Below are 71,727 nucleotides of genomic sequence, written 5' to 3'. Positions count from 1 at the left end.
TGGTGGTAACCTGAATGCAAGTCCAATTTAAAGAAAACCTTAGCCCCTTATAATTCATCTAACAGCTCATCAATCACAGGAATAGGGAATTTGTCCTTTACTGTGATTTGATTTAAAGCACGGTAATCAATACACATCCTCCATGATCCGTCATGCTTCTTTACGAGTAGTACTGGCGATGAATATGGGCTTGTGCTTGTCCTTATAACCCTTGATTTTAACAAGGTTGAGACTTGTTGTTCAATTTCGTTTTTCTGATAAAAGGGGTATCGATAAGGTCATACTGAGACTGGGCCTTTGCTAGGCAAAATTGGAATCTTATGGTCATGGGCCCGGGTTGGTGGTATGACCTTGGGTTCTTGAAATAGGAGTTCATACCGATCCAATAAAACTTGGATATGAGGTTCCACTTCTTCTTCCTTAGGCCCTCGTTCCCCTAGCTGGACAACCTTGATTTGTAGTATTGCCCCTCTTGGGCAGCCACGTAATAGCTTTAATACTTTGGCCCCATCCACCATCTTATCCTTAGGTGCTAGTATCCTTTGCAGCATTACCCTCTCTCCCTGCCAGATGAAACTCATCCACAAACTAGAGAAATCCCATAGAATTGGCCCTAGCTTCTGCAACCAACAAGCTCCTAGTACTGCCTCACATCCCTCAATCTCCAACACATAGAAATCTACTGTGAAGGAGTATCCCCCCAATCAGATGATAACCCCCTTGCAGACCCCTCCACTAAAAAGAGTTTCTCTGTTGGCCACAACCACCTTCATCTTTCTGCCTGGTACTAGTGTGATGCCCATCCTACCAGCTGCTACAGGGCTAATGAAATTATGCGTGCTCCCACTGTCCATGAGCAGCACAATCTTACAGCAACCCAAATCCCCTCTTACTCGCATGGTGCGTGGTCCCTGGGTTCCAGAGATAGCATGTAGGGAGATTGCGACTTTCTCCTCCTCATGAATTTCTGGGTCGTCATCTCTGTTTTCCCTGATGAACGCTCCTCCATCATCGTCTTTCAATTCTAACCAAAATAATTTGGCACACCTATGGCCAGGTATGAATTTCTCATCACAATTGAAACATAATCCCCTTTATCTCCATCTGCAGAGAGCTTCCGGATGTGAGGATTCTTTTGCCTAGTCAGTGTTGGTGATGGCATAGGCAGCAGATTAGGTGTTTCTTTGGTCTCCTGCGCTGGGCTGCATCATTGGGCTTGGTGTTTGGCTTGATACAGACGTGCCAAACCTATTGCTGTAGTCAAACTCATGGGGCGGCTTGCTTGAACCTCTGGCCGAATGGTGTCCTTCAACCCACTGATAAAACACCCCAATTGGTGTTCTATGGAAAGTCGCCCAACCCGGCTTAGCAATCTTTCAAATTGTGCTTGGTAATCTCACACCGATCCTTCTTGTTTGAGTTTAGACAGATCACCAAAGAAATCCTCAAGCATGGTTGGGCTGTACCTAGCGTCGAGGCCTTCTTAATTTCAAGCCTCCCTAAGTAACTCCGTGTGTCTCACCCTCTTTGAACAATTGGTACCACAGCTAGGTATCGCCGTCAAGGTGATAGGCGGTTAAGGGTAACTTCTCCTCCTCATACATGCCGTAGAATTCAAAGAATTGCTCAACTCTATGAATCCAACTTGTCGGATCCCTGCTCCCCCCATAACATGGAAAATCAATCTTAGCCACCTTGGGTGCCGTGAATCCACCCGTTCCAAAACCAGTTCGAGCCATTCGTGGTCCTCCTCCGCGGTTAACAGATCCGCTCCCGGTGTTCGTCCGTCGTTCCTCGCTCATCTGATCAAACCTTGAGTTCATAGCTGCAAATAGTTCCTGCATCTCCTGCCTGTCAGCCTCGCGTCTGGCTAGCATCTCCTGCCTATCAGCTTCAAGTCTGCTCTCCAAACATTTCAGTTGTTGCTCGGCTGTTGATGACGATGATGCAGTCATGGTTGGCTTTGATACCAAGTTGTTACGAGCCTGAGTAAGGGACCTCGTAACTGGACCTTGGGCACGTAGGAGATCAGGAGGAGTCCTGTGTTTCCTACCTATGGTTGCTGGAAATAGGAAAGTAGGGATCGTTAAAGAGACCCCAAGACCTCACAACACAAAGGGTCAATTTTGCTAAAATATTCTCTGCCTTTCTTATTGCAAACTACTCCTTAAATAGGAGTTACAACCAACTCAAACTAGGGTTAGGAATAATAATCCTACCCATACTAGGACTAGGAAACGTGAGGCTCCTTACATGGAAATACCTCATAAATCCTTACAAGACCTGGACTCTCCTAGAAAGGATATACCTTAAGGGTTGATTTCCAGCTTATTACTCAAATTAAAATAAGACTTAAAAAGTAAAGGGAAAAATATAAAAAAGCTCTCCAAACTACCAGCCATTTTCGATTTAGCCCCCTAATATTCCAAAAGTGATAAAGTAGCCCCCAAACTACCAAACTATTGCATTTTGGCCACTCCGTTAGTCAAAACCGTCAGTTTGGACGGAAACTGCAAAACGTCGTTTTGCTATGGGTAAGTTACTACAATGCCCTTTTATGAAAAAAAAAAATTGAGAAAAATATAAAAAAGCCCCTCAAACTACCAGCTGTTTTCATTTTAGCCCCCTAATGTTCAGAAAGTGATAAAGTAGCCCCCCAACGAAACAACGTCGTCTTTCAGTTTTCGTCCAAACTAACGGTTTTGACTAACGGAGTAGCCAAAATGCAATAGTCTGGTAGTTTGGGGGTTACTTTATCACTTTTGAAACATTAAGGGGCTAAATCGAAAACGGCTGGTAGTTTGGGAGGCTTTTTTATATTTTTCCCAAAAGTAAATATATAGCACTACATAGAGACTACTCATGTGAGAACCGTAACAAATTAGTTATAGCTTTGGGACTGACATGCGCCAGCTATCACCTTTGAGACCCACGCCTATCAGCATCTTCTCCTTATTTTCTATTTCGCACATTTAAACAAAAGCCTTTCACATTTTTTCTTCAAACTCACATCTAGAAAATGTATTGAGAGAGTACTGAATCAAATGCAAGTCTGAGAATAATCAATTGAAGAAGAGAGAAGCCAACCAAAAGAAGAAGAAGAAGAAGAAAAGAAAATCAGAATCAGAATTTCCATTCAAGATCTGCTATATATTTCTTTTCTTTTTATTTTCTCTGAGCAAATGAAGAAAGATGAATAAGAAGAAAGAAAAATAGTAGGGGTTGAAAGAGGAAGAGGGCTTAAAAAAACCTCAAAAATTTGGGGTGTAATTTTTTTTTTTTTCCAGGATTTTTGCAGGGGCGGGCGACCTTGCCCCACCCCTACTTGTATCCGCTATATCATATATGCATAATTATAATTTATAACATGAAAAATGCTAGGCTCTAGGTACTTATAAGTTTGTTATTATATAATTATATGATTATGGACTTATAAGTTTATAACATACATTGGAACTAAGTCTCTAGGTACTTAATTATTGTATCAGTATGAACTTATATACTTATGACTTATGTAATATTATATATGTATAATTTATTATTATATAATCATAAGATTTAATGATCATATGATATAATCATATAAATTATAGTGATAATACATTAATACTTAAATTGTGATTTAATGGTCAATTAATCAACTTATAAGTATTATTATTATTATTAAGGCAATAGCGGATAGCGGTTAACGGTTTTTTACTAACTGCTTTTAAGGCTTAGCGGTTAGGAAGGTTGGCGATTAGGGCAGTTAAATACCGCCCGCCTTTTCACCCTATTTATCTCTCAATTTGTCACTTTATTTGCAATGTTTTCTGATATTTTAATTTGGTTAATGTACATTACTACAAGAAGACTTGCAACATCCCCTCTTCTCCCCCAAAAGAAAATACTAAAAATTTTCAAAAATACAGTACGGAGAGAAAACGAAAAAAACAAAAAACAAAAGTAAGAGAGAGAACCGCGATTTTTCAGTAAGTCTGCCCCTTTGAAAGAGAAAAAATTTCCCCAGACCACTCGGTCCTCTTAAGTCTTAAGTCTGCCCCTTTGAAAGAGAAAAAAATTCGCCTTGTTTTGGCCATGCACGCTCAAGATGACAAGAACCCAACAAAACTTGCACCGGAAAGAATATTGGGGAAGGACTAAAATATCCTTTATTTATTATTATTATAATTTGTTTTGTTGCCGAAGGAAAATACAAATCTTCCTTTCTTCTTTTTCGTTCCTTCTTCTCTTCAGCTCAGTGAGTGAGTGGCGCTCTCGCTTCCATTGCTGCACGATGTCGGACTGTCTCCCACACGAGGTTGTCGTCGACATCCTCTCACGACTGCCGGTGAAGTTACTCATGAAATTCAGGTGCGTTTCAAAGGCATGGTGCTCTCTAATCTCCAGCCCCCACTTCATCTCCACCCACCTCAATCGCTCTCTTTCCAACTCCCAACACCAGCCCTGCCTTTACGTCACCCATAACTACACCTTTCACACCCTCCTGTTGTACCCATCAAATCAAGAAATAGAACAGAAGGGTGATTTCTTTGCAAACCCATCAGATCGCATACAATTGCATGATACATCTAACGATGAATTTGAGTTGCTCTTAGTTGGTTCATCTAACGGCCTACTTTGTCTTGCCAATATGACTTTCAATAACGAAAGTGGCTTGTGCGTTCTCTGGAACCCATCCATTCAAAAAGCCATATCTCTTCCCAAGCCTAATATTGGATTTCACGGTTCGTTAGACCACTCTGTTGGGTTTGGGTATGATCCCACCACTGATGATTACAAATTCGTGAGGCTCGTGTATCTCCCAGACACTGAGTATTCTAGTTTCATAACTGTTCCACCTCTGGTTGAGATTTATACGCTTCGAACCGGCATATGGCGCTCTGTTACGGCCCCCGGTCCTCCCTACGTCATAAGGAATTGGTCCCCATCGGTTTTCGTGAATGGGGCACTTCACTGGTACGCCCACACTCCACACCATCCACGGAAACAGGGCGCCTATTGCAATGTGATCGTGTCGTTTAATTTGAAGGATGAGGCCTTCGGTGAAGTGGGTATGCCTAAGAGCTTACAACGGCTGCAACGCTTGGACGTTACTGTGGCGCTAGTTGATGGGTTGCTTGCGCTTGTCCCTTGTGACTACTATCGTAGCGTGTCATATAATTCCGTGTGGGTGATGAAAGAGTATGGAGTAACGGAATCTTGGACTAAGCTGTTTGATGTTTGCTTTTGGCCATTTAGCAGGGTGATTGGCTTTACAAAGACTGGTGAAGTTCTAGTGCAAAAGGCTGACAGGTTGTTTTCTAGCGGACCTACTAGCCGAGGATATTTGGAGAATCCTCCCATTCGAGGCCTGGAGGAGATTTATTTGGATACATATGTGGAGAGCCTTGTTCTATTGAATTTAACTGACCAAGTGCTGGGGAGACAGGGGAATTCGTCTTGTGGTAGTAAGCTCAGAAAAAAAAGCAGGTAAAGGTGTCCATTCAGATGGCTTAATGTTTGACAGTTAAAATTTCTAGTCTTTCACATAGGTCAGGAAATTATGCACTATGCTTAGAAAGCATGCCTCTTCATCTTTGGTGCGTTGAATTGATTGAAGTCCGTATGGAAAATTTGTTGAACAACTGTGAGATTCATTCCTTTTAGATTGAAAAGCTTGCTATTAGAGCTTAGGAAGAGGACTCTCATACCCTTTCTATAGCCATATGGACGCTGTCTATGATGTCTATCCCTAGGGCACTACCATTGCACTATTTTATTATTGCTGAAATTTCAAAGTGAGAAGCCTTCTGGGATGAATAAACATTATGTTATAGGTAACAACCTACTGCTTATCAAAAAAGTTATAGGTAAGGACCTGCCATGTTTCCAAGAGAAACAGCCAAGATGTAAATAATTTGTGGATTTACAAATGAAATCCTTATGCCATAATCTGTCAGCAAAGAAGGATGACTAATCCATGAGTGAATTTTTAGAATTCATGCACTCACCCAGCAAATATCCTGGAGTTATATCAAATCCCAAAGTTCAATCAGATTGATAAGAGTAAGCGGATGCCAGTAGAGACAGCTGTTTCTTTTAAATAATTTGCAGGGAAAAACAATAGGGGATGGATATTTGTTAGAATGCAAAACCTTAATGGTATTTTTGTATTAATCTTATCACTATCCTACTATCTTACTGCCTTTGTTTTTGGCCTTGGTTTTCTCGCTGCCTTTCTCTGCATCTCCCTCTGTTAAACACTATCTCCATTGAACCAAAGAGAGGTTTGGAGAGCATGCTATGTGTAACTGGTCTAATGGTGATCTAAGGCTTGTTCAGTTTTAATGGGCTTTTTTTTTTTTTTTTTTTTCTAACTGATAAAGTTTCTCTTTGTAACTGCTGTAACGAGATAAGTGGTAGTGGTTAGAATATCGGTGAGTCAAGTAGTATATAAGACCCAGTTTTCTTTGTATTAGGGTCATTCTGGACTTTGTAGACAAAAGCTTCGTTGTAAGGATGTTATGTGAGCATATCGGTGTGCAAATTTTACTTGGTGGTCACATGAAATCTGTTATGTGCTTCTTGTGTGCATATGTTATATCACATGAAATCTGTTAGGCTAATCTTTCAACAAGTTTCTTTTGGGTTAAATTCCCCAACGTGGTGGATGCATTTCTTTTTCCCACTCATTGGTATCTGTTGTGGTTGAAACCTTGTATTGTTATTTATTGTTTGTGGCTGCATTGTGTAAAGCAAGTATGCTTGATCACTTAGCTCCAAGAGCAATTGATTTATCTGGAACAGACCCCAATTTTCGGTTTTATCAAGGACTTTTGAATCACTCAGTTTACATTTATGATCATTCTTTTTGTTTCTCAATTCTCCCAATGTACTTTGGGGCGCTTTTACGCTTTTAATAAGATTGATTATTACTTATCAAAAAAAATTCTTTATGATAAATGAGGATTTGTAAATGGTTTTATGATTAACTTATTTCCGATTTTGTATGTTTTGGGTGATCAAACCGCTTTTGAATTAACGATCAGGTGAAAAGAAAAAGGATTGCAAGAGTAGTTGACTATCTGTAAGTCGGGGGAATTGCAGAGGATACATCTGATCTGGTTTTGCCAGTGTCTGTGATGGATTAAGTGAATCTGTTGACTATCCAAATGAGTATTGGGACTCTGATGATGATGTTGGATATATGAGACAACCTATTGAGGATGAGGCATGGCTTCTAGCTCATGAAATTGATTACCCAAGTGACAATAAAAGTGTGTAGGGCATGGCAGTGTTCCAGATCCACAGGGAAGAGCTCCAGCCAAAGATGAGGATGATGATCAATCTTTTGCTGAGGAGGATTCTTACTTCCTGGTGAGCAGTATTTTCAAGCAAAACGTCCAACCAGTTACGGCTTTGGATGATCCTATAGGGGCTGTCAGCGTTGTTTTTAAGCTCATATTTTATTTTATTTGCTTCTGGCTGTGTTATATGATGACCAGTCAGTTGTTTTGTGAAATTTTGGAGGCTATTAGATTTGAACTTGTTGCTCTGTTATTAGATTTTCTTGCTATTAGATTGTTGCTCTGTCCTCTGAAATGAATGTCTCATAAGGCTATTCTCCATAAGAATAAACCATCCAACTACCATGGGAATAAAGAGAATATTTAAATGGAGTAGAGAGAGATTTAAAGAGTCTATTGTGGGGTATTTTTGAAAAGTTGCTAGCTAAACTAGAAAAAATGAGTTTTCTAGTCAGATTTTAGTTAAAAACTAGTTAGTTAACTAGGAATGGTCTTAAGGAGTAAGAACACTCCCAATGGCTTAGCCATTTTTTTTATATTGATTTCATTATAAAAATCTATCCTTTTGGGGTTTGGGATTTGGTTCAGTTTTGGCACTGTTTGAGCAAATCTGAGTGTTTATATATGTTGTGTTTATTGAGTTGTGTCTGTTTCTATCGCGATATGGATGGCGCCTATCCCTATTGCACTACCATTGTGTGAGAAACCTCTTTTTTTCTTTTTTTTCTTTTTTCTAATTTCGTGGGATGACTATTCTAACTTGATTTTTTAGGTAACAACTTGCTACTTAATCAAAAAAGTTATAGGTAATGGCCTGCTATGTTTCCAAGAGAAATAGCGGATGTGTTTGAAACATAAACTTTTTTTTTCCCCTTTCTTTTCCCTTATTTACCTTGGAAGCCAAACATTGATTTTACTTTTGGAGCTTAGATTATAATCAAGATTATTCAGTATGGGGCTCAACAACACCAACGGCTTGCCGATTTTAGTTGTTTTTACTTTTCAACGAAGGCATTTTAGTTTGAACTTTGTGAAAAAGTTTGGCTTTATGTGGCAATTGAACCTTGAGTTTGCTCAGATTTCTTTCTTAAGAATTTTAAGTTCTGTAACTTATTTAAAAGGCTATGCTTTGGTAGATAAGGAGAAAGTTATATATAAATTGGAAAATGCCTTCATTGTCTGTGCTATTCCGAGGTGAGCTGCTTAGATTGTGGTGATACTTGAGTACTCTGATTTTCTGCTAATAAGCCCGCCCTTCTTTAGAAATCTTTTCAACTCAAGACAAGACTAGATTACACATGTAATTCATTTCAACTTTACCATTTGACACTGAACTGCTTAGTCCTTTGTTCTCTGCATGTGTTGGTTGACAATTCTAGCTAGGCCGCTTTCTTTCTATAACCTTCTTGTTAATGAACTTTGATTATTTACCACTTGTAATGGCTCTCGCAAAAAATATGTTGCCACTAAGAAAAGGGAGAATTTTCAGGATAGCTTATAAAAAAGGCACATTTACCCTTATTTGTTTCATCAAGTTTAGAGGCCTTGTTGTCCAGGAAATGCCCACTCTTCTCTTTGGCAAGCTCTGAAAACCTACGTGTAGGGTGTGATATGGAGATAATGAGTTTATAATTTTTCATACTGAAATCTACCTGTTCTACCATCTATGTTGAAGACCACATTATGAGCCAACAAGCTGTCTTGAATCTTTTCTTACATAATTGATGTTTTGTATGCAAAATACTTCTTTGGTTGTCTATGTGAATTGGCCTGTCAGGTTTGAGATTTAGTGTTGATTACTGTCATGTGCTTTGTGATGCCATTCCATCGACCTTGAATTTCATTATTGTATTCCAACATAAAAACCAATCTCAATATACTAGCTGTGGAATTTCATCTTGCCATACTGCTTGCAGCAACTTATTTTCACCAGTGCTGTGGGATCTACTTAGCTATATACTCAAGTCAAAAATATGTTTGGATTGCAGGCTTGTGATGTTGCCTTGCATAATATTCCTAGAAACTCCTTTTCCACTTAGATCTTAGCTCTATTCTCTCACATGGAGACAGGAGATAGTTTATACAATATTCAATTTTCCTGCTGTTATATGGCCTCTGGAATCTGAATTATTGAATCATAAATAGCTGGTGTCCTCTCCTGTTTCTTCAAGATTTACTCTTTCAAGATTTCATTCTAAATTTACTTTCTTAGTTTGCTATTGAGGTAACTCTTTAGGTCCATTTACAAATGTTCCTCTTGCTGTATCGAAGACATGGAAAGGAAATCTATGATAATTTCCAAGGATTAGGCTTAGGAGTTTGGATCTTAGGGTCTGTTTGGGATTACGTTTGATATGCCTAAAACTGCTTTTAATACTCAAAAAGTTCGTTTAAAGAAAAAAGTATCCGTTTGATAACAAAATTAAAAGCGCTTTTAAAGATCTAAAAAGCCTAAAAATGACCAAAAAAATATTTTTGACAAAAGCTTCAAAATGAAGTTTTTGCTTAAAAGCTCTTTTTGAATTAAAAGCTCAATTTTTCAAACGCAATCTCAAATAGACTCTTAATATAAATGTGAGAGTGTTTGTTTCTCTTTTGTTTGTTCAATAATGGATTAAAACGTCAATTTCTAAAACTTACTCAACTGATTTCTTGTCAAATGCTATGGTTAATGCAACCTATCGTATTGTGATTTTAACTGTTCCTTCATTCTTTTGAATTACTTGTATTTTGTTCCTTTATGCCAGCAAAATGTGTGAGCAAGTTATAATGTGCATCAAGTTTGACTTATATTGAAACAATCAAATAAAACTTCTTACAATGAAGACTAAACATAACGTAACACGTTCTTTAGGAAAGAATTAATATTTAAATGGTACAGAAAAATAATAGATAATCGGATGTAAAGTGTATTTAAAAAAAAAAAAAAGACTCTTGGTTAGTTATTTTAGATAGAAATATCTACATGTCATTGTGGTAATTATTGAGTGTTTGGAGTGATAGTAATTGAAAGGGTTTTTGTGGGTAACAAGAAGAGCATGATCAACGAAACTCAGAGAGGAATTTGTTTTCTAAGCTTTTCGATGCCTTGCTTGACAATGTGGCCCGGTTTGCCTAAAGGCTGGAACGGTACTGTTCCAGCTATAGTACCGTTCTCAGATGCACAAAAGTCTACGCAGTTTTCAATAAAAACTCAAATCATTCACACTGTCACACACCCCAACAAGTAACTAATGGACAAATAACCTAACCATGTACAGCCTCACTAACTTCACTTCGTCTTTCAACAAAAAAGAAAAAAAATTAACAACTTTTCTGCTGCAAAGAACTCGTATCTTCTCCTACTTTTTTTTTCAAGAAAATTTCTTCTTCCTCTATACGCAGCCCACCTTCAAATCATATTTTCTTCCCCAAACCCCTTCTATTTTCCATTTTGTCACACACCCACAAAGCATTTCTCTATTGACCCCTCTCTCCTCCGTAAGCGGGTATCAGTGCAGTGCAAATTCTCTCATCCACCGTTTTCAAGGTCAGCCAATGCCCATTTCTCTCATCAAACTTTGTTATTGTTCATTCATTATACTGTATTTGGCTATTTTTTGTTCCTGAATTTGCCAATTTGAACAATTCTGAAACAATCATATTTAAGCCTTATTCATAATAGTGTAATTAGTATTGTTTGGCGTGCTATCATTTCTACAAAAAAAAGCTCTTTTTACAAGTTAACACGGAAGTATAATTACTAAACAATTAAGTAAATTTTTTCATTAATTAGTAGATGACTTATTAATTATATATTGTTAATTATTTTATTAATAATGAACAATATATATATATATATATATATATATATATATATATACTAATTAATTAAAAAATTTACTTAATTGTTTTATTAATTATACTTCTGTGTTAACTTGGAAAAAGAGCTTTCTTTTTTTGTAGAAATGATAGCACGCCAAACAATACTAATTATACTATTATAAATAAGGCTTAAATAGGATTGTTTTAGAATTGTTCAAATTGGCAAATTCATGAACAAAATATAGCCAAATACAGTATAATGAATGAACAATAACAGAGTTTGATGAGAAAAATGTGCATTAGCTGACCTTGAAAACGGTGGATGAGAGAATTTGCACTGCACTGATATCTGCTCGCGGAGGAGAGAGAGGTCAATAGAGAAATGTTTTGTGGGTGTGTGACAAAATGAAAAATAAAAGGGGTTTAGGGAAGAAAATATGATTTGAAGGTGGGCTGTGGAGGAAGAAGAAATTTTCTTGAAAAAAAAGTGGGAGAAGATTAGAGTTCTTTAGGGTAGAAAAGTTGTTAATTTTTTTTCTTTATTCTTTTTCTGCTTACTTTGCCACGCACGCTCAAGAACCCAACAAAACTTGTACCGGAAGGAATATTGAAGGACTAAAATATCCTTTATTGTTTTATTTTTTGGTGAAGGAAAATACTGCCCTTCTTCTCTTCAGCTCAGTGATCAGTGCCGCTCTTGCTTCCATTGCTGCACGATGTCGGACTGGCTCCCAAAAGAGATTGTCGTCGACATCCTCTCACGACTGCCGGTGAAGTCGCTCATGAGATTCAGGTGCGTTTCAAAGGCATGGTGTTCTCTAATCTCCAGCCCTCGCTTCATCTCCACCCACCTCAATCGCTCTCTTTCCAACTCCCAACACCAGCCCTGCCTTTACGTCACTCATAACTATACCTTTCACACACCCTCCTGCTGTACCCATCAAATCAAGAAATACAATAGAAGGGGGATTTCTTTGCAAACCCATGAGACCGCATAGAATTGCTTTATCCATCTAACGATAAATTTATGTTGCTATTAGTTGGTTCATCTAACGGCCTACTTTGTCTTGCCAATATGGGTTTCCATAACGAAAGAGGCTTGTGTGTTCTCTGGAACCCATCCATTCAAAAAGCCATATCCCTTCCCAAGCCTAATATTGGATTTGACCGTTCGTTACACCAATCTGTTGGGTTTGGGTATGAACCCACGACCGATGATTACAAATTCGTGAGGCTTGTGTATCTCCGAGACACTGAGTTTAGTAGTCTCATAACTGTTCCACCTCTCGTTGAGATTTATACGCTTCGAACCGGCATATGGCGCTCTGTTACGGCACCCGGTCCTCCCGACGTCATAAGGTATTGGTCCCCATCGGTTATCGTGAATGAGACACTCCACTGGTCCGCCCACACTCCAGACCATCCACGGAAACAGAGCGCCTATCGCAATGTGATCGTGTCGTTTAATATGAAGGATGAGGCCTTCGGTGAAGTGGGTATGCCTAATAGCTTACAAGGGCTGGAAGACTTGAACGTTACTGTGGCGCTAGTTGATGGGTTGCTTGCGCTTGTCCCTCGTGACGGCTATGGTAACTAGACATCTAACGCCGTGTGGGTGATGAAAGAGTATGGGGTAGAGGAATCTTGAACTAAGCTGTTTGATGTTCGCTTTGGGCTATATAGCAGGGTGATGGGCTTTACAAAGAGTGGTGAAGTTCTAGTGCACAAGTGTGACAGGTTGTTTTCTGGCGGACCTAGTAGCCGAGGATATTTGGAGGATCCTCCCATTTGTGACCTAGAGAATATGTATTTAGATACTTATGTGGAGAGCCTTGTTCTACTGAATGTAGCTGACCGAGTGCTGGGGAGACAGGGGAATTCGTCTGGTGGTAGTAAGCTCAGAAAGGAACGCAGGCAAAGGTTGCCCATTGTTAAAATTTCCTGTCTTTCACATAGGTCAGTAAATTATGCACTATGCTTAGAAAACATGCCTTTCAATAGATTGAAGTCTGTATGGAAAAGTTGTTGAACGACTGTGAGATTCGTTCCTTTTAGATCGAAAAGCTTGCCATTAGAGCTTAGGAGGGAGGACTCTCATACCCTTTTTATAGCCATATGGACGCCGTCTATCCCTGGGGCACGACCATTGCACTATGTTATTATTGTTGAAATGCCAAATTGAGAAACCTTTTGGGATGACCATTCTAACATGATGTTATAGGTAACAACCTGCTACTTATCAAAAAAGTTATAGGTAACCACCTGCCATGTTTCCAAGAGAAACAGCCAAGAAGTAAATAATTTGTGGATTTACAAATGAATTCTTTATGCCATAATCTGTCAGCAAAGTAGGATGACTAATCCATGAGTGAAGTTTCAGAATTCATGCACTCACCTAGCAAATATCCTATAGTTATATCAATCCTAAAGTTCAATCAGATTGATAAGAGTAAGTGAATGCCAGTAGAGACAGCTCTTTATTTTAAATAATTTGCAGGGAAAAACAATAGGGAATGGATATTTGTTAGAATGCAAAACCTTAATTGTATTGTTGTATTAATCTTATCACTATCCTACTATCTTACTGTTTTTTTTTTTTTTTTTGATGAATACTATCTTACCGTATTTGTAATTTTGTAGTGTCATATGTTTCCTGTATCTCTCTTGCAATATGCGATATTCGATAAATTTATTAATTTTTTTTTTTTTGATTGGTAAGTGACACATTCACCTAGTGAGACATAAACCCACAACCACACCCTCCACCTTATTATAAAGGGAGGATGTACCATTTGAGCTAAAGCTGATTTGCTCAATCAAGCTATCAACTAATATGTACTTGTTAGACTTTATAGGTGATGGACATAGATTTCTCATCGAACAATATTAATTTCACATATTCTTCTTCCTCTTATTATTTTACTTATACATTTTATTTCTTTATTTATATTTTATCATGGTATCAAAACCACCTTCTTATGGTCTCCACTTTTATCTTTTCTAGTACATTATTCATGTTGTCTATCAACTCCGCACACCTGCACCTACACGAGTCATATATTTTATCTGAGCTGTCATACTACCACAAAAGCATATATGCTTAAGAAAAAATAATCTTTCCATTTTCTCTGTTTGCAATTGAATTTCTTCTGTCAGCCAATTATACAAATATCATGCCCTTGTCCCTTTGTATTATTTATATAATTGAGTCTTTTTTTTTCCTGATGATATGACATGTTGCCTCCTAGGTATCCAGGGCCTTAGGTGCTTTTTTGATCACTCAGCTTTATATCCTCTTAAATCTATTTTTCCATTCAGGATCTTGTTATATTTTGACATTGATCGTCAGCATTTTATCATTGAATATCTGCAATGCGTAGAATTTGCAAGTCAATTTAGAAAATTTCACATGAACAACAATGATTATAATATTGATATTGATTTGACTATGGTTACTGTCGTTGTTATTATTGTGCTTGTGGTAGTTTTCATGTTCAAAATTAAATCTAAATTGTCTCGTCTATACAAAAAACAACTTAAGTTCAATCAATTTATAGAAGATATCTGAGGTGCGCGCAAAACTAACTGAAAGGAACTACATAAAAATGATCCTGTAACATCTGAGGAGCATCTCAACGTATTCAAACTTGAAAGAGACACTCGTGATCAAGAAAAAGAAAAAGATTATAGCCTTGCAAGTAGAAACAGCATATCCAAATAGTTTATGGTTAGATTTCATTTATGTGGCTTTTTTTCTTATAATAATAATAATAATTTTTTTGGTGCTAATGCTTCACCATTTAAATAGTTTGCAACAATATTTATGAGACCTACTTATCAGAAAACAATATTTATGAGACATGAATGTACTTATAAAGACTATATCAGAAAACAATCATTTAAAACAGTTTTCACCAGAAGCCGTTTTGCACCCTTGAACTAACCTGACCCAACTAGATTTTTTGAATTTCATCATTTATTACGGTCTAGGTATGTTTTGTAGTGTGAATAATTGTTAGGATGTTGGATTTTGTAGTTTATGGTTGGATTATTAAAAATTGGTAAACTCTAATGTAGGGTTTGGAGAGGTCCAAATACTTAGAAATTTTTACTCTGGTTTCTTTGTTGGAGGTTGAATATTTATTTATGATAAGAATAATGTTTATTGTTATTTGATGATGGTTGACGCATCAATTTTAAGTTGGTTTTTATGGGATTCACTAAATGTGAGATTTTTGAGTTAAAATTGGCAATTTTGCTAAACTTGGTGAAAGCAGCTGTTTTTATGGTGGCTATGGAAGCAATGGAAACTTTCTTTGAACCTCAAAGTATGTTTTTGTAATTGCTAATGGGTGGGCTGGAACTATTAGTAGCTATATTAGAAACTTGCTTAGAAGTTTGAAGTCTAGTTTAACTTGATTTTATAAATTTGAGCTTTGTGTTGGGTAGCCATGTATGAACACTATTGAGTTTCTTGGAAGAAAGTTGAAAGAAATTATGAGGTGGGTTGTTGTGGTTGAGCTACTTCTAAGTAGAGGAGTGGTTGTCGGAAGTGGATTTTGGGTTTCATGTTTAGGCCATAAATACAGTAACCATAGCATTATTGAGCTAATTTGATAAAACTTTTTAGATGATGCTTTTTGCTTTTTAGTTGAAAAAGTATTTTGATGTGACATAAAGATGAAAGTAGTTTTGAATGTTTTGTGTTTGAAGTTGCGTGTTAATACATTTACTTTTTTGCTAAAAAGTAAAAACCTTCCTTAATAAGCGTTATCAAACGAGGCCAATACTTTCTTATAACTTTGCCTTGCTTGCTTTACTTCCAATTAAGTTATAGTAGTTTTTAGTTGAATGGTTATTTGATAGATGGACTTTGTTTTGGTTAGGCCCGAATTGAATTATTTGAGGCGGTTTGGAAGATATTTGTGAACTTTGTATGTGAAATTTTGGCTATTGGGTGTGCTTGCAAGGTAAGTGGAATCAGTTCATTCTAGATTTTTCTTAAATGATTTTGTTGCTCATAGTTGAATATTATCTATATATGAATGTGCATAACAATGTTTTTGATATTTCTGAATCTGAATTGAAAAATATTGCAAATGTTGCAGGTGAAATTCTCATTTTTTTAAGTTTTATTGTAAACTCTTTATGTTTTGGTATAGGAAAGATAAAACTCATTAAAATCCTATTAGCATTTTCAGAAAGCTTGATGGCTCCTTCTCATTTTTTTAAGTTTTATTGTAAACTCTTTATGTTTTGGTATAGGAAAGATAAAACTCATTAAAATCCTATTAGCATTTTCAGATAGCTCGATGGCTCCTTCTAGTTAGATATTTTTGGTGAAGATTTGCAGAGGCCTTCATTTAGAATATATATATATATATATATATATATATATATATATATATATATATATATATGTTATTTTTTATATACCTATCAAAAAAATATATATGTTATTTTTGCTCTCACAAATTAGACATGTTTTAACGTTGGAGGAACTGGATTTGGTATATTTATTAGGTTTCTTGGAAGATTTGATTTATGATAGTGTTTATTTGATCAGGTTAACATTGTAATGGATGATTTATGGAAATTCAATGAGAGTATTCTCATTGAGGAGATATTATTTGTTTGTTACATTTTATGGATAGAAATTGAGACTATTGTGAATGTTAAAGCTTTGGCTAATTGTTTTGTAAAGAAAATTTTACAATTCTTTTTTTCTTTTCGAATGTTACGATTACGGTAAGTAAGTAAGCATGTAAGCTCATACCCAGTCTCCAAGAGGTAGCTCAATTAGTTGGAAACCACGCCTTATGAAGCGGAGGTCACTAGTTTGAATCCTTACTCCCCCTTTTATGCGGACATGTCAAAAAAAAAAACTCATGCCTAGGTTGAATTTAGGACATGAAGGAATCATCTTCTAGAGATGGAAAATGGAACATCATCCCTATTCTAATTGCTTGATCGCCAAGGAAGCAAGGAAAATTTGTATGATTTGCCTTCTTCATATACTGAAAAAAAAAAAAAAAAAAAAAAAAAAAAAAAAAACCAACAAAAAAACAAAGTTATGTGCTACCTTCCAATATTTGATTTCTTTCTTCTTGCCATTGGTGGGGCAAATTTATTGACCTACAATATAAAAGAAACAAAAGAAAGTCATTAGTGGCTTCTAAACAAATGAGGAGTCTATTGTTTAGAAGAATAATATATATATATATATATATATATATATATATATATAGTTGGATCCATGCAATGATGTGCAATAGCCAGTTTCATGCCAAGAGAGGTTGTTTGGATGTATATTTTGAGCGGACAAATATCCCAAAAAAAAAAAAAAAAAAAAAAACACATCGCCAAACAACCTCAAATGGAAAGAAGAATTTATAGTCAAAGATTAATGTTGTGTTTAACGATGTAAATGATGTGCCATCGTTTAAATTTTTTTGAATGATGTACACCATTAGATAAAACAACATTAAGTTTTGATTGATAAATAACTCATTTCTCTTCTATTTGGGGTAATCTAAATGTATAGAGTTTGAATTGCTTGGACACCTGTATGAACAGGTGGGTTCAAGTGAGACTGTATAATGGACAGTCTCATTAAATGAAATTTCGGTCATTAAAAGTTAACCCTTATGTTCGCCTAACAGGTGAATGACATTATGATGCTAACATCAAATAATTTTTTTTTTTTTTTAAAAGAATACTTTAACCATGTTCTCATAAATAAAAATATTCGAGGGTTTTTATGTCTAAACTAATTTAAAATTAATTAAGAAAAAACTACACTTACCTCCAAATTGCAGTGTCTCTTTCAAACTTTTAAAAGTTGTAATTGATCTTCCAAACTATCTAACCATTTTGCTAAACCCTCTCGGTTAGAATTTTCTATTAAATATGACAGAAAGTAGTTAAAATGTCCATTATACCCTTGTCATTTTTATGGAAATACAATTATGCCCTTAGATTTAAAAGAAAGAAAAATCTTCCCTAGCCATAGTTCTCTCACATTGGTTTCTTTTTATATATAAAATAAAATAAATTATGTGATGCAGGGGTATTATTGTCATTTTCAAAAACTTCTGTCGGATTTAATTGAAAATCCTAATGGAAGAGGCTATGTGAAAGAAATAGGTAGTTTGGAGCATCAATTGCAACTTGTTAATGTTTTGGAATATTACAATTTGCATGTAAGTTTGAAGAGTTGTGTTGTTTTCCCTAAAATAATAATAAAAAAATAAAACATAATTTAAGATAAGTCACCACCCTACTTTTCCAAGAAACCCATCTAAAGAGTTCTACCAATATGGTGCATGTCTGCCATGGACTCTCCAGACTAGTAGGTCAGATATTAGCACTCCTCACTCATAAGAAAAAATTGAGTCAATCCTACCCAAGTGCTACCTTCTAATTTCCACATTTTGTGTTAATGTAAGCATCCCATTGACTGGAAATTAACTCACATGTCAACCACCACCAATGAATAGAGAGAATTAAGGGTCTCTTCTCCCACTTTCTTACACCCATAGATGACTTTTAAAATTACTATTAGATATGAGATGAATATTTATCAAATTTTAATCCAATGGTAGTTTTTAAAATCACTATTAGATATGGGATGAATATTTATCAGATTTTAATCCAACAATGATTTTAAAAACTACTTATGAACGTGGAGAAGTGAGTGTAAAGAAGTAAAAGTATGTGTAGCATTACTCCTCGTTAATTATATCTTGTATTTGAATAAGCTAATAAGATTTTATTTTATTTTTACATTCTCTGACAGTTATATGAGTACTAAAATGTATTCAAATTACATAGAGAATCAAGAGATTGGAAATTACCTGGAAGATAGTATTGATGGTCAACTCCAGAAGTGATGGAGTTCTGCTGCAATGGAACACCACCAGAACCAACTTCTTTTTCATGCTTTAGTACTCTATCTTCACAATTCAAAGGATAATTACCATACGGATTAGAATCAACTGTCCCATTATTCCCATTATCAAGACAGTAACTTGATGTGTTCAAAATGTTTCCAATCACTCCTCCACCAATACTGAATGCCTTGCTGTTTATCCCATTACTCCCATTCCATCCCATCAAACCGGCTGCCGCTGCCGGGGCCATTTTGTAGCCTATGCTACCCCATTGCCCTGGCAATTGCATCAACTGATTTTGGTTTTGGCCTCTGTACATGTTGAGCTCCTCAGACACCTTTCTGTACTCTCCATAAGGACCCAAAACCGGATCTTTTTGTCTGCAGGAAGCTTCCCACACCAGCGAATCCACCGCCATTTTCCGGTCGTCCTCCTTGAGGCTTTTCACTATCTTTGTCACATTGCTGACACCAAAAAGTTTATGAACAGCTTGAAATTCCCTGCTTCTGTGTGCAGGAAAATAGGGTGCCAAAATGCAGCCTTCGGTGCACCTCTTCCTTTGGTGCTTGCATGCAGCGCATGCTGGATGAGTCGTCCCTGCTGTGGCAACAACATTATTCCCCTGCATCTGGCAAAAAAAGTACCCAACTTTATATGGATCAAACAAATCAAAACAATACCAACTTGTTTGTATTATTAACAAAGAAAAAAAGTATATCTAGGGAAACCCATTGGAGTAATAGCAATCAAGAGAAATCAAGAAATATAGTAACCTTATATATAACAAGTTGTTTTGATGTGCATGCAAACAGAGTGTTTGTATAAATAATATGAAAACATTGCCAAGTAGAACAAGAAAGTGTTGTCTATTGGGGTGCACGAAAAGATGGTTAATGGGGTCTTACAGATGGTTGAATAGGATTTAGGTAGCTCACATGAAGAATAAGAGTTATAAATATTAAATAATAAGGGAAAGAAAATCAATAGCTTTGAGAAAAAATAGATGAAGAAGATTCACTGTTGCTGGCAAAAACAGTTAATTGCCGTTTGTTATGACAGAACCTACCTGTTTTTTGAAACAGCTGGCAACAAAACGGTTAAATTAATGTTAGAAGGAAGACCATGTCTTTCTATTTTCTTAAAATTGATATGCCTTTTAAAATTACATTTGAATTTGTGATAAATAATTATTGGATTTTGATTCGATAGTAGTTTTAAAAGTTGCGTCAATTTTGGAAGGACACAAGGAGGACATAAATCTTACTTCTAGCATTACTCATCGATTAACGGGCCCTTCCAACAATGACAGTTGTTGTCAAAAGATTAGTATTTAACAACAATATACTGAAAATGAACTACAAATGCGTCAAAACAAGGCCAACTATAGGCTAACTATTACGGCCAACTTGGATCGATAAATGGGTCAATAATGGGCTGAAATTGGGGCCAACTATAGGCCTTAAATGAGTATAGATCATCAAACAAAACCAACAAATGCCAAATGATTGGGCTAATAAAATGCCAAAAATGGGCCTAATGGGCCAAATATAGGCCACTTGGCCGTTTATTTTCTCAAACAATTTTTTTGAGGCCTTGCTTAATTTAATGAGTTTTCGATTTTTGTTTAAAGAATAAATAACCGAGGTGGAATTGATGAATTATATTTGAGGTAGCTTTATGAAAAATTATTTTGAAAAACAGTTGTCTAAGACATGGATTTATTTTTAAGTAATTTTTAGGAAAATTTCACTTTAAACCCTTGAACTATCACGCATTTTGAGAAGACCTCCAAATTTACAAAATTCTCAATTTTACCATTTAAACTTTCAATTTGATTTAATGTATCCTCTCCGTCAGTTTTTAAACGTCAAAAGTGATAAAATGATCATTATATACCTTTGATTTTTTTTTTTATAAAATTTTAAATTTACCCTTAATTTTAAATTAAAAATAAAAATAAAATCACAAGTTGACTTGGGTGACCCCTTTTTTCTTCATTAAAAAAAAAAAGGAAAAAATTAAAGAGAAATTTGATATTTTTAAGGGTTTTCGTTAGGGTTTAACTGTAAAAATTGACAGATGAATAAATTACATTAAATTAAAAGTTTGAGGGCTTAAATTGAAAGTTTTCAAAATTTAAGAGCTCTTATCGAAATGTGTGATAATTGAGAGGTCTTTTGTGAAGTTTTTTCTAAATTTTAAAAATGATTTTTTTTAAAAATAATTATCATCGGATGGATGAGATCGAAAAGAATCTTTCATGCATAGCCAGCCGTGAAGACACCTCATGACTGTGATTTGGCAGCTCCTTATTGGACACTTTTAGAGGTCCGTATCGAAAGGTGCCCCCACTGTCGGCAGGGATCAGCGATAAGAAGGGCATCAATTCCCCTTCTCCACTCATTCATTCCACCACACAGCACAGCAAAGCGCACTACGCCCCATGGATGAAACCAAGAAAGCAAGAGCAGTTTTCTGAGGTACCCATAAATGTTAATTTGCTTATCTCTTAGAAAGATTTATCTCTAGATCTGCTTTAAGAATTGATGGATAAATGTTTCGGTTGTCTTAATTTCGTGTTTGGTTAATACCCATAAGATTAAATCTCGATTTGGCATACCCGTTAGCGATCGGGGCTAATGATCGCTTGATTTGTGGATTGTTGGGTGAGAACCGAAAATCACCTAATTTTTAGAATTTCTCATCAACAATCGGTTATGATTGATTTGAGTATTATTTTGCGTGTGGTTTTGATTGATCTATGATCCGGGTTTGTGTTAGCTTTAGATTTCAGGCGATTTAGTTTTTCTTTGATTTGTGGACTGGGTTCTCGATTTTCATTGATTCTGCTAAATAGAAATGTGATTTTGAGCTCCTTGTTCGTTTATGTTGGCTGTGATTGTGTAATAGGAGAAGAAACTTCTAGAATCGAGAACAAAATATAGGAGAATTTATCATCATAATGGATTTATACATCTTTCAATCTTGCATAATATATTCGCATATACTTCTTTATATGATTAACTGATTACTAACCATTCAATTAAACACTAAAGAGTGTTGTGTTTCTTTGTATGCTTTTGATTGTTTCATAATTTTTTATGATGGATATGTATGTTGATATGTGATTAAATCATTGGGATAGAATTTGTCAAACTATTGTTTTTAATGTGTTATTGGTTGTTTTTGTGAATGATTTTAGAACTTTTTCAAAGTGTTTGTTTTTATTTTTAATTGATTGTTCTTTTTCCCCCAATTTGATAATTATAGGTTGCCCAAGTTTGACCTTGGCCATGGCTGCAACAGTAGATGCATCCTCAAGTGGGATTTACCCTGCATGGCCGCCTCCATCCGAGGTCATTGGAACACAACCATGTATTCACAATGTGAAGATCATGGAAACACAAAAGCATGTCCGAAATTTATGCATAAGAAGTTCCAGTTTGAAGAGAAGTACCAGATTGAAGAGGTGTTTCAGAAGAATTTGTCACCAAGTGACATACAACGAAATGGAAGTTTACAACGAAATGGAAGTTATAGGCTTTTTATACCGAAGCCACATGCAGCCAGATTCTACTCTCCTAGTTTATGGTCATCATTCAAATGGAAGTGAAGTGAATGTCCATGACCTTCAAATGAATAGCTGGCCAATGCATTTTCGTAGAATTGGTGGAAATGTTTCTCTCACTCGAGGGTGGAGCCGGTTTGGTCAAGCAAAACAACTAAGGAGAGAAGAGATACTATCACCTTTTATGAGTTCAATTGCCTTCACAAGATCATGAAAACACAGAAGCATGTCTGAAATGTATGCACAAGAAGTGCCAGCTTGAACAATCAGAAGATTTTGTCACCAAGTGACATACAACGAAAAGGAAGCTATAGGCTTTATTTACCGAAGCCACATGCAACCAGATTTTAGTCTTCCAATTTATGGTCATTGTTAAGATGGAAGTGGAGGGATTGTCTATGATCTTCAAATGAAGAGCTGGCCAATGGGTTTTCGTACAAGTGGTGGAAACGCATATCTCACCAGAGGGTGGAGCCGATTTGCTCAAGCGAAGCAGCAAAGTGGAGGAGATACTATCACTTTTTATGAGCTCAATTACCCTTACAAGGTCATGAAAACACAAAAGAATGTTCAAAGCATATGCCCAAGTAGCAGCATGAACAAGTGTTTTAGAAGATTTAAAGTGTTTCAGAAGATTTTGCACCAAGTGACGTACAACGAAAAGGAAGCTGTAGGTTTATTTATTGAAGCCACATGCAGCCATATTTTGTTTGCTTAGTTTTTGGTCATCGTTCAAGTTGAAGTAGTAAAGTGACTTACTATGATGTTCAAATAAAGAGCTGGCCAATGTGTTTTCATAGAAGTCGTGGAAAAGCTTATCTCAGCCGAGGGTGAAGCCGGTTTGCTCAAGCGAAGCAGCTGAGCGAAAGAGACACCATCACCTGTTATGAGCTCAATTGTCCGAGAGTAAATTAAGCTAAATAGTTAGTACAACAATTTGACAAAGTCAAAAAACTTGGGTCAACAAGTTGTATTATTTAGCTCAATTTTTTCTCTGACAATTGAGCTCATAAAAGGTGATGGTGTCTCCTTCGCGTAGCTGCTTCACTTGAGCAAACCAGCTCCACCCTCGGGTGAGATAAGCTTTTCCACCACTTCTATGAAAATGCATATGCTGATATTTATCATATGTACTACAGATGTATTCTGCTCTATTGAACTTATTATATATCTACTTTTTTATTGTGATACTCACTAATCTAAATGATTGTGGAGGTAACAATGATAATTACCAAGATTGAGGGAATCTACATTTGCAAATCGATTTTATGTAGTAAATAATTTTTTTTTTTTTTTTAGTTTGGTAGAAAGAGGGATTTACACATTACACAGATCCAAGCTCAACCGAGCATTGGCTTCCCATCATAAACCAGAAACTGTTCATGTTGTCCACAACAAAGATCTGAATAGTTGTGTAGAAGAATTAAGTATTAACAGTGTGTAGTTAAAATAATTTTAATTGGATTAAGATTCTCTAGAATTCTGGGGTATTTTACTTGTTAGATTTTTTCAAATTTCAACCATTGATTTGAAATTCAATGGTAGAGATTTTACCATATCAGCGGTTATAAATAATTGTCATTTTAAGAAAAGTTAATCACTTCAGCACTCGCCATATTTCTTCTTACTTTGAAAGTGATATTTGCCGATATCATGTAATTTCTACCATTGAATTCTAAACCAACAATGAAGATTTGAAGAAAATATGTTTGGTAAAATATTCTAATAATCCTAGGGAAGACAAATCCAAGTTGATTATCACATTCCAACATCCTGTTCTATTGCAATTATGTCTTATTTTATTTCTATGTATCAAACGTGAGCCATTTCAAAGAATCCGGCTTAGTCAAAATTTAATGGCTTGGATAATTAAACTTGTATCTTTTTGGATCGCTAAGTGCAAGTTTTGCAAATGAAGAAAATTTCACTTGTGAAGATTTTATGGCGAAATCTTGGAATTGAGGAAGCTTCATGGGAGTTAGATAAGCTTCATGGAAGATTATTTTGCGTTAAGATTGTGATTAGTTTCGAGGATACCACATAAAAATACGAAATAGATCAAAAAAAGAATTTTAGGGTTTCTGTAAAAGAGAGCTCGGTCAACCGAAATGCAGGCTTAGTCGACCGAGCTTTAAAGGTTCAACGTGGTAGATAAGATTTCAAAAATTTAGGCCTAAAGTTAGATGACATATGTCTTCAGAAAACCAAGATAGTTGGCATCAACCGAGACACGTGTCTATCGGCTGATTGAGACATTTGATGAGGGAGTTGAAGATTTGTTAAAGTATATAGAGACATTAAGATATTGAGATTGAGATTGAGACATTTGAAATATAGCCCAATGACTACAACTAACACTTAGAATGTAGGTTAAATAGGTGTTCACAAGATAATAGGAAATTTAAAAATTAACAGCTACTCAACCGATCACCAAATATCTATGAAATTAGTTAATCAATTAACACAAGTAAGTTCGTGACAAAGTGAAACCTTTTTTAAGAACCCTTCAAAAGTAAAACTACTTTGGACAGCCAAACCCAAGAAACTCATCAACTAAATAGAAGAATTAGTTTAAAATAAGTATACACTTACAAAACTTTTGGAATGTATACTCCTTTGTACCGAGCAAACAACACGCTTGCTCCTACCGTAATAGCTCCAGAACTTCTAGACAATTTTTCTATCGAGCTTCCTCTTGCAATCCCAAAACTCTAGTCACCGAAGGTCTTATGAGAAAACTATGGTTATGTAGTTTAACAAAAGAAACCCTAAGAGAGGCAAAACATGTAGGTTTGAAGAACAATAAGACATCTCTTAGTACAAATTTACTTTCAATAAGTGAGACTCAACATTTTAAATATTTAGTAAAAATGAAAGATAAATTACAAAGATAGATTAAAAACTTATAACTTCTACTCATATACCTTCTTAAAGCGACATTTTTACCAAAAACTCAATGTGAAAGGAAATAATTTATTTATTTAAATTAATAATTTAAAACTATTTTTTTGGTCATAGTATTATTTAATGCCCTTTTAGAAACCTTTTTACTTTTCTTTTCTTTTTTTTAAAGAAAAAAAAAATTGTTTTTCTTAACTGCAAAATTACATTGGGAATGGTTGGGAATGTGACTTTTTAGGTCGTAGTTCTTCAGTTGCGGCTGTGATTGCGGGTTTTAGTGTGTTTGGTGTTGTGCTTTGCTGACTAATTTGCTCGACTAGAAAGAAAGAAAAAAAAAAACATGTTTAATTTGTCATGTGTTACGTCATCACAGAGTCATCACAAAAGGTACATCTCAGCATTTTCTGACGTATATTACAAAAAAAAAAAAAAAAAAAAATTGTAAAAGACGTGGATTAATTTGATAGGTAGTATTTTTAAGGGAAGGAATCATGTTGAAGTTGACATGGAAAAATGTAAAAAAAAAATTATTTGTCAATTTGTTTTAACCCAACCACACGTGTATTTCATGTGACTTGCGGTTGAAGTTTAGGTCGGTAGATCCTCCAATACAACCAAAAATATAGGCAAGGAAGTCACAAAATGCATAATCACTTTCTCTTGAAGGAACTTTTTTGGGTGATTTAGGGTTATACCCAATTGATCATTGCGGTATCAAAAGTATCATCAAAGTTCTTAGGGTCTTAAAAGTATATAAAATGGTCTCCGCCGTTAGTTATTTGATGAAAAGTATCATCAAGGTTCTTAGGGTTTTTAAAGTATCTAAAATGGTCTCCGCCGTTAGTTATTTGATGAAAACCGTTAGCTGGCGGTAGGGACCATTCTAGACAGTTTGAAAACTCCAAAGGCAAACCACATGTACTAAAATGTAATTTAGATCATATGGATGAAATATTATTAATGGCTCTGTTTGTTTATGTAAAATGTTTTTTAGAAAACGTTTTCTCTATTATTCGGTATTTGGTCCGACAAAATATCGTGATCAAATCAAAAACATCTTTAGTTGACCAGAAAACCTTTCTTTAATTTCCGTAAAATAGTTTTTCATTTGTAAGACTATAAATAATTTTTCGAGTTTGAGCTTCTCAATTTCGTACGCTCTTTTTCAACTCATCCTTTAGCGCCGCCATAGGTCGCCAAAATCTGTCACCGGACTTTGCCGAAAGTCGTCAACTACCACTATTTAAAGTTTCTAGACACTGCTACCAAAGGTCATTGAAATTCGCCTGGAAGTTAGTCGGGGATTGTTGGAAGTTGCCAGCCACTTTTAACCACCGTTGGAGGTCACCAACGGTTGCCCACCATCGCTAATTTTTTGTACCAATCAAAAGCCGAAAAATATTTTACTTCCAATCCAAACAAACGAAAGCCCTAGTTCAAATGGACCCATTTCAAAGATCTCCTACATGGGATCAAAGTGGTAAAAGATCTTTGCTTGCCTAACGCTGTAACCTGTAACCTCGTAACCAGGGCATCTGAACACCGATGGATCATACGTGCTGCAATCCTACCCCTAAAATGGACTCGTAAAATGCAAATGCAATCACAACCGTTCAACAATCAAACATGTCTCTTTCTCCCATGATCATTGCTGATCTTATAATTTTGTTAAAATCCAATTCGTACACTAGATTGATGATTAGCGTAATTATACTCTAGCGTGTCGAATATTTAATAATAAATTAAGATATATATATATATATATATATATATATATATATCAAAAGTTAGCTTTAATAAAAATGCAAATGGGTCCCCTACGAAGTAATCTCACCTCAACCAAGGCCATAGTATATCCCACTCACTAATATATTCTCCCCTAATCATGCTGACACCCACATAAAGCTAATATCATCTTTTGTTTTTTTAATATTTTGTTTTTGAGTAAAAAGTTAATTTCATCTTTGGGCAGTGATATGTTCACTCAGAAATGAATGGTTTTATACCTTTAAAATAAAAAAAGAAATGAATATATAAAAATAATTTTACATATTTTTCTCAAATTAACATTCAATTTGTAATCTTCCTCAAATGACAAAAATACTCTTAATAAAAAAAAAAAAAAAACCAAAAGTGGTGAAAGACCAACCATACAAAACCCACCAATTTTTGTTTTTCTTGAATTTTTAGGAGTATTTTTGTTTTATTAAAAAAATTTGGGGGATAAAATGGGTATATTGCTATAGTTTGGTATATAGTTTGACTCGATCGAGCGAGCCGGGTATATATCACTTGCTAATCGAGCGAGTTTTTATAGTAACGAGCGAGCTTGTATAGTGTTGAACACTCGAATTCGGGTCGAGTTTAACTGAGCGAGTATCAAGTGGGCAGTCGAGCCGATATGGCATTAATTTTGAGGGTTATTTATACTTTTTTCCGTAATTTTATTAACTTGTATTTAATTTAGCATTTTCCATAGGACGAAGCAAATGATTAGTGTTTGTCACAAGATGAGGGAATAGCATGAAAACTTCATGCCTCATACTCAAAGCCTCCTTTATCTTTCTTTGATGATTTGAATACTCTCCTTTTCTTATACCCATCACAAGTGGGTTTTGGACAGTTAAGCAATGTTTTGTTTTCTCAATGTCCATCATTCAATCCCTGCCTTGTACAATACTTAACCAACTAACACCAGCACCAAACACCTCCTTTGTTGGTCTTTAGCCTTTGCCGCTCTGGCCTTCCCCTTAAAGGAACAGAAACCCATTGGCAATCATGGTAAAGATAAAAGATAACAAAAAACAAAAACAAAAGATAAAGAAGCACAGCAAAAGTTGGTGCTGGCCTGCTCACCTTATTAAATGCCACTCCTCCCCTCTCTTTCTATTCAAAATTCAAAACTCACCCCACCTTCCCAAATACCCCTCAACACTCTCCAATATGTTGCCTTCTGTCTTGTAGTTACTGCATTTTCTTGAGAGATTGTGAAATCATCTGCAGCCTTGTTCTAATGGAGCTTTGCTAGGAGGGTGAAGGAAAAAGGAAGCAGAGTTCAAAAATGAGCACTGCAAGATTCATCAAGTGTGTCACAGTTGGTGATGGAGCTGTCGGAAAGACCTGCATGCTCATCTCTTATACCAGCAATACTTTCCCCACTGTATGACACATGATGTTTCATAGTACTCTTACACACAATATCCTGCTTTAGTATTTACTGTCTTTTTTTCTTTTTCTTTTTCTTTTTACAGTCCAACTTTAGTGATAATCATAGTAATTATGATATCTGTTTTCTTGTTCAAATTCCCATAGGATTATGTGCCCACTGTGTTCGACAACTTTAGTGCTAATGTTGTGGTTGATGGTAGCACAGTCAACCTTGGACTATGGGACACTGCTGGTAAGTAATTGCTTCATGGGTGTAATCATTTTGCTGCTATAATTCTGTCTCAGAGAGTTTATCAAGCTCTGTTGGAATATATTGATTGTAATTTTTAACCTTTTATATTTGGTCGTTTGCAAATATGATATTATATCATCTTCACCTAATATATTTGGATTATCTTCGCATCTCCCGAGCCTTTTGTATCGAAAATATTATTAAGAAATAAGAGTATAATCTAACTCTTTTGCGCCCTTCATGGAAGTGGACGTATGTATCTAACACTGAACCACTTTTAAATCTCTATCCGCAATTTCTATCTTTATTTCACTTTTATATTTAATTTTCCATTACATTATGAGTTTCTTCAAGCTTATATATATATATATATATATATATATATATATATATACTGAAATTTTGTTTCCAATCAACCACACAGCTTTACTTGTTTAGTTTTCATAGAGAATAAAATTATGTAATTCCCTATATACTTAATGAAGTTGGAAAATACAGGACAGGAGGATTATAACAGGCTGAGGCCTTTGAGCTACAGAGGTGCAGATGTTTTCTTGCTGGCCTTCTCTCTCATCAGCAAAGCCAGCTATGAAAATATCTCCAAGAAGGTTTTTCATCAAAACCCAAGAAATTTATTTTCTTAATTTCTTTGTTTAATTATGGGTAATTTTAATTCTCCAATATCAGTCTGACACGTCTATTTCTTGGCTCTTCCAGTGGATTCCTGAGCTGAGGCATTATGCCCCAACTGTGCCAATAGTGCTTGTAGGAACCAAACTTGGTATGGATTAATTTTACTACTTGAAATATATCTTTTTGATTCATCATTCAGACAAATAAGGCAAATATCAGAATATATTCTGAACATATTCTAAGAATATCAATCTTGATTAACCAATACAAACCAATTTGAATTTAACAATGTAGTTTGGATATGATCTGTTGTTGCAGATCTACGGGACGACAAGCAGTATTTGATTAATCATCCTGGAGCTACACCAATCACAACTGCCCAGGCAAGTCTTTACCAATGAAATACTAAATGTTTTTTTTTTTTTTTTTGTCAATTTCATGGACTTCATGTTGAGAATGTTCAACTCTTGACAGGGTGAAGAACTCAAGAGGGCAATTGGTGCTGCAGTATACATAGAGTGCAGCTCCAAGACTCAACAGGTTTGGTTTATTAGCTTTTTGATCTTTAATTCCATGAATATGTTTAAGCCAGTGGCACAAAGGCTAAAGGGTGTGTTTAAATTTAGGAAACATAATTAGACAAGTATATTAACTTTTGCTTCAGCACAAATTTCCCCCCTTCATATGTTCATTTTTGGTTAAGTAAATTTCCCCCACTTTCTGCACTTTTTCAAGACCCACATATTTTTTGAGGAACACCTCTCTGATTTGCCTAATGGTATGAAAACAAACATGCTTCCCTATTGATGGTGGAGAAGGTAAGAGGAAGAGAGATCAATAATTGTGAAATATATCTCATGAATCTAACTTGTAACACATGAAGTAATTGCTGACACCCCATGAAGTTAACATGAATTCCTCAAAACAGCACCTCAACCAAGTTCTCAGTGCAAATCTAGCTTCAGCTTGCAACTATAGTTATAACATTCATATGGGGCTTTGGCTGCAACAGAGCTTATCTAACTTTGTCTTTGCTGTGAAACTTCAGAATGTTAAGGCTGTGTTTGATGGTGCAATCAAGGTTGTTCTGCAGCCGCCAAAGCCGAAGAAAAGGCGACGCAAGCCGAGGCCCTGCACATTCCTCTAAGTTCATATTTCCTCCCAGTCTTGCACTCCTAAATGCCACCCTTTTGAACCTATCATGTTTTATATTCCCTTGCTTCTTCCTTTGTTTATTTCTCAATGTATTGTGTTCCTATGCTTCATATATGGAATTTAGGCAAATATGAAACTTTACAAATGTAATTTCTGTGAACAACACCATGTAAGATAACTTTATTGTGCATTGTTGCACCACTTGCTCTTTTGCTAGATAATATTTGAAGTAAAGCTACAATCGTACCATGATTGAATGGTGGAATAAATCAGCCTTCTTACATGCCTAAAATACCTTTGCACCTTATTCTTTTTTTTTTTTTTGAAGTAAAAGAAAAAGAAGAAAGAATAAGGTGCACCTTATTCGACCAAACATTCATGTACTTCCGATTAAATCATCACAGTATTTAATTGAAATAAGAAGTGAATGACGGAGACAAAGCTCAAACTCAGAACTTCTGCTATGATATCGTCACCACCAAATGAAACGAATGAATGGTAGACAAACGGTAATTTAGAAAGAAGATTAGGGCAGCTTAGAAATATTTGTTATATATGATGTGGAGAAAGAAAGGTGTTTGAAAGCCAAATGCACTCGCACAATACAGCAAGCATTAGAAAACGTAAAATTACAGCAACCATTGTAACTTGTAAGAATATATAGCTTCAGAAGGACCCCAGGCTAACTTTTGGTTTAAAGTAAAGGGAAGATATTTATTTTTTGGAAAAAGTTCACTTAAGCCTTCAAAGTAGAACCTAATTGATAATGTCTTTCCAAATTTTAGGTTGCCATTGTTGGGAATAAATCTTGTCATGGGCCCGACTCAAGCATTTTCATTCAAATAAGCTACTAGTTGGATAACCACTATATCCATCTGAATTCCCTTTAAAGAGGGCTATCCATTCGAAGATATTGGAATCTAGATATCTCAGATACTCTAGATATTTCAGTGAAGATTATCCTACAAAATGGACACAACACATTAGGCAAAGGGGACAGGATTCATCTCAAAAACCATTAGCTCATTGCTATATTCTCACTCCAAATAAGAATGCTAACTTAAGCTTGGAGTTTTCCCCGTCTCCGGACTTCTGGATCTTTTGATGCTTTTGCTATTTTGCAGGTAGCTTATCACCGATCAAGCCATACCAAAAATTGCATCAACAACGACAATGCCCCCTCTAAATTACTAAAATTGTCGATGTCCCTAAAGGACAAAAATACCACTAATAAAAATCTAAAAGAAAATTCTAAAAATTCTATTAAAAAAAACTAAAAAAAAAAAAAAAATACACATTGTTGTACCCATCTTGCTTCTAAACATTCTGTAAACATCATCAGATTGTCTTGTACCACTTTTCACTAAATCCTCATCGAGCTTTTATTAAGTCTTTCCATCTGGCTGAGTCCATGTAGATTGAAAGAGAAATAGGCAATCGAAGAATAGGGTTTACAATAATGAGCTCATTGAAAAAGTTCCTTCCTCTATTTCTGGGCCAAAGACATGAGACATGTCTTATTAGCCCACAAATATATTGTCTTATGTAAACCTCTTCTTCAAAATCACCTTTAAGAAAGTTGTTTTCACGTCCACTTGATGTAGCTCTAGATCCAAATGAGCTATTAATACCATGATTATCCTAAATGAATCATTTTTTTATACTAGAGAGAATGTTTCATGATAATCAATGCTTTCATTTTGAGTAAAACTATTATTGTCTACAAGTCTAACTTTATATCGTTCAACATTACTTGGAAACATCGTTTTAGGTTTTGTAAACTCTATGACTAAAGCTCCTTTTGGTAAGGGAACAAGATCCCAAACTTGATTTTTAGCCATGGATACATTCATTAATGGCATGGCTTGCGAAAACAATGTTGGATCATCTTTAGGTCCAACATCAAAATGGTATACAATATAACCATTATGGATTGATGGTCTTCATATTCTAGAAGTTCTTAGAGCTCCTCAATCTGAGGTGCACAAGCGGTGCAAATGCAAAGTGCAGCTCATTGCACCCGAAGCCCGAGCTTGTGCACATGTCGTACGATGCTCGCTAGGCACTTCTTCACCAGCTAATTTATTGTTAAAATGAAAAGGATTTCTTATAAACTAGTTAACTTATTTGTATAAACAAGTATTTTATTTGAAATATTCAAATTACTCTTCAACAAAAGAAAAAAAAAATCAATGAAGGAGTTAAAAGGTAGTCAAACTGCCTCAAGGTTGAGGGGATAGTTGAACGAGCCCTCCACTTGAAGGGTGGTCGTCTACTCCCTCCAACCCTACCATCTCTCTCTTTTTAATATTTTTTAAAAAATTTTATTTTGTTATTTTGTTAAGTTTTCTTTTGTTATTTAGAGTTAAAATATCAAACTATTAATAGGTAGTTCAAGTATTACAATTTACAAATATTAGTTTGAGGCAACGTAATTGTGTTGATGGCGTAATTTGTAATTTTCCAACCCCCAAAAAAAAAAAAGAGAAAGAGAGACAGAGACAGAGAGAAGCCTAAAACCCTCACGATCCCAAGTCCCACTCTAAAACCCCGGCGTAACTGAGAAAAGAATAAGCAAGCCAAAGCAACAGAAAGCTCAGCCATTTCGCCTCACGAAATGGCGGGTCCGTTGTTGCTCCGCTCGCTCTGGTCCACCACTCGCAAATCCTTCTCTTCTTCTTCGCCAACCTCTCCTATCAGAACCTACCTCACTCCACGCGCTCCCTTCCTCCTTTCACGCGCCTTCTCCTCCTCCTCCGCCTCGGCCGCTACCGCGCCCTCCAGCAGCGCGCTCGATCCGAGCCGGCTCCGCAACGTGGCGGTGATCGCTCACGTCGACCATGGAAAGACCACCCTCATGGACCGTCTACTCCGCCAGTGCGGCGCCGACATTCCCCACGAGCGCGCCATGGACTCCATCACACTCGAGCGCGAGCGCGGCATCACTATCGCTTCCAAGGTAAGTGTTTGGTTGCCCATAAAGTGGACAAATTGGATGGATAATTTGGATTCTTATTATATCAGTTTGAAGGGGTTTTTTTTAATCTTGTTTTGAATGGGTTTCGTGTTGCTCTTATTCCTATTAGTTTGTCGAAGTTAATATGAGTAAGAGAGGCTTTTAAATGGTGTTTAAAGGTGTATTCTTTGTGTAAGTACTCGTCGAAATGACACGGTTGATCGCTCCATCATCATGATTTTAATTTAAAGAAGAGCTTTTTACATGACATTTGGGGAAGTGTAATCTTAATGAAGATTTTCTAATTTTCGGTCTTTGTTTTTCATAGCATTCCAATGCTATCGAGTGTAAGCTATTACACCCATAATGTTGGTTAGATGGAAATCGTAAGGGACTGATTCTAATTTATCCAGATATCTAAAGCAAGGTCGTGAGAGATTAGTTTCATCGCATTTTATTGATTCAATGAACCATCTAATCCTGTGCACCTTCTCTGAGTTCATTCTAGTGTCACCATCAACATTGATCTGCTTTGAAAGCTCAAGCTATAACGGTTTGAGTAAGTGATCATGAACCTTGAGTTGCATAGTTTGGCCAGTAAACATTTCAAACGTATATAACTGAGAAGCAATATAAATAAAGAACAGAGTTCAGTCGCTCAATATCTTCACTGTTGCACGTTTTGATAATTAGTTAAATTAACAGGCAATGCTGAATTTGAAGTCAATGGAGAGGGCCGTCAGTATGCTCGACCAACTGTTTTGTGGAGGAAAGGGATCACCTTTGGAGGTGTATTGTTGGATCAAATATGGAGTTTCTTGGGGCTAGTGAACGAAAGAGTTGGTAAGGAGGCTCATGATCATAGTATTTATAGAAGTATTAGGGCAAGTTGGGAGAGGTTTTTTGGGTTTGTGAAGTTTGTCGTGGGGGATGGTAGGAGGGTTCAAAGTTGGCATGACATGTGGTGGGACCTGGTGTTAAAAGAATTACTTTCTGACTTTTTTCTAATAGCTATGGATAAGAATGCTTCCATTAGAATGCTCAGATAACAAGGGGATCCACTCTTGGAACCTCAGGTTTGTTTGAGCTTTCCAGAACTAGGAATTAGAGTTAGTCAATTTTTGATGGGTCTTCTATATAATCTCCCAGTGGGTGAGGGGGCTGATTGATTGTTTTGGAAGCTGGACCGAAATGGCATATTTGATGTCCCATCTTTTTATGAGTTATTGAGAGGATTTGGTAATGTGCAATTTCCTTGAAAGAGTACTTGGTATAGCAAAATTCCTAAAATGGTTGTTGTTGTTGTTGTTTTTTGTTTTTTTTTTTTTGGGAAATTTCTAACTTTGGATAATTTCATTAAAAGGAACATCATCTTAGTGAACTGTTGTTACTTGTTTAAATCCAGCGAGGAATCGGTTGATCATTTACTATTCGGTTGTTAATGAGTTGTGCGCTTTTGTCTTCTCTTTATTTGGGGTTCGCTGGGTGATGCCCAAGAAAGTAATTGATGTATTTTTTGGTTGGAAAGGGAACAGTGGATGCCCAAGAAAGATTGAACTATATTTTAGTTGGAAAGGAAAGAATGGCTTGGTCAGGATTGTAGCTCCTCTTAGCCTAATGTGAGAGAGAGAGAGAGAGAGAGGTTTCTGTTCTCGAACTTAAAATGTTATTTGTGAGATCTTTGTATGTCTGGTTGTTGGCTTATAGTGGTGTCCATGATTTTTTTTCTTCTCTTTATTTGGGGTTCATTGGGTGATGTCCATGAAAGTAATTGACGTATATTTTCTTTGGAAGGGAAAGGGTGGCTTGGTCTGGATTGTAGCTCCCTCTTAGCCTAATGTGGAGAGAATCAAAGATCTTTTTTTGTCTAGTTGTTGGCTTATAGTGGTGTCCATGATTTTTTTTTTCTCTTTATTTGGGTTCATTGGGTGATGCTCAAGAAAGTAATTGACGTATTGGATCGTAGCTCCTCTTAGCCTAATGTGGATTAGGCTAAGATAATTTTTGATCATGTTGAGCTTTCTGCTCTCGAGCTTAAAAAGTTATTTGTTTGATCTTTGTATGTTTGGTGGTTAGTGCCTAGTGGTGTGACTGGTGTCCATAAAATTTTTTTTTTGGATTTTTTAGTTCTCTTGAATTTTGTTATATTCTTTAAGTGTATTTATTATTTGTTGAAATAATAGTATATTACTCATCAAAGTAACACACACATGCACGCGCACAAACACATGTACACCGCGTATTGTTTTGAAAGCACAATCAAAGAATGATGAAAATCTCCTTGATGCTTTACTGGATAAAATATTTGTATATCAATGTGACACTCCCTTCCTATTGGAAGATGATATTACACATTGATCGAACTAGAAACGTAAGGATACAAGAACTCCATAAACTGAAAATCAAAGCAAACTAAACATCTCATAACAATTAAAACTTAAACCATCGTATCACTGTTATTACAACTCACCCCTAAGTACATTGGAAGTATACAAAAGGAATCATCTAACTAGAAAGGGAAAACCGGACAAGGAAATCATCATAACTAATCAACAAAAGGGACACAAATGTGCAGTCCAAAGATACAACGTATGAAAGAAAGGGATAAAATATCCTCCAAGGAGGCATGTGTATCGCATAAAATATCATTGAAGACTTTGTTTCCCGCTTTGTTCAATATAGCATGTGTAAAGGAGGCATGGGTGGAGGAGAATATGGAGACAGTAAATGGTGCTATTCATTGGAATGTAAGGTTTATTCGACCTGTTCATGATTGGGAACTGGAGGAGGTTTCGAGATTTTTCAAAATGCTGTATTCCCAACAGGTAAGGCATGGTGGGTGGATAAAATTTGCTGGATTCCCTCGAAGAGAAAGAATTTTGAGGTGAAGTCATTCTATAAGGTGAAGATTAATTCAGAACCGGTGGATGGCCCTTGGAAGATTATTTGGAAGAGTAAAGCTCCTCCACGAGTGGCTTTTTTCGTATGGATGGCGGTGATGAGGAAAATATTAACGTTGGACAATCTACGTAAAAAGAACATCATTGTAACAGAGTGGTGTTGTATGTGCAAGAAGAGTGGTGAATCTATTGATCATCTATTATTGCATTGTGAAGTTGCTGTAGAGATATGGAATATGATTCTTTAGCTGTTTGATGTAACGTGGGTGATGCCGGGTAGGTTGAAGGAATGCTTGGGAAGTTGGAGAGGGCAAAGGGGTAAGCGGTCAGTCATGCAAATCTGGAGGATGGGCTCCTTTGTGTGTAATGTGGTGCTTATGGAGAGAAATGAATGCATAGAGTTTTGAGGATCGTGAAATAGGAATTATAGAATTGAAGAAAATGGTGCTCCAAACACTTTTCTCATGGAGAGTGTTGTTGTATTCTTCGCAAGTTTCAACGCTTGCGGAATTCCTAGATTTATGTGCGTCATTTTCAGTTTAAAGCTTATATTTGTGGGCTCTTTTGTATACTTCCTGTGTACATGGGTTGCTCCTCTTGCGCTTTTTAATACATTGACATTACTTATAAAAAAAAAAAAAATTCTCCAAGGACCTCTCCAAGTCCTCAAAGCACCTATTGTTTCTTTCCCTCCATAAACACTAAATGAGGCAAGTAGGCACCATCTTCCAGACCGTAGCAATCCTCAGCCTTCTAGAGGACTACAAACAAGCAAACAAGTTGATAACCAGTCTACACATAACCCAAGACATCCCAAAATGATTAAAGGAGGGCACTACACAAAGCGGAAGCTACCTGGCAATGAAGAAGAAGGTGGTCTATCGTCTCCCCATTCCTCTTGCACATGCAGTATCTGTTCATCACAATAATATGCCTCTTCTTGAGATTATCCAAGGTCAGGATCTTGCCTAGAGTCACCGATCACGCAAGAAAAGCCATCCTTGAAGGAGCTTGTGTCCGCCACACTTTCTTCTAGGGAAAATGACTACCTTTAGAACAAGCCAAGGAGTAAAAGAATGACTTGACCTTGAATAATCCTCTTTTGGAGGAGACCCACCACAATTTATCTTCACAACCTCTTCTCACTATGATTGAATGCAACACTTGGAGAAAGGAAGCAAAGACATCCACCTCCTAGTCATGTGCCCCTCTAGAAAAGCTCACATTCCACTGATTGGATCCGCCCAAAAACTCCAGATTAGCATGTGTTTTGTAAACATGCCGAAACTCGTGCTATGCTTTTTTATTTTATTTTATTGTTATTATTTTTAAATTTGAATGAGTTTTTTCACTCATCAAGAAAAATATGTTCCTCCTAGAAACTCAATCTGATACCTATTAATATTTATGTACAGGTTACATCCATTTCATGGAAGGAAAATGAGCTAAACATGGTTGATACACCTGGACATGCAGATTTTGGCGGTGAAGTAAGTCTCCACTGAGAATTGATTCCAGCACAGTGTGTGAAAGTTCTTGGAACCATTTTGCATTTGTTGAATATTATACTTGATGCTGGTGGCCTCATGTTCTTTTACCTTTTTATAGTGAAATGTTCTTTGTGAAGTAAAGCTATTGAAAATTATATTAGGTTATGCATAAAGTAATGGTTTATTTTAATGAAAAAAAATGTTGAATAACGAAGGATGATCTAATTGCAACTTTGTTTTGTATGACACAAATAGGTTGAGCTGGTTGTTGGTATGGTTGAAGGAGCAATTTTAGTTGTAGATGCTGGAGAAGGTCCACTTGCACAGACAAAGTTTGTTCTTGCAAAAGCCTTAAAGTATGGGTTGCGCCCTATTCTTCTTCTAAACAAAGTTGACCGACCTGCAGGTATGACTGTGTTACTCATTTATATGCCAAGTTTTGGTTTATGGAAGTTGAAAGTTATGAAAAATTACGTGAATATTACTAGTTATGTTATGTCTAAGGCAAAAGTAACAGAAAGAGAGAACAAAAATGATAAGAACTAAAAGATGAAGTGTCAAAGTCAAACTGCTTGTAGGCTGCCTCAGTGAAAACATTTTTATCTCTCTCTCTCTAGTTTATGATTTCTCTTATTATTTTTAATCATGATTGGTACCCGTTTTTCACATTTGCTCCTTTCCATGCTTATGGAAGCAGCTAAGTTGGCTAGCATTTGTCTTACATAAACTAGTTTTTGGCAGCCAAGGCAATGTTAAATTTTGCTTGTTATATGAGCTGTAATAGTATCTACTATCAGGTGAATGTTTTATGACTTGCCCAATTTTCTTTTGTCTAATCCTTATTGCGTTTATGGTTGTCATTTATGCAGTTTCCGAGGAGAGGTGTAATGAAGTTGAAAGTCTGGTGTTTGACCTTTTTGCAAATCTTGGTGCTACAGGTGCAAGAGATATAAGAAGTTGAAAAAGTTCAATGATTTTTCACTTGTCTATTCTGTGACTTTCACCACCTTTATCAAAGAACAAGGTGAAAGCTAATGTATATTTTCTGATAATCTTTTTTAGAGGAGCAACTGGACTTTCCAGTTCTATATGCTTCTGCAAAAGAAGGATGGGCTTCAACCTCTTTCACCAAAGATCCTCCTGCTGATGCAAGAAATATGTCAGAGTTGCTTGATGCCGTCATAAGACATGTTCCACCACCAGCAGCTAGCATTGATGCACCTTTCCAAATGCTGGTTGGTATTTAAATATTTATGGGTTTCTGAAGAGTATCTACGTGTGTGATTTTTCTTTCTTGCTGCTTTTTATTTTTTTATTTTTAAGGATGCATTTATGGAATTATAAATTAAAATATTGGCTGTGTTAGAAAGATAATTACTGTGCTTCACAAATATGATAACTTTAATATTGAACTAGCTGTAAAATCTTGGGCACCATGATGGGGATCCCTTTAAGAAAGAAAAATAGTAATTCCTGTTGGCCATCTGGCATAGTTTCTCTCTTTTTTCTTTCTTCCCTCCCTTGGTTTCTTTTGGGTTCAGTTATTGCTGTTCTTCCTTGAGAACAGTTAAAAACATACTTAATAGTGTTATTCAGGTTTCCATGATGGAACGGGACTTCTATCTCGGGCGAATATTGACTGGACGTATTTATTCTGGAATTGTTCGTGTTGGGGACAGAGTCCAGGGACTTCGTAATAAAGATGCAGGAGTTGAGAAAATTGAAGAAGGAAAGGTTAGTAGATTTTTTACTTGCCTGGTTGCAGTTGTAAGCAGAGATATGCTGGCACCTAAATTGCTTTTCAAAAAAGGTTTTTAAGTATTAGTCTCAGTGATCTTTTATCCAGAATGAAATTGTACTATCTTAAGAGTTCTAAGTGCTTCATCCCAGTTCTCAGTGGTTAATTTCAGCATTCTGTTATCCAGATAATACAATTTGAATTGTTTCCAAAATGACATGGAATAATTTTTATCCACCATCTTTCAGTTTCTTCTGGGCCTCCTTTTTTATTTTATTTTAGGGGAAACTTCACTAACCTCCCTAAAACTTTTTGCTTTTTGCAGACACCTCTCCATTGTTCAAAAACTCTCACTTTGATGTATCCAATTTTCGTTTCTTTCCACTTTGCCCCTTTCGTTAAGATTTTCTGTGAAATCCTAACTGAAGGGTGTGAAATTTCAATCTTACCCTTACCTTTTATTAAAAAATAATTTTTTTTTTCTTTTAAATCTTGACCTGTGGGTTTACCGGTGGACCTAACCCACCCGTATTGTCGACCCACGGGTCATGTTATTATTATTATATATTAAAAAAAAAAAAAAAATAGTGACGGTGGGTCACAAGACCCACCGGGGGTCACAAGGTGGGTTACTTTGTGACCCTCGGTGGGTCACTTGTGACCCAACGTGACCCACCGGCGGGTCACAAAGTGAACCTTGGTGGGTCTTGTGACCCATCGGGGTTCACTTTTTTATTATTATTTTTTTAATCATAATTTTTATTTATAAATAAGGGTAAATTTGGAATTTTAAAAAAATTTAGGGGTATAAAAGACTTTTACTCATTTGACCGTTTGATTTAACTACAAAATCCTAACGGAAGGGGCAAAGTGAAAGAAAATAAAAATTTGATACATCAAAGTGAGTTTTTGAACAATGGGGGAGTGTCTGCAAAAAGCGCGAAAGTTTAAAGGGGGTTAGTGAAGTTTCCCCTTTATTTTATCTTACACTGTTAATGATCACCATCAAATATAATCTGCTCATGTCAAAAATTCAAAATAGCCTCCATCTTCATTACTATCCTTACTATTTGTGCCATTCTTCTTGAGAATAGTAAAGATAAGTTCACCACTATATTGTTCTCAACATGGTTTTTAGTATCTTATGATCTGATTCACTTTTTAATCATTGCAATACTTATTTTATTGGTGTATCTCAATTATAAGAATATCACACGATTTAATATGCTTATCTGACAAATACAATATTAGGCAATACGCTCATCCGCTTGATTTGCATAATTTCTGTTTACTTTTTTGTTTTAAGTGAACATTTGTAGACTCTTTTTCAATATTTTTTTTATTCGTTGTTAGATCATCAATTATACCTAAAACTTAAATTGATAGGAAATGATGAATTTAATCATTTAATTTAATATTTTAACACTCCTACTCACATGTGGCCTATAATCTTTCTCAATAAGTGAGACTCACCATGTAAATATTTAACTTAAATGGGAGGTATGTTGTGGAGAAAGGGTTCGAACTCATAACCTCTGGTTTGATATCATATTAAATCACCATATATATTCTAAGTTTAAACTGATAGAAAATGATGAATTCAATCATTTAATTAATATTTTAACAATAGAAAAACTACGTACTTGGGAATTTTTGATGTGTTGTTACTTATATATGGGTTTTCAAAAATTTTATTTTACTCTATTGTTTGATTGAAAATCAATGAGAAGTAGAAAATATAAGATTTCATGTCATTATAAGCAATAGAGAATGATAAATAGCAAATAATAAAAAAAGAAAGAAAGAGAGGAGTATGAAAGTTAGATGAAGCTGTTATTCTAATATAATCATGTAAATGAAATGCCACCTAACTAGTCTTATAAACGTTTATTTCATGCACAAAGAATGGCAAAAATGTTCTAGAATCCTTTTAAGAACTTTAATGGAATCAGGAAAATAATTATTTTTAAGATGAGTTTATGAAAAGAATGAAAACTAAGAACGATGGGTGAGCTAACAGAAGGCACAATGATATGAGTAATATAGTCATGTTCTTTCAAAAGAGTTTTCATTACTTATCAAAAAAAATGGTAATATAGTTATGTTCTACCTTATGTTTTTCTTTTGAATTGTATGTTATAATTCATATATAATAATATATTTTTATCTATCTTTAAGGTTATTTCATATTTTATGATTCACTGTTTAACAACTATGGCGTACAAATAGATAACTCCATAACTTAAATTTTGTGTAAAGAGCCTCCCCACTACTGGGCCTCATTAGATCCATGCTTTATAATTTGTTACCTGGATAACACTTAGGCATATATCGTCAGTTTCACTTGAAATTGCCACTATATGGGGACCTCAAAACCTATGATTTCTTATTTTCTCAACAGAGGATGTGTGTTTGCAATGCTTTTGTTTTGTTCTTAGGAAAAAGAGAAAGGGATAAAGAAGTCTGTCATTCATGTCTAGAATCTAAATCCCATAGCGAATATGAACAACTACAAGTAGATTTCCTGATCTCTTTTGTCTTTACTTTCCTTTAGCTTTTGCAATATATTACTGCTACAATTGCAGTAGAGCTGTTCTTTATGAAGCTTGTTTCTTCCCCTGAAGGTATTATTTCATTTGATTTTCTGACTAATATACACAAAAGATTTGAGAAGAATTGAATCACTTCATCCAAATCTCCATTTAACTACAATTTGCACGAGAAATCTGATATTAGTTATAGCTTTGAAAAAGTCTTGGATGCTCTCCGTTTGTACTGGGATGCCAATTGGGATTGGTGGATAAGGATGTTGCCTGGTAACTTGTTCCCAATTGCTTTCCCTTCTTGGAATCGTGCTTGCTGAGCTTTGTCTCAAGAATTCATGCAACATTCGTTTGGTTCAAAGTCCAAATGAAATGAAAATGTTCTTAGGATATTACTCTAAATATAATTCTCTATTTTTCAATCAATGCCTTGACTTTCCACAAGCAGTATGGATGTCATATGCATCATTTATGAATCTTTGTCTCGTAGGTGGTGAAACTGATGAAAAAAAAAGGTACAAGCATGGTTCCAGTTGATATTGCCGGAGCAGGAGATATCATATCAATGGCTGGTTTGACAACTCCAGCGATAGGCCATACGGTGGCAAATGTGGAGGTAAATGAATGCTTTTTAATATTGTATCCACAGATCAGTTGTGTTCTTCACTATTTCCTTCTTGTCTCACTTGGGAAAGCATAGAACCCCAACCGGATATCTTGACGTCATAGGCAATCTTATTAATTCACTTTTTGGACAAAGTTCTTTGAGCTGGCCCTTAAAAGATTAGCAAATCAATTGACCTCCTACTTTCAATCAAATGGCAAAACAAGTGCCTTTGTTTGTTGCAAAAGTATGATTTTCCTTCCATTGTTGATACAGACATTAGTATTGGGTTTTCTACATGGATGTGGGGTCTTGGCCATGGAAACTTCTACAAATTGAAGTTAGCAAATATGTCTTTGTAGATATCTAATATTAAACATTTTCAATGGTTGACTGTTTGCAAGCACAATTGCTATAAATAATAAATCAATTCTCTAAAGTGAACTCTATGATTTGAGCTTCAGTTATGTAGTGAATTCTTCAAGACACTTTACCACTGGGCAGCTGCCTTTGATTTTAATATTTCTACCTTTCATGTTTTTCCTTGTTTTTTTTTCTTCTTCTGCAAGTTAAGTGTATCTCTTGTATACTTCTTGTATACTTGGTTGCACCTTTGTGCTTTTTTAATAAATTTGCTATTACTAATAAAAAAAAAAAGCATTTAACTGAAGCATTTTACAGATTGTCCTCTAGTGTTTGACACACCAAATTTTGAGGAGAACTGTCCTTGAAATCATAGGGAGTAATTATTCCCCGTAAAGTAATTTCAAGAGTTCTACAAACTAGCACCCTTCCTCTTCATTCGGGTCATTTTAGCTAGATGTTTCTCTTATATAGTTTCTATGTACATGGGTTGCAACTTTTAATAAATTACGATTACTTATAAAAAAAAATTATACTTCACAATTCCAAAGTTAAAGAGATATCTCTGATTTTAGTGTAGGGGCTGAACGGAAAACTTTTTTACAGGCTTCAAAATATTAGTATATGGTTTAACAGAAGAATGTTTGATAGGCTGCAAAATAAAATCACGCCAAAAACCAGGGTGGGCTTTCTATAATAATATGGATTAGATCTGAGGTTTAAGGCACTAAATAATTTCTTTATAGGGCCACAAGTAAATTTTCTATTGAAGAGACTTTTCAAAGATCTAATGATGTGAAAATACTTGCCACATGTATGTTTATTGCTTCCCATGTCTCAACTAGGAAGTGTTACATTTGGGGATTAATCCCTTACACACACACACACAAACACTCACACTTATGCTTGGATTTGTACATATATAGCTTGGCATTAATATGGCTATAGAGGACCTGTATCCTTGCATCATATTGGCATTTGTCTTGCTTTTGAATTTCTGTACCGCATTATATTATTTAATGTCATTTAGGTGGTTAATATTTTTTTCTCAAATTCTCAGGATTTGTATCTGTGCATCATATTCTCTTGCTTTCAATCTCTGTACCACAGTATGATTTTCAATGCCCTTTTAGGTGGTTGTTATAAATATGCCTTTTCTTTTTCCAGACTCAATGGATGCATTTGGTAACCTGAACAATATGGATATATTTTTGAACTTATGATTGCATTTGCCAGGTTATGACGGCGTTGCCCACTGTTGAGTTGGATCCCCCAACCATTTCTATGACTTTTGGTGTCAACGACTCTCCATTGGCTGGTCGTGATGGTACCCATGTGAGTTGTGAATTTTTCCTTTACTGTTTTTTTTTTTTTTATAGGTAATATCAAGAAAGCTTTATAAAAAGTGAAGGCACCCCCAAGCACAGGAAGTATAAAAAAGGACAAAAAAGCAAAAAGAACAAACAAAAAAAACAAGAAAGAATAAGGAGAAGAACCCGCGGAACCCAACACCAACAAGAACACAGCAACTACCAAACTAACCCACAAAAACCCACAGCCCCACAAGGACCAAACCAAAAACCCTTCCACCCAATACCCAAAAGGGAATCCAGCGCTACCACTCGTGAGCCTTGCCTTTCCTTCGCCAATTGGATGTGTATGCATCGCCATAATTAACGGAGCTCTTCAAATTGAACAACTCCCTTTTGCCTTTAGACTTAGGCCAAGCAACCTTAACTTCCCGATGAAGGTCCTCTTCAATGGCATTCAAAAGCGCCAAAGTCAGGTCCTCATCTTCGTCACTATATATCCAATCTAGAGGGTCAGGAAAGAAGTCACCTGCCCCATCATCCCACTCAGCAATCGCCTCAGACAAGCTGAATCCTGTTGGAGTGTAAACATTAAGAGGTTTGGGGGAATCACCGTCCACACCATCCTAAAGCTCGCCTCCCTGATCCCTAACGATGATCTACCCGAACGGACTGAAGCCTACGGGCCAATTCTGGGATTGGGTCAACCTGTTCAAATTGGAATCCTCCCCCTTCACAGCAACCACCATAGTTGACAACGACGCGACCGGCAACTTAGACAGTGGGGAAGGAGTACCTCTTATTGACAAACTAGGATTAAGAAACCCCTGCCTGAGAAGTCCCTGTTGAGGAGCAGGCTTCAAAGGAGCTGCAACCCCAAAGAAAGAGACTTTCTTAGTCAATTTTTTTTATTGTTGCCATCAATTGCAACATATCTCATTAGTTGCACCATTTGATACCAGTTATGTGTTTGTTAGTAATTTTTTTTTGATAAGTAATATTTTATATCAAAAGCGCAGAGGGGCGCAACCCTAGTACACAGGAAGTATACAAGGGAAACGACTAACTAGAAGAAGAGAAAAGAACAAGAAAATCAAGAAAGCTTAGTTATGTGTTTGTTAGTAATTATGAACAATAAATAATAAATAAATAAATAAAATGTCTTAGTTATGCATTCTGTTGATTTCTTGTTAGTTTTAGCTTCTGGAAATGTTTCCTTCATACTGGGAGAGAGAATTTGAAATCCTTTCTTGTATGGAAAATACATGAATAATACACATATTTAATGCACCGCTTGGATATCATAATGACTTGGAAAATCTACAGAAACATGACAGACTTGACATGGACATAGCAAACATCATGCTATGTTTAGAACACATTTCCTCTCTCTCTCTCTCTCTCTCTCTCTCTCTATTTTATTTTAAAAAAGAAAAAATCTTAACCTTAAGGGTATTTCTGCCAGTGTTGGAATCCATACATTTAGAACACATTTATCGCACTATTATACATTTTTCTATAGGAACTTTATTTTTACCATTTCCGCCTTTGATAGCTTGGCCTACAATTTGTTTGTTGATTTTTTTTTGTTTGTTTGTTAAATGGTGTGCTCATTTAAAATACAAAGATATAAGATTGAGAATGAAAATTAAAAATGAGCTTTACAACCTCTAGATCACATTTTTGGTTTTACGAAACAATGTGTTGGAGCTTCTTAAATTGTTTCAGGCTTTTGGACCATATTTATTGTTTTTGGTAAGTAAATTTATTAAAAGCGCAAATGGCACAACCCAAGTACACAAGATGCTCACAAGAGAAAAGACCATATGTGTTTTTGCTTTGGATTCCCATGTATTTAGGTGAAGCTTTCATTGCTAAGGATTTGCTTCCAGTGTGAGACATACATTTGACTGCAATAGATTTGGTTTCGTTTTCACTGAATAGTTGCCAAACTATAGGGAATAGAGATGTCTAGAATATATGTTAGTTATTGTTTTCACCAAGCCTTTATGTCTTCTATAAACTACCTTGCCATTACCGCATGGAACTATTTTTATGGTGTGTCTATATTAAACCTTTTGAGGGCCTCGTAAAATTCCAGTTCTCCGTGTGGAAGAAGATTTAAGACCTTGCAATGTGCCATATTCTAAACTAAACTTAACTAAGCCTAAATTGTTACTAAAATAGGATTGGTTCTTTGTTGCTCTATCTAAGGCCTCAAAAGAGTCCATGTTTGTAGTATATGATATGATTAAGTTTATGCATGCTGTCAGCCTACCCTCAACCTCTTCTGTCCGGGCTTTGGATCTTGCACGTGTTATGTGTGATGTGATTTTGGGTTGCCTCTCAAAGTAATACTTCAGTGTGGTACCTTGAATTGAATGCTTACTTTTTAATCCTAATGTTTTTAGATATTTGTATGTTTTCTTTTGTTTTTAGTAATAGTTGATGACTCTACATGAGCTGATGTGTTACTGCTTATGTATTTCTAGTTGACTGGAGGGAGAATTGGTGATCGGCTAATGGCCGAAGCAGAAACGAATCTTGCCATAAATGTGCTCCCTGGCTTATCAGAGTCATATGAAGTTCAGGGGAGGGGAGAACTTCAACTGGGTTTGTTCTCTATCACTTCTAGAGTTTAAAACAAAGAATAGTGCTTCTTTTTTGGTGCACAGAGCTCAATGCATATAACTATATGCTGACTGTAGTTTCTGTGTTGGGTAAAACAGGTATCTTAATTGAGAATATGAGGCGTGAAGGATTCGAGTTGTCTGTCTCACCGCCTAAAGTTATGTAAGTTTTTAAGTATGCTTGCTTTATCAATTTAATTCTCTGTTTCCTAATGCAATATGATTTTTGTTGAATACACATCACACAATGCCGAGGAATAGAATATTGATATTAATGCAGATGTTGAGGTTCTGGAACTGTACATGTAGAAGTTGATTATAGACAAAATTAGTGGCGAACATGGAGCTTATCAATCAAACTTTGAACTGTTAGTTGAGACATTAGAGTTCACAATTGCAAACTTCTCCATGGTCGGTGGTTTTTCTTCGTTTACTTCCCTGTTTCTTTAACTTCATATGACAAGTTCAAGATTTGGATATTTTGTTTTTAACATATTATATTAGCTATAACACTGGTTTTTTTTCTTTAAAGATTTCTTCCCAGTTTCTGATGTATGAAGGTGCCTGAGTTTGGTCATAAAATTTGCATAATCATCCTTAACGATGAACTATTCATTCTCACATTCTGGGCAATGTTCCTGTTCTAAATCAGGTATAAAACAGAAAATGGTCAAAAGCTTGAGCCAATAGAAGAAGTCACTATTGAGGTAAGAATCTCTTGTGTTCATGTGGTAAAGAATCAGTGCTGGGCTAACTTCTTAAAATGTTACTTATAGGTAAATGACGAGCATGTCGGGTTAGTTATGGAAGCCCTATCTCATAGGCGAGCCGAGGTTATGGACATGGGTCCTGTCGCCGGAAATTTTGGCAGGACTAGATTGTCTTTGACCTGTCCCTCAAGGTTAGTGCTCAGTTGTTCTTTCTGGAAAAAGTTGTTTCTGCTTGCTCATCAAATTCTGTCATCTTCAAAATCTCTTATTTATGATGGTCCTCAAAATGTTTTTTTTTTTTTGATAAGTTATCAAATTTTATTAAAAAGCGAAAGGGTTTAACACAAGTACATAGGAAGTATACAAGAGCGATACATAACTCGAAAAGTGGTCAAAGATCGACATTTTGCTGTGATAGCATGTCAAAATTAGGGTTTGCAAGAAAAGAGAGGCTCACAATGTATGGTGGCCCTCTCAATATTTTGTTATATATATAAGGGAAAAATTACAGCAAAGATGAAAATACCCTTTTCCCTTTTTATTACTGTTAGAAGAGTTAATACCCATTCTAACAACACATCAAAAAATATTTAAAAAACTCATCAAAAAAATACCCATTCTAACAACAAGGATGCCAAACAAACCCTCATAGACAGACTGTTTATCATTTGACATGGTTGAGTACCAAAAGGCAAGGAATTTAGTGTGATTTTCGACCATTTTTGTAATATATGTATCAAAAGACTCAAAACAAAAATCATGTGTGATTTTCAACCATTTTTTAATTAGATAAAAAGTTATATGAAAAGACTGAAAACTTAAATCACCACTTCCATCATACTCATTTAGCCACAAAGGTGTTGTTTCCCACTAATTCTCAAATTAAATTGTACTGTGAATAGTTTAGTCTTACCATATTTGTACTTGCTTCTGGAGTTTATGGCTTAGGAATTCAAAAGTGGTCATTTGACTTTAAAAGTGTTTGATTATTCTTTGCATCCTGACAAAATGACAAATGGCATCCCCAATACCTTGCTTGAATTTTTAATTGAAATTCTGTTTCATGCAGCCTTTGAAAGAGAGAGAGCGAGAGAGAGAAAAAGAATGTAATTCGTTTGTTGTATTCTACAGGGGCCTGGTTGGTTACAGAAGCGTGTTTAGCAGTGATACTCGTGGAACTGGATTTATGCATCGTGCTTTCCTGAGTATGCATGTTCTACTAAAGATATTTGTGCATGTTGTTCTAGAGATATTTTAATGTCCCTTTTAACATTCATTTTCCTCCACACTCATAAGTCATAACTTGGTGTCATGTCATTGGGTTTTCATTAGGGGTGGCATTTTTTCTTCCAACTGAGTCATATTAACCTACTTCAAGAGATACATAAGACAGAAATTCTTGTTTGAAATGTTTTGGTTGCGCAAGTATTATATGTGCTCATGTTATGAGTATATGTATATATTAAAAGTTATGGATACATAACACTTGTCAAAAAAAAAGAAGAAGTTATGGATACATAACAATATCTATAAATTTAATTTGAAAATTGGCTTTGGACTGGTTTATTCATATCTATACTCGGATTGGTTTCTTCGCTAGAACTGTGATTGTGGGTTGGGTGTCATGATACGTATTCATTACCAGTCTGACCTGATATTCTGTTGGACTGTTTAAAATTGGCTTGATCTGAGATATAGAAAACGAATGATTTCAATTACCTACTATGTATTGATTTTTGGTAATCAATTTCCATAATTAATTAAGAAGCATGATTTATGTTTCATTTTTTTTTTTTTTTTTCTGGACCTCATTATTGCTAACTGTCAGAAGAATTCCTTGACCCTGAATTCTTTTAGATTATTTGCATTTGCAGATTTCACTTTTAAATATTTCCATTTTCTTTCACTCTTTGTAGTTTAATGTTGCACCTACTTACCAAAAACAGTTGTTTAATGTTGCATCATTTAGTAGAAGTCTTGTTCATTCCTATTATTATCTGTTTTGTGCAGCCTATGAAAAATATCGGGGTCTTCTTGGCAATGTCCGGAAAGGAGTCTTGGTATGGTTGTCTCTTTCCTTTCTGTTTTCTGATGGCTTAAGTTGAGTTTGTTCTTCTATTTTCATCTACTATAGAACAAGAATTTTTTTTTTTTTGGTATAACCGTGGTATCTAGGGCTCCACCCCGATTAGATCCCCTGGACAACATGCACTATAGAACAAGAATTCGAGGGTATAAATCACCAATGATGTTCAGTTTTCCATTAGTGTTTATGTTACCATGACAACGTATCTCTTTTCATGCATCAGTGATCTTTGATGTTTGAATCTAAAGCACTTATTTTCCTTTTTCCTTGTTTTTATTTTTCTTTATTTTTTAAACTTTTGGGAGATTTAGGAAGGCTTGGAGATGAGATGGATCAATATTTACATACATACATACTATATGCATGCATATTGGTGTATGGAAACCTACCTAGTTGTATTTGCCAACTGTATTGGTGTCAGTATAATCTGAACCTGATTTTTATAGCATAAAACTAACATTATGTTGAAAGAAATTTCTGAATCTCGTTATTTCTAAAACTGAAGCAGTACCTTGTTGTACAACTAGTTTATGATATGTAACACTGATACATTGGTGCATTATTGAATGGCTGTACAATGTGTAAGAAATACTTCATACTTAAGCAGTTCTAAGTATTGATTTCTTTATTATGCTATTGAGACCCACAGAAAGAAAAAGATTCCATTCTCCCTGTGGTGGAGGAAAAATGAGAAGAAAAGAGACAGTGCACACCAGAAACAGATTGCATAAAGGAATATGTGCATGTAATAGTTTGAAGAATTCAAATCCGTGTTCGGTGAAAATTCTCGTTCGTCTTAAAACTAATATACAGGTTCATTTACACATTATTCTAATGTCGACAATGAAGACGGTCGTTAGCTTCTTAAATGGACACTTTGAGATAATTATCAATGTCTAACATCCAATAGTGGAGAACTCCCACGGTAGCAAATATAAGAAACTCTTTCACTGCAATCCTATAACGATCCATAATTATTTAGCATATGACTGGGTCTTACATTAATTTCTGTAAGATAGTATTTAGTTATACTGGGGTCCACTGATATTATGTCAGATGCTGTGTGGTTGAATTTTAAACACTGGAATCAGTTTATCTTTTTATTTTTTGAAACGTTAGAAGCTGTTGTTCTAGCTACTTTTTAAGCATTTTCTTGCATTACTAGGTAAAGCTCCTTCCACCTCTCTGCATTTTAGGAAATGGTATCTTCATCGTTTTGATGGACCTATCCTTAAGGAACACTTATGTCCTTCACTTTTTTGAACTATATTCTTTCTTTTTATGAAAAGTAAAAAATAAAAATTTAAAATGAAATCATGTTTAACTCCATTCCAGAAATATGGAGAATTACTTAAAATTTAAGGGTTTTACTGAAGTGGAAACGAGAGTATATGAGCTTTAAGTTTAGTAAAAGTTGAAAAAGATGAAACCATAGTAAGATTTTGATGGTCAACAGGCACCAAAGAGTGAGGAGAGGAGAGGAGAGTTAGGTGGATGTGGCCTATCGAATAAGAGCTGGGTAGATTGCTCTATGATACAAAATATTGGGTTGTTAAAAAGAAAGATTTTCATAACATGAGAATAACTAAATGAGACTGTTGAGATGGACGAGTGGAAATATTAGGAAAGAGAAGATAAGGAATAAAGTAATCTGATTAAAGGTCACATTGACCCCTGTTGAGAGCAAGATGAGAAAAAGGTCGGCTTAAAATTTCTTATATACTCTCTGTGTACCTGGGGGCGCCTTACGCTTTTAATGATGTCTTAAAAAAAAATAATAAAATAAAGAGATGACAGGGAATATGATTTTAGATAGAGTATGATGGTGAAATTCATGTGGCCACCCCTGATTAGTTAAAAGAGTTTCATAAATTTGGCCCGAATTTAATGGCAATTGATGTTTAGTTGAGTTCAGTTTATTTCAAGGGCACTCTTTTGTTTAAAGAATCTCTCACACCTCTCTCTCTTTCTCTCTCTCTCTCTCTCTCTCTCTCTCTCTCTCTCATACAGTTCCAGCATCAATGCTGAAAAAAATCTCAAATTTTGTTGACTTTGTAATGAGTTAATATATTTGATATTTCCATATGTTATTCAAGGAAAATAAGAAAGGAAAAAAAATACAGACTGAAAAAATAATCTCTGTTTCATGTAAAAAAGATTAGGTTAATTTTACCTGATGATCTTGTTGGTACTTGATGCCTTGGAAACTTACATTGCAATCACATTTCTATATAATGCTTTGCTAATTGAAGTAGATCTTGGAGGCTTGGAGCTGAATGCTTTCTGTTTTATACCATTTTCTCAGTCATAAACCTTATTTTGTTTTCTGCTTTTAATTGAACAGGTATCAATGGGCTTTGGTACAATCACATCTCATGCACTAATGAGTTTAGAAGCTCGTGGAACTCTCTTTGTGAATCCTGGGATGGAGGTTGACATAAATAATATTTTGCTATATATTTCTGCTTGTTGCTCTGCTCCCTAACTTCCATTAGTTATTACACGTTTGACCAGTGAAGGTTTCCTGCCTTCTGTTTTGTTATAAGCAAATTAAATGTATAGACCTAGTATATTCATCTGAATTAAATCAATAACATCCCTATGGAGCTTTTTCAACAAAATTAAGTCCTCATTTGTCTAAATTTTTTCATGAAGTTCGAGTATATCCCTTGATTGTGAGTACCATTGCTCCTTTTTTTTTTTGCTATGTTGGTATCTGCTGAAATGCTTTTCTTACTGCCTCTGTTGCCATAATTTTTCTCTCAAGATGCAAGTGGGATTCTTAACTGTCCCACATGTGCAATCCCACTTTGTGTTTTAAAGTGGTAAAATGGCAGTGAGAGAAGGTTAGGGCAGCAGAATTGACTGACTGCATTTTTTGGGTTAGTTGGGTCAAAATGGATGCCCATGGCAATTGATCCCCTTTCCCCTTCCTCTGGACGGATGATATGAATGGTAGTTAGCATTTTGTTTTAGTAAGAGGGTATTCAACTCAAGAAAGTTTGAGACAGCCATCCTAAAAGATTTAAGTGTCACCTTAGTACCTAGAATAATGCTAGAAGTCACTCTCGTATTCCTCCAAGAATTATATGCCATTTAAAATCACCATTAGGCTTATGTTGATCACTATTAAATTTTGATCAAGTGGTGATTTATAAGCCACCTCATTTTACAAAAGGGATACAATAAAGACTTCTAGAATTACTCTAGTACCTGTCCTCTTATATGAAGCAAAGCTGACTGTTTGTTCTTTCATGTGCAGACGTATGATGGCATGATTGTGGGTGAGCATTCACGGGATACGGATCTAGATGTAAGAATATCTGTACCTTTCACATTATATATTAGTGTTAAATTGTTGTAGCTTATCTTGCAATGATTGCCTTTCTGCAGATCAATCCAGTCAGGACTAAAGAACTTACTAATGTGCGTGCTGCTGGGAAAGACGAGAATGTGAAGCTATCTCCTCCTCGCTTGGTACGTATTTGTTAGTCATTGTGTTCTTACTTTTGTGTTTCTATTTCCTCCAGTGGGTTGTATGTTCTAGCATCTAATGTATATGCCTGGAAATAAAGAGTGTATGATTCACTAATACACAGAACCCAGTAAGGTACTGAGAGGTACTACAATATCTGACTTGATATTCTTGACCATCCTGCATGATAACTCTCTTACCATAGGATATGGTGACTCTTTTGTGTATGTTTTGGTGATATTATTGGATCAGTCAAGCTACCTTGTTAAGAAATTTGTCAGTTGACATCGTAAAATGTTGAAACAGTAGGCAGCTTTTGGTGGTCATGAACAAAAAGTTTCTGCACTCTTACAATTGATTTGTGGTGTGGTTGCTTACATCTGAATGCATATGGTTGCAGATGACTCTTGAAGAAGCCATTGGTTATGTAGCTTCGGATGAGCTTATCGAGGTACATTGCGTGTAATATCTTCTATTTTTCATTTTGTGATTATCAAGTAAAATTTGTTCCATAATTTTGTTGCAGAAGAAATTAATTTCTTTCATGCCCTTCCATTTCTTGCATATATTTTTGAAGTCGTTCCAATTATGCCACCGTATGCCGATGCTGTCCTACATTGACAGCAGATTCCGAAATTTTCTTATAATTTTTGGAATGAAACTATTTGTATTGTAATTTTGTTACTGCTAGTGGCTTCCTGATTTGTTTGCAGTATTGTTATTTGTGGAGTTTAATTTATTTTTAAGCCAATGATGCTTGTGTCTAATATCATCTTATTCTTATTCTTATTTTTTTTTTATGAAGGTTACACCAAAATCCATTCGGTTAAGGAAGAAATACCTGGATGTCAACAAGCGTAAAAGCATGAGTAAAAAGCCAAAGGACTGAAGGAAGCATTTGTCCTTGATGCAATTTTGTAACCTTATTATTATTATTACTATTCATTGTACTGGTGTACTATAAAGAGGTGATTATCATAGTCATTCTCTATGTCTGCCTCAATTTAGGTTACAAGGAATACTGAAATATTATTTCATAAATGATGAAAAAGGAAAGTAGATGTTGTATTTATCAGAAGCAATAATTGAAGTGAGATATATTTACTCAATTTTTTTGTCATATCAAAAGCACACCTTTTTTCAGTTTTAGTTTTTTAGTGAAGCTTTTCTTACCTCTGACCATAACCTGTAGTTAGTAGATTTTTAATCTTGCCATGTCTAGTGCTTTGTATATATGTATTTGTGCGTGGTTACTCATTTTAAAATTGCATTTGAAAATCACATACTTTATTAAAAATGCATATGATTTTTTTAAAAAAAATACACGTGAAAATCACATGTGTTTTAGATACATATCAATTTAATAAATTGAATTAAAGAAAATTCATTTGACCCAGGTTGAAGGAAACTTTGTTTAGGGTAATATGAAATGCAATTTGCTGTTTGCCTTTAGGACTGCTGGACTAATATTCTCTACAACCAACTTTTATTCACTTGGAATTTCAAGGAGTGGAATTACTGTCGCGTACCATATGGGGGTAAAATTAGGGGTGCCAACCCGATTCCGGTTAGCGGTTATTGGCTAAAACCGCTAATCGGAACAAGGATAGCCAGTTAGTCAATTTAGAAAACCGGAACTGGTAATTGGCTACTGATTACCGATTCTGTAATAACTGCCAGTTAGCGGTTGGTAACCAATTATCCGGACCGGTAATCGGGTCTTTAAAATATTGGAAATTGTGGGCATATTTGGGTATTGTGCTTACTTTTTGGGCCTACTCTAGCCATTTTTTAAAAAACAATTAGGGATTTTTTTGGCTCAATAAACTAGATTTTGTTGTGGTTGTTCAAAAAAATAAAAACCAAAAAGAAAGCTATATGCTATGAGTGCTTACGCCTTTTTGGACCTGAAAATCTAATGTTTAAAAATGCCCATAACATTCATTTTAAAAGCTTTCATAAGACATGAGATTAAAGCTACATCTACATATGTCAACTACAATTCTCATTCTTATGAGATTAAACACTAATTAAGAAAACAATAAAAAGTAAAAACAAGTATATATATATATATATATATATATATATATATATAGACTTGGTTACCGGTTATAAAACACCCGGTTGAAAATAACCGGCCATCCCAATCCGGTTACCCATTTTTTGCATTTTAAAGTTATAACCGGGTGTTTTAAAATGCAAAAAATGGGTAACCGGATTGGGATGGCCGGTTATTTTCAACCGGGTGTTCTATAACCGGTAACCGAGTATATATATATATACTCGGTTACCGGTTATAACTGGGTGTTTTAAAATGTCAAAAATGGGTAACCGGATCGGGATGGCCGGTTATTTTCAACTGATTTTAAACGTGGTTGGCCGGTTACCGGTTATAACCGGCTAGGTAGAATTAAGATTGTTTAGCATAAAAAAGAATTGCGGCCAAAGGCTCTAGAACATTTGGGGAGGATATTTATGGGATGTAATGAATTGACCAAGTATTTAATTAAATTAAAAGTAATGCTACCCTTTCATATTACATAAAAATCTAATACAAAGAGCAGAATTATTCAGAAAGTAATTAGACAGTTTCAACGAAAAGGATGACTTTGCGTGTTGTTCTCAACTTTCGAGTATTTAATATTTTATTTATTTGGTGTTTGTTTCTCTACTTTTCTATTGGGAGTCTAGACTTTTCAATTTGATTCAACAAGACCTAACAAAGCCGCCATCAACTCTTTGAATTCATCAACGGTAAATAAACCCACTCAACTGCTCCTTTATTTGGATTATATGAACTATTTTCCCCCCTTTATCAAAGTAAAAAAAAAAAACACAGTTAAAGAAGCATTGCATGCCATTGCCTTATGCTTTTTGTTGAACAGCTAAAGTGCTTCATTGACAATGACAAGCAAAGGTATGGTGGTTAACATCCATGTCCTCTGGAATTAATCGAAAAAAAAATTAAATGAATAATAAAAACAGAAAAAAACAAATTGGAATTGTAATTAGAAATGGGTGACAAACAATCCCATGATGACATAGTGAAAAGGACAAAGGTTCACCGTCTTTGTTTGCCCTTGACTTTGTTCCTTTTGTATGGATGGTATTTGGAAAAGGTACTCTTTGCTTGGTCTATTTTTGGGGGCTTTTATGAAAGCAACCCCTTGGAACAACTATAGCAATTATTTATTTCCATTTCTTCTGAATTTCAAAAATGCATTTAGTTTAGGAGAATTATAATGTTTACTGTTTGCAACTTGCAAAGAGAATGTTACATTAAACATTTGGTTGTAGCACTGTTTTCACTCGCATACAAGTTTTTAAGACTGTCATTTGAACCGGAGAGAAGTCTGTTCTTATAACAAGAATGACAAATTTGTCCCTTTTACAAGAATTAGCTCCTCAAATAAACTCGAGAAAATTCAAATACCAACTCGTATAGCAAATTTTCACTTTTTGTTAAAAGCATATGAAATAAAATTGTATCCATTTTCCTAATTTTAGAGAAAAAAGAAAAAAGAAAAAAAAGAAGAAGCATAGATTCTTAAACCTACAATCATTAAAAATAAGAAGATAGTAATAAAGTTGTACTCCACTTAGGGTGCGCAAACCAAAATCCCATTCTAAATTAAATTAAAAAATATATATTGTTTGAGAATACACTAAAATTTACGAGTTGAAAATGTGAAAAAAAAAAAATTTGTCTTCACCTCTCAAGTAAGGGGTGTCTTTTTTTAAAACATATAATTTTAAAGATTTAGGTACGATTTTAAATACCAAACCACATTTTTGTCAAATGCTTTAACTATATTTTTTAAAAAATAATATTTCAAGTTTTATATATTTATATATTTTTAATATATGTATTTATTTTTTTATTTAGAGTGACACATGTTATTAGCTTTTTAGTGCTAACGTGGCACACTAATGGAATGCGTAAAATATTTTAACTAAATTTAACTATAAGGATTAAATGAGAAATGCTAGGTACTCTTCTAGTGTTTTTTCTGATATTCTCTCAATTATAATGTGGCTTTTAAAATTACCGTTAAATTTGAGTTTATCATTATTGACTTTAATCTATTGGTAATTTTAAAAGTCGCATTACAGTTGGGAGGACACTAAAAGAACACTAGAAGGACACCTAACATTTTTCGGACTAAATTATTATTTTGACTTTTGAATTAATTTTTATACCGCAGTAAGCAATTTGTAATTTATGCGAACCACCACGAAAACTAATTTCACATTTATCTATTTTTTAAAAACAAAATTTGCAAATTACATATTTTTAAATCCCATATTTTGAAATAAAAAACCAAAGCCCAAACGGATCCTTATTGAATATTGATTTGTTTACCCATTTGAACTTTGAATTCCTCTCTGCCTGTCTGTCTGTCTGTCTCTCCTAAATGCGAAGATTTCCAAATTCAAAAACAATTCCCTTATCCCGTTCCATATAAACCTAAATCCCAAATTTCATGCACTTTTAATTTCAAATCTCAAATTTCCTTACAGCAAGTCCCCAAAAAGAAACAGCTAAGAAAACTCTTATGGGGGCGTATAGAGCGGACGATGACTACGATTACCTATTCAAGGTGGTGCTAATCGGCGACTCCGGCGTCGGCAAGTCCAATCTGCTTTCCAGGTTCACCAGAAACGAGTTCAGCCTCGAGTCCAAGTCCACCATCGGCGTTGAATTCGCCACCCGAAGCATTCACGTCGACGATAAGGTCGTCAAGGCCCAGATTTGGGACACCGCCGGCCAAGAAAGGTCGATCCCATCATCATTTTTTCTCGTCTCTGTCTATTTGTTTTGTTTTTCTCATTTTTGTTTCAAATTTTTTGATGGGTTTTTTAATGTGGATCTTGAGTTTTTTTGCAACGTTGAATGTGGGACCTGGGGTTTTTTGGATAATTGGGTTGTTGGCAATGCGTGGAAGGTGTTGATTTTGTGTGATGGATTAATGGGCAGTGAATGTTTTTTTAGAATTTTCCTGGGTTTTGATTGTTTAGGCTTTTATTTTGTCACGAATGAGTAAATGTTAATTAATTAGTTTCGCTTTCCATTTCGTTCTCATTGATTTGTTTTCCATTTCCTTTTCATGGAATTAGGGCCATCAACATGCAACATTTTTGTTTTTGTATTATTTTATTTTAATTTGTTTTTGTGAAAGATGGAAGGAAATTCATGGTCAGATAATTATGACATAAAACATTTGATTAAAAGAGTGGGCTTCAAAGTGGGATGAAATTGATTTCTTTCTAGGTTGAATTGAACATATATGGGGATTGTGGTTTCTGTTTCAATTTTTTGGAGTTGGGCTCATTAATCTATATGCTGAATCAATTAGGACAGCCAATGGCTTGGCTACTTTTGGGCGTAACATAGTTGGTCAGATATCACCATATATTTGGGATACGGTGAAGGGTGGGTTTTGGGTGGAAAAGAAATCTTTTAAGGTTTAAGAGATACAATTTCAGGCAATTTTGGGCAATTGATGATACCTCTTGCAATAAAGGGATAAAACTAAATACATTTTTTTACCTATTGTTTTAATGATGTTTTGGTTCCAAAATACGAAAGGAAAAATATTCTCATCTAAAAACTAAGCTGAATAGTTGTGAAGTGATTGTTGTTGCTTTTTGGGGTCTTAAAATCCCTTATTTTTCTTGCATTTCGTGGTTATTATCTCCATCTTAACGCACTGACTAATCTTATACTCTAGCTTCTTCTTCTTCTTCTTCATTTTTTTTATTTTATTTTGGTACTTTACTTTGGATTTTCCTCTATTCTAGAAGGAAATAACTTGTTTATACCTTCTACTTGTTTGCTAAATATACTCATTTCCTTTATTTGTGGAACAGAAATAATTTACTGTGACTGTCGATACCATGTTATCTATTTTTGGAAGAGAGTGGACCTTGTCTCATTTGATTTTCTTTGCCACAGATACCGTGCAATCACAAGTGCATACTACCGAGGAGCTGTTGGTGCATTGCTTGTTTATGATGTCACTAGACATGTCACTTTTGAGAACGTGGAGAGATGGCTAAAGGAGCTTCGTGATCATACTGATTCCAACATTGTGATCATGCTTGTTGGAAACAAAGCAGATTTGCGTCACTTGCGTGCAGTTTCAACTGAGGATGCCACTGCGTTTGCGGAGAGAGAAAATACTTTTTTCATGGAGACCTCTGCCCTAGAGTCCTTGAATGTGGAAAATGCCTTCACTGAAGTGCTCACTCAGATATATCGTGTAGTCAGCAAGAAGGCTCTTGACATTGGGGAAGACCCGGCAGCCTTGCCTAAGGGACAGACTATTAATGTTGGCAGTAAAGATGATGTATCAGCTGTGAAAAAAGTTGGATGCTGCTCTGCATAGCAGTAACAAATCTTGAAATTCCTGGTGCTCTAAAATAGTTTCTTCTGTTTCAAAATTTTAGGTTCCTATGTGGTTTATAACACGTCTTTGTTACATCTTAGGATGAGACCACATAGAATGCATAGTTATGGTGTTATGAGGTAAACCAAGGCTCTAGAAATCTTGTTGGAGTTATGCTAAAGGCCCTGGCAATTAGTCCATTCTCTCTGCCTTTGGTGCAAGCTACTCATTCTGTGTCTCTTCCTAATATTTTTCCCCTTCCTTTTCTATTTCACCTTTTGGAGTGTTATTTTAGTTCATAGCTGGTACTTGTCCCTTAGATTAGGTTACATTTGATTGCGTCAGATTGGAATTTTGAGGTGTTTTGGGATAATTGTGTTCTTGTATTTGATTGATTTACTATATGGTATTAAAATTCACGTTTGCTTCAAGTTTGGTTTGTTTCCTTTGTTCTTTTTCACTCTACTGGTTATTTGCTTGATTGATGTTGAATCAAGAGCCACGAAAGATTGATTGAATGGTGTGGCTCGGATAGTGATGCCATGAACATTGATCTTTTTCTTTTTTTCTTTTTACTTATTTTTGTTTTTAAATTATTCAGGTTGGTGCAGTGTCTTAGTGAATGCAGTGAATGTGTGTGAAAAGATATGAATAGCATACACCCAGATGGTAGCCATTGAATTCCATTCATGTCATCATTTACTGCAAATGGCGTCCATTGTTGTGACTGAAGTTCCTGAAACGTGACTTTTGGTGTTCTTAAAGTGGCTTCTGCGTGACTAACATGCAGTTTATTCATGGTTTCATGTTCTACCATAATTTTTTGGCCTCCTTTATTTTGCAAAGATTCTCTCAATTTCATTTGAATTTAATGAATGTAATGTCACATTATTTAAATGTTTTAAAAAGTGTGTCTACAATCATTAACAACATTAAGATAACAACTTTTAAGTGAGGGAATTGATATTTTAATAGAGAAATATGGCAAAGAAAAGGAAAGGAGGAGGAGAGCTTCTAGTGTGAGGATATACAAGATCCATTTATCCCCATTGGTGAAATTTTTTCCTGACTAATATTCAACATTAACTTATATATTTTAGTCATGTGATTATAAAGAGTTCTTTTCTTTTTTTTTTTTTTTTTTTTTTAAATTTTTATTATTATTTTTTTATTAAAAAAAAAGCATGTGATCATGCCCTTATTATAACAAACGAATTTTGAGGGCAAATAACAAAAATTGAAGAAACTGTTAACAGTCTCAATTAGTTTTTAAGATTAAATGGCCAATTCTTCTCCGGACCCTCGATTTGATTGTTTTCCAAGAATGTTGAGCCAGGTATATAAGCTATGTATCTAAGAGGAACTCGGGATCAACTAGGACAGGAATAAAGTATTGGGTCAAACTCTTCTTTGGTGTCAAGTCTATATGGAATTTTGTAATTGGTCCTATAATTTATAGGATTTACTCAAATTTAAAAGTTTAGAGTATAACTTCAATGCGGTCTTAGCACAAACCAAGGGTTTTGTGCCCACCATTTAGAAGCTAATACATCAGTCGGGAACAAATGGGAACAAAATAATAACATGTTTACAAAACACATGATTCTTCCTCTTTTATTTTTAAAAACAAAACCCTAATAAGACAATCTCCACTTGCTGCCACCGCCCGCCAAGCTAGAAGTCGTCGCCGCCCACCGCCAGCCACACATCCCGGTATCTCTCTCCCTCTCTCTCAGGTTCTCTCCATCTCTCTTTCTCTCTATCAAGCTCTCTCTCTCTCTCTCTCTCTCTCTAGTAGCTCTAAGCAGCGGGGTTTGGCTTGGATGGCAGCGTGGGCATGGGCGGCAGGCGGGTATCTCTCCCCCTCTTTGTCTCTCTTCGTCTCTCTCTCTCTCTCTCCGATCGGTGATGCTTAGAGATCCTGGCATGGGCGGCGACAGTGGCGGATCCAGGAATTGAGTATAGGAGGGGAGACGTTAAAATAATAAAATAATTTTGGATTTTTTTTTTTGTTATCTTTTAATTCTTGTTTTTTTGTTTTTGTCCATCTAAATTTATTACTACTCTCCAAATTTAGGATTAACTTGATGACGTAATCCTAGATCATGTTGTAGAGTAGAAATGTCAATTGACTCAATTAATTGATATTCAATTCTTGGCATCTCAGAAGGGCGCTCAAGGCTAAAGTTTGGGGATTTGATATCGAGAAAGACATTTTAGAATTTGAATCAACATCTTTTTTCTTAAAAAATGCGTCAATTGTTTTTGATTTGCCTATGCAATCTAAGATTTTTTGGAAACCTGAAAAATTTATTTATCTATTAGTTTTAATACTTATCACACTAATGACACATACTCTAATGATATTATAATAAAATTATTAGCATATTCCAATAGCTATTAATCTAACAAATCAACAAAAAATGTATGAATAAAAAGAACAAACAATAACAAATATCATACCTGAGATTGACAATAATCTACTGAAGTCTGAAACTTGTTGATTATTGCCAATCTCAAGTATATATATATATATATATATATATATATATATAACACCTAAAATAATGTCAATATTGTTTTAATAAGAATAAGAGAAACAAAATTTTAATAACTATATATATATTCTACTTCAACAACATGTAATATATAATTTATGTGCGTTAAACTGAAACACGGAAACAATTGATTCCCAGTACCACTTGCGCCACTTCCCAACTGCACATATATTATATATTCTAGCTTATAATTCGCCCAATGCACGGAATTCTTCATTACAATTTAATTATAAAATTTAAAAATATTATAATCGTACTTTTCATAAGTATTATAAAATTTATTTTTCATAATTATAAGAGGAAAACTTGAATTTTGCTTAATCAAAACATTAATATAAAATTAGAAAGAATCTCTAATATTATTGGTGTAATACTTATTAGATTTCAACACAAATAAAACTCAAAATTATGAATATTCGAAAAAATACTTTGGTTGTAGAAAAAAATATGAGCGAGATTCTTTGTTATAGTTTAATTTCAAAATTTAAATACATCTCTATCAAACTTTTCATTATAGGCTATAACAAAAAAAAAAAAAAATCTCACACACTTTTAAATAAAAAGATATACTAAATGTTATATACCAATATATTGCTCAATATAATGACACACAATCAACACAGAACATTGTATAAATGTATAAGTCGCATAAAATTTTATTATACATCGTAAGACCTTTAACTTTAATTAGTTTAATCCATATAAATTAAAACATGTTAAAATCTTTGTTCCCATATGTATAGTTTAAAATGAAAAATATAAAGAAAAAAAATAGCAAAAAGAAAACTTGGATTGTGATTATCAAAGCATTAATAGAAAGTTAATAAGAATCATTAATATTATTAGTGTTATACTTATTATATTTTATACAAATTATAAAACCCATATAATTATGATCCTTAAAAAAAGTACATAGCAAAATAATAAAAAATCTTTTGGTCAACAATGCAATCAAATAATCATTCCACATTATATTCAATCTTAATTATCTCTTAGGTGTTTCGAAGTTCCTTTTTTATATAATAATCATTTTTTTTTTCTTTTGCTTTCAAAAGCATAAAAAAAAAAAGCATAAAAAGTACCTAAAAAAAAATCTGAAAATCCGGGTAAATCATACAAATAAATAAAAAATCTCATGGGCGAAAAGGCCTCGGGCAAATATCAAATAAGAAGCATGTTATATCGAACAATTAACGATTTTATAAACTAATGGACATTAAGCAAAAATTAGCACCAAGATGACCGTTGTGATTTTACACTTTGGTTTGGACATCGAATATATAATTGCTCGTAAGATATTTTATTAATAAAGATTATTTTTGCTAATGAAATAAAAAATAAATACCTAATCATTATGTTGAGTAAAAATCCGACAATCTATACAATTAATAATTAATATACAATTATATATATTTTTTAAAAAATAATGCAATGAAATTTTTTTTTTTCTATTTTGTTTCTACATCCTATCATTTAGTTCATCTAATTCAATTATAACATATAATATTATGTTGAGTAATGCTATGGACCATCTTTGTATCATCTTTTTATCCTCGTAAAGCTGATGTGGTTTTTAAAATCACCATTAAATTTTAGATGAATCATATTTGAATTTTGATCCAATGGTAATTTTGAAAGCCACATCAACTTTAGGAGGATAAAAAGATGATCCCTAGCATTACTCTATTATGTTATATACATATTAAAGTGATTAAAGATAATAATACATAGTTTGATTTGTATTATTTGTTTCCTTATTTGATTTTGACATTAATAATACTTAATTTATTGAATAATTTATATATGAAAAATTCTTCAAATAAAATTAAACATCATTAATTACACTAATTTAATGAATCAGTTTTTAAAGTAAAAGTTGGTTTACTCTTAAAAAACCGGTTTAACATTAAATAAAAAAGGTTCATGCCATATGTCACAATATTAAGGCACTTCTGAGAGTGATTCAGCTTTTATATATATATATATATATATATATATATATATGATACTCTAGTATTGTCTCTACAAGCAAGGAATTGAAGGAAACAAAGCTCAGCTGCTCAGAGCGAAGAAAATGACTCACCGTTACTCAAAGTCAGGCCCAGCGAAAAGCTTAGGGAAAAGCTCAACTCTCAGTCCCTCTGGGCAGCGGCGAAGCAGCAGAAGCAGAAAAGCTCAGACTCTTTACTCTTAGTTCCTCTAACTTCTAAACTTTCTTTTGTTTTTCCTAATCTGCCGTTTGGGTTTCAAAGGGTTAAGGTGAGATTTATAATTTTTTTTTTTGTTTATTTTTGTTTAGATCGAGTCTAAAATGGCTTTTCTTCATTGCTTTTGCTCTGAAAAGTGAAACCCATGCCATATATATATTTTTTTAATTTGCAATAAGAAAAAAAAAAAAGGGCTATATTTTGTAGGTGCTAAAGCTTAGGTTGGGCTATATTTTGTAGGGGCTAAAACCTTAAAGGGGAAAAAATTTGACTAAAAAATCCTTGAATTTTTTTTTTTAAAAAATTACCAGGGGCGGGCGTCCCTGCCCCACCCTTGTGTCTATCTGCCATTGCTGCGGCGGGGTTATGGTGGTCGCGGTGGGATCAGATCTACAGTGATCTGAGTCTCTCTTCGGGTATCTCTCTCCCTCTCTCTCAATCTCACTCTCTCTTGGACGGCGGCGAGGGTTTTCTTGGCCTTGTGGATTTTCTCCACCGGTGCCATGTGTGTTTTATCTTCCTCTCTCTCAGTCTCTCTTAGGGGTGTCAATACGGGCGGTTTTTCCGCTAACCGCTTAACCGTATTAACCGTTAACCGCCTAACCGCAATAACTGCCTAGCGGTTAGCGGTTATTGGGTTTACTAATCGTAACCGCTAACCACCTTTTTATATAATATATTTTTATAATTGTAATTATAAAAATATTTATACATATAACATAATCACTTGATCATTAAATCACAATTTGAATATTAATATATTATCGCTATAATTTATATGATTATATCATATAATCATTTGATCATTAAATCACAATTTTTTTTTAAAAATAATTAAATCACAATTTGAGTATTAATATATTATTACTATAATTTATATGATTATATCATATGATCAATTGATCATTAAATCATTTGATTATATAATAACAAATTATACATATATAATATGACATAACTCATAAGTATACCAATTCATACTAATATAACAATTAAATATTTATAGACTTAAATGTATGTTATAAACTTATAAGTCTATATATGTTATAAGTCTATATAAGTCTACATATGCATATGAATAATATAAATGTATAATATCAATACTTAATCATATGATTCAATGACAATCCAAATACTTTATTCAAGACTTCAAGTAAATCATATTATTAATGTACAATAATGATATGATTCCTATAATATCAAATTAAATAATTGACATTGGATTAAACAATGACCAATGTGTTACTTATAAACACAATTTAAGTATTAATGTAGTATCATTATATGTTGTGACAGTTGTCTAAATTTTAAACTTTTTTTTATATGTTGTGTTGAAATTTTTTTTTTTTTTTTTTTTTTTTTTTTTTAAGTTAACCGGTTATGATTTAATATTTAAGAAAATTTTTTTAAAGTACAAGTAAATGTAAATTTTGGGTCAAATTGTTTTGATTTTTCAATATGGGCTCTTTTTATAGCAATTGGGCCCAAGAAGACACTAAAAATAAAAATAAATAATAAAAAAAATTAAAACAAGGGTAAAAAAAAGCCCAAAAAGCCCAAAAAAAGAAGTCCGAAAAGGCCCAAAAAGCCAAAAAAAAAGTCACATTTTGAAAAAGCGGTTAGTGGGCGGTTATCTATTTCACTAATTGCTAACCGGCGGTTAACCGCTAACCGTTAACCGTTAAGCGGTTAGCGGTTGCGGTTAGTAAAATCTACTAACCGCTAAGGCGGTTATGGTTAGCGGTTATTGCCAATAACCGCTAACCATAACCGCCTTAGCGGTTAGTAGATTTCAATAACTGCTAACCGTAACCGCCTTGACACCCCTAGTCTCTCTCTCTTCTCTGTAGCTCTGAGAGGTGATGGTCGGGATTGGGCGGTGGTGCAATCTGAGTTGGACGGCACCGGTGGGATCAAGCGGCGGCGGGTAGTGATGGTCGGGCAAAGTGTTGTCCATATTTTCATGCATGTGAGGTTTGGTTATTAGGAAGAAATAATTTGGTGTTTTGCATGAGTTTTCTTACTTTGTTTCAAGCTGGTTTGTCCATTTTTTAGTGGTGGCACAAATGGGGGGTTTTGTGCAATGACAGCATAAAAGATGCACTCAAAAGTTTATATAGACACTACAAATATCTCATTAAATACAATTTCCTATACCTTTGGAATTAGGATTTTTTCAATTTCATTTGAACTGGATAATGTCTACTTAGTTATAGTGGAGAGGTATTTTTGTCATCTCAAAAAGTGAAAAGACAAAAATACTCCTGCACTACAATTAACTGGATATTCTCCCGCTCATTTGAACTGGAAAGAATCTTGTTCCATACCTTTGCACAATCTTCTAACCCAACCTCCCGTTTTTTTTTTTTTTTTTAAATGGAGTTTTTCGTAATTTTGATTCAATTTTAATATTTGCATGTGTGTTATTACCAAAGAATATGGATAGCTATTATATTCCACACTCTTTTATTCTTAGTAATATATATCTATTCTTTTTTCAATGACTAGACATTCTGCGAACCAAATAGGCCTTATCTTTCTAACTTCATATGAGGTCAAAATCTAATTCAAGTAAAACGAAAAGAGTTGTCGATAACTTCTGCAAGTATATTATTGTATGCTTAATTACTAGAATTCAAAATTGTTTTGCACTGCTCTAGATTCCTACGCCACCAAGCCAACATCTATACCAATGCAATTGAGGAATCACATAGTTTTTCTTTGGTAATCACAACACAGAAAAAGCTGCTGCATAACATGGATTATCATAAAAGCCAAGCAAACACATAAAAATATGGAACCCTTCATTCTTCTCTCAACATGGAACACAACAATACTATAAGATTCTAAGAATCCTGTCTCATTTCCTCTTCCAACACAAGCCCATTATGATCATCATCAGCATGAAGAAGCTCATTAGAATGGCGAGGAAGTGGCAGGAAATAGCTTCTCGAGGGGAGAAAAGAATTTCTTTTCCAAGAACTGACAGGGATGTGGATGCAAGGAAATATCGTAGCACTGGGGCTGAGAAAGGCCATTTTGTTGTCTACACTGCTGATAAGATGCGGTTTACGATGCCCTTGGAGTATCTGTACAGCAACATCTTTCAAGAGCTCTTCAAGATGTCTGAAGAGGAGTTTGGCCTCTCAAGTGAGGGGCCTATCAGGTTGCCATTCGACGCAGTATTCATGAATTACATGGTCTTGCTCATGGAACGAGGGGGCGGCCAAAGATTTGGAGAAAGCTTTGTTAAACTCCATTGCCACCAGTCACTGCTCCTGATTCCATGAAGATCATTCAAGCAAACAACTTCTTGTTTGTGGTTACTGAATAGATAGACTTGGTTTTCTTTTGTAAATTTGCTCTTCCACGGTTGCATTTGTATACAAATTTTTCTGTTTTGATAACTTAAGTTTTAATTTTCAATGTTAGACAATATCCTTTTTGACTCACAGATATGTACTCTACAATCTCTTCCTTGTAAGTCCATTACCACATTGCTATACTCCTCCTTAAACGGAATTCATTTATCAATTTTAAGTGTCCTCTCCAAGATCTCATGTGGGAAATGTGGGTTTTTGCCCATGCTACACACCTTTGTCCATACTTCATGGACTCTTGTTGTACCTTTTAACATGAACTTTTTTGCTCCTTCTTCAGGGACTCCTATTCATGCTCGCAACTTGCACATTTGTTCCAACTTCATCAACCATTGTCAAGCTCATGCCATGAACCTTTGCCTTTCACTCCAAGGCTACTCATCCATATTCACACCTTGCACCTATTTTGTTCGTACGCCATAGAACTTTTGTTTGTGCCTGTGCCACTCCACCATATATACCACACACCATCTGACTCTGAACCATTTGTTAGAGAAATTAATGCATAACATAACATGTTGAGACACAACACAACCCAAAAGCTTAAGTTTATGAATTTGGGCTCAACAATGCTATAATAATCACTCACACTTCTTTTATATCTACACATGTGTGTGTGTGTGTGTGTGAGTATATATATATACTCAACAATGTAAGGCTCCAGAGCAGGATCTTGTTGAAAATGGCCAGGGGCAGACACATAGTTAACAATCTTGCTAGGGCATATTAAGGAACTGGCAGCGAATATAGACAGATATGCTGGCGTATTTGCAGAGGGGAATTAATGCTTGCCTATGCTTCTCGAGATGAGAAACTTTTAGTTAAATTTCTTCACCTTTTCCTGTTTACAAAAGAGCAGTACCTTTACTTGAATTTACTGCCAAAGTTATATTTGAGGGAAGTATAATATCTTTTCTAGAGTTAAATGCTTAAATTGGTAGTTCTTAATTTTCTTTTCTTGATTTCTCCAAGTACTTCAGCACCGCCATCTAATGTTCACTGACGCTCATACTATGTCTTCCTCTTACTTAGTATTATGAACAGAATAAAAATAACGCCTAATCTTCTAAAAATCAATCTTAGGATACCACATATGAATCATAACTATTCTATGATTCGAGAATTGAAAGTAAATCCATTTCTTTTTAGGCCTTTGTCCTTAAACCAGAAGACATTAGATAGCAAGGATGAGATAATATCCACAAATTTGTTTGCTCCTTGATTGATTGGTTGCCTAATATAGATGATTACACTCACCATGCATGCACCTAATATATTATACATAACTAATCACATGCTTTTAAATATCCCAACAAAATTAGAAGCCGGTACATCTCATTAGGGTTTTCTCACTCTATTGTGCCTTATGACATTTAAAGAAAAAGAGAGTTTTCTTTGTTGATTTTTTTCTCCCTTTTATATTTTTCTCTCTTATGTAAGAATAAGATTTGGGTTTATTGGGGATTTGAGTTTTGAGTGATTTTCTTCCCGTTATCTTTGTATTCTATCTTTTGTTAGTGAATTTCTGTTGGATCGTCTCTGCCAGTAGATGTAGGCTTGTTAAGCCGAATCACTTAAATTTTTGTGTCTTTTATGATTAATTTATTCTCTATTCTACTATTTTCTGCTTCTTTAAGATCTTGAATTTTAGTTCCGTGTACATAAGGAAAGCTACAGAAAATGGACGCTCAAACCATGCTAATAAATAAGTAACCCGCTTTCTTTCATTACCTTTCTGTAGGCACACATGTATATTTTCTCTCTTCCTCCTCAAAATCTTCCGTCTCTATATATTAGAGTAAGCATGATCAGCCCCAAGAAGCTCATCAAGATAGCAAGGAATTTGCAGAAGAGAGGTGCCATAGGGAAGAAATGAATTTCTTTTCCCAGAACAAATGGGAATGCCAAAGTGGAAGGCTGCAACACCTCATCAGTGCCTAGGAAAGTGAGCATCACGGCTCAACAAATCAAAGCACTCCCCCCACGCCGCCACTAAGGAAAAAAATCAAACACATCAGGCGCTATCAATAAGACAGACTAATCATTTTAAGCATCATGATATTTAATTTTATTTTTTATTTTTTATTTTTCATATACCGAAACTTTGAAACTTCTCATTTTGGACTTCTGAACTTTCAATTGCAGTCAATTTACCCCCTTCATTAATTTTTGCTGTCAAAACCCCTAAAAAGAATAAATTACCTTTCAATTTTCTTTTTACTAAAAAAAAAAAAAATGAAAAAAGGTTCACAAGGTGGCCCAACCGTACATGGGTCACCTTGTGATTTTTTATTTTTTATTATATATATATATATATATATATATATATATATATAATTTTTAATTTGAAATTAAGGGTAAATTTGAAATTTTATAAAAAAGTCAGGGGTTTAAACGTCATTGTCTCACTTTTAACGTTTAAAATCTAATGGATGGGTTCAAACTGACTGCAATTAAAAGTTCAAGAGTCTGAATTAAGAGGTTTCAAAGCTCGGGGGAGGTATGTCAAATTGCATAATAGTTTAGGGGTCTAAAGTGAACTTACTTTTTTTTTTTTTTTTTTTTTTTTTTTTTTTTTTTTCAATGTTTGATCCAACCAAAAATAATAATCAAACTGAATTTTTGGTTTGATTATTAGATCTCTTGCATCTATATGCATCAGTGCGGTTCCACCTTGTTAAGCTTTCACCTATCCCCTATCCCCTGCATCTATATGCATACTGCGCTTCCACCTTTCCCTCCTCCTTTTTTTGGTATCAAAGCCATAAGAGTTGCGATCTCTTTGTTGCTTGATGTACACCCTGGTCTCCTTTGAACCCTCTGAGTATTGTCTTGCTCTTCTCCTCTTTGCTTACCCTCTGTTAAGCTTTCTCTGTGTCGAGATCCTAGCTGTTGGTTGGTAGTTCACCACCCCGTTAGTACAGTTAGCCTACCACCCCGTTACTACAGTTGTCGAGGTACTTGTAAGTCCCGCTTAAGCCTGGGTTTGGCGTCTAGGGCGTGAAGAAGAGACTGTAGAGTATGACCAAGGGTATCTGTAGTGCTGTTTCGCGACCAAGGGTATGTGTGGATAAAGCTAGCATCTAGGAAGGACATGCTTAGGAAGTTTACCCAGTGAGTGAGTACCTAGGATGAGATCCTTTAAGACTTTACCTAGTGTGTGATTTTGAGTTTAGTTTGTGTGTCAAAATGTGGAGATCTAATTCTTCTGTCAGCTCTAATTCCAGTTTGCCACCAGACATGGTTAACTTTGAAAATTTTTCTGTCGAATCTGATAATAATTTATGTTTTGATAAATGGAACATCCCTAAGCTGGATGCTAAGGATGTTTACACTACTTCTTGGTTTAAATCTTCTTTTAAATCACAATTTTCTGTCAAAACTGTCGAACAAACCTTTGCTATTACCGGCAAAGATCAAACTATAACCCTGTTTAACAAGAGGTTCATTAACGATTCTCTTGCCAAAGGTTATAAGTTTTTGCATGTTGGTTGTGTTCAAGTTGCTGTCAAGCCATTGACTCGACTTGGTATTAATGCTTCTGTTTTGCTTTGCTTGCGTGACGCAAGATTTCTTGATTTTAAGACTAGTATACTCGGAATGATTCAATCTTCCTTGTTTGTTGGTCCTGTCCATTTTGATGTCTTTCCCAACATTTCTCTTGCTTTGTCTGATTCGCATATTTTGAAAGCTCTGACGCTTAACATTCTGTCTTCTGGTTATAACATGGAAGAAGGTAGCAGACC

At 34.9% G+C, this 71,727-nt stretch overlaps 5 protein-coding genes, 1 long non-coding RNA gene and 2 pseudogenes across 6 annotated transcripts; 7 read left to right on the top strand and 1 right to left on the bottom strand.

The window, feature by feature from the left end:
- The first annotated feature begins 3,788 nt into the window (after positions 1–3,788).
- On the top strand, positions 3,789–7,553 carry LOC132181008 (F-box/kelch-repeat protein At3g06240). Its single transcript, XM_059594046.2, has 2 exons — positions 3,789–5,472; positions 7,032–7,553. The coding sequence occupies exons 1-2, from the start codon at positions 4,091–4,093 to the stop codon at positions 7,033–7,035; spliced, it is 1,386 nt and encodes a 461-aa protein (XP_059450029.2). The 5' UTR covers positions 3,789–4,090; the 3' UTR covers positions 7,036–7,553.
- Positions 7,554–11,799: 4,246 nt separating this feature from the next.
- Positions 11,800–13,147, top strand: LOC148585358 (F-box/kelch-repeat protein At3g06240-like; annotated as a pseudogene).
- Positions 13,148–18,902: 5,755 nt separating this feature from the next.
- LBD2 (LOB domain-containing protein 2) lies at positions 18,903–19,613 on the bottom strand. Its single transcript, XM_059595022.2, has one exon. The coding sequence runs from the start codon at positions 19,611–19,613 to the stop codon at positions 18,903–18,905; it is 711 nt and encodes a 236-aa protein (XP_059451005.2).
- A 1,785-nt stretch (positions 19,614–21,398) lies between these two features.
- LOC132180849 (uncharacterized) lies at positions 21,399–23,743 on the top strand. Its single transcript, XR_009440200.2, has 2 exons — positions 21,399–21,465; positions 22,256–23,743. It is a non-coding gene; the product is annotated as an uncharacterized LOC132180849 (long non-coding RNA).
- A 4,619-nt stretch (positions 23,744–28,362) lies between these two features.
- On the top strand, positions 28,363–30,918 carry LOC132181094 (rac-like GTP-binding protein RAC2). Its single transcript, XM_059594158.2, has 7 exons — positions 28,363–28,614; positions 28,767–28,854; positions 29,353–29,462; positions 29,572–29,635; positions 29,806–29,870; positions 29,962–30,027; positions 30,536–30,918. The coding sequence occupies exons 1-7, from the start codon at positions 28,516–28,518 to the stop codon at positions 30,632–30,634; spliced, it is 591 nt and encodes a 196-aa protein (XP_059450141.1). The 5' UTR covers positions 28,363–28,515; the 3' UTR covers positions 30,635–30,918.
- Positions 30,919–33,151: 2,233 nt separating this feature from the next.
- EMB2785 (elongation factor family protein) lies at positions 33,152–54,567 on the top strand. Its single transcript, XM_059595499.2, has 19 exons — positions 33,152–33,601; positions 37,914–37,988; positions 38,244–38,394; positions 38,858–38,926; positions 39,051–39,223; positions 39,585–39,722; positions 42,760–42,885; positions 44,473–44,571; positions 47,039–47,159; positions 47,276–47,339; positions 47,829–47,883; positions 47,953–48,077; positions 49,018–49,091; positions 49,897–49,946; positions 52,317–52,403; positions 53,235–53,285; positions 53,366–53,449; positions 53,848–53,898; positions 54,253–54,567. The coding sequence occupies exons 1-19, from the start codon at positions 33,260–33,262 to the stop codon at positions 54,334–54,336; spliced, it is 2,019 nt and encodes a 672-aa protein (XP_059451482.1). The 5' UTR covers positions 33,152–33,259; the 3' UTR covers positions 54,337–54,567.
- A 3,239-nt stretch (positions 54,568–57,806) lies between these two features.
- On the top strand, positions 57,807–60,267 carry LOC132181002 (ras-related protein RABA1f). Its single transcript, XM_059594039.2, has 2 exons — positions 57,807–58,224; positions 59,404–60,267. Exons 1-2 carry the CDS (start codon positions 58,004–58,006, stop codon positions 59,834–59,836), a joined length of 654 nt encoding a protein of 217 aa, XP_059450022.1. The 5' UTR covers positions 57,807–58,003; the 3' UTR covers positions 59,837–60,267.
- Positions 60,268–67,501: 7,234 nt separating this feature from the next.
- LOC132181790 (auxin-responsive protein SAUR66-like) lies at positions 67,502–67,931 on the top strand (annotated as a pseudogene).
- Positions 67,932–71,727: the final 3,796 nt, after the last annotated feature.

The sequence above is a fragment of the Corylus avellana genome, chromosome 5 (assembly GCF_965113065.1).
Source record: "Corylus avellana chromosome 5, dhCorAvel1.hap1.2, whole genome shotgun sequence".
Lineage (NCBI taxonomy): Eukaryota > Viridiplantae > Streptophyta > Magnoliopsida > Fagales > Betulaceae > Corylus > Corylus avellana.
The sequence above is the reverse complement of the archived record's forward strand: the minus strand, read 5'-3'. Positions and strand labels throughout refer to the sequence as shown.

What these genes read in the sequence shown, in the direction of transcription:
- LOC132181002 (XM_059594039.2), top strand. Translation starts at nt 58,004, where the DNA reads ATGGGGGCGTATAGAGCGGACGATGACTACGATTACCTATTCAAGGTG. An exon ending in GACACCGCCGGCCAAGAAAG is followed by an intron (nt 58,225 to 59,403) that starts GTCGATCCCATC and finishes TCTTTGCCACAG; the next exon opens with ATACCGTGCAATCACAAGTG.
- LBD2 (XM_059595022.2), bottom strand. Translation starts at nt 19,613, where the DNA reads ATGCAGGGGAATAATGTTGTTGCCACAGCAGGGACGACTCATCCAGCA.
- LOC132181008 (XM_059594046.2), top strand. Translation starts at nt 4,091, where the DNA reads ATGACAAGAACCCAACAAAACTTGCACCGGAAAGAATATTGGGGAAGG.
- EMB2785 (XM_059595499.2), top strand. Translation starts at nt 33,260, where the DNA reads ATGGCGGGTCCGTTGTTGCTCCGCTCGCTCTGGTCCACCACTCGCAAA. An exon ending in ATGCAGATTTTGGCGGTGAA is followed by an intron (nt 37,989 to 38,243) that starts GTAAGTCTCCAC and finishes TGACACAAATAG; the next exon opens with GTTGAGCTGGTTGTTGGTAT. An exon ending in CTGGTCGTGATGGTACCCAT is followed by an intron (nt 44,572 to 47,038) that starts GTGAGTTGTGAA and finishes ATGTATTTCTAG; the next exon opens with TTGACTGGAGGGAGAATTGG.
- LOC132181094 (XM_059594158.2), top strand. Translation starts at nt 28,516, where the DNA reads ATGAGCACTGCAAGATTCATCAAGTGTGTCACAGTTGGTGATGGAGCT. An exon ending in TGGACTATGGGACACTGCTG is followed by an intron (nt 28,855 to 29,352) that starts GTAAGTAATTGC and finishes TGGAAAATACAG; the next exon opens with GACAGGAGGATTATAACAGG. An exon ending in ATGAAAATATCTCCAAGAAG is followed by an intron (nt 29,463 to 29,571) that starts GTTTTTCATCAA and finishes TGGCTCTTCCAG; the next exon opens with TGGATTCCTGAGCTGAGGCA.